The following is a 72,089-nucleotide window of genomic DNA, read 5'->3' as shown; positions in this document are numbered from 1 at the left end:
TTTATAACTATAATTTGTTCTCTTTTTAGAACATATGACTCCCTTGTGCATTATAGGAATTTTCAGAAGATTTAAGTTTTAATCGTTAATACGATTCACAGCAAACGATTGTCTTCTATCGTACACGAAGTTATGTACGAAATGAAATAGCAACAATAACAATATAGCAATGTATATAAACGCATATGAGGATGTGTTTTTATATGTGTACACATACATACATACAACTTTTCAAAATTTATACACATACATACATTTATATTCATGATTTTTGTTTTGTATCTCTAATGCTTACGTCACAATTGTGCGTAGGCGTCATACTTGTGGCGCACCCACTGACCAGGGTAACGTTATAATTCAAACCTTCGAAAAAGAGTTTCATCTAAGTTAAAGTTCCCTATTCTCCTATTAGCTCTCATTTAAGAGCATCCTTTTATGTTTCCCCTTTTTTCTTTGAACTCTCTGAATGCGCAATCGCTGTATCAAGAGAAAAGTTTTCATTGTTATTTTGTACTGAAAATACCGTTACATAAAGTATTTTATCAAACAAGTTTTTGACTTGTGGTAGGACCTGTCATTTCTGTAAAGAATCTAGTTTGAGAGTACGGGTTTGTTTTGTTTAGTGATGAACGATGAAAGTCTCTTAATTTTCATTACAGCTGTTCTACAGAACCGAATATTACCGGCATTTTGTAATACGCAAACGTTAATTTAACAAGAGAAAAAAGTGAGCAGAATTGTTGTACACCCGACTGAAAAATGTTAGTTAATTTTAAAATTTTATAGTCTAGAGTGTGGACTATAGTCGGGACTATGGTTTAGTCCGTAATCTTGTTTATAGTTTAGTCTATAGTCTGGTCTATGGTCTAGCCTATGGTCTGGACTTTAGTCTGATCTATAGTATGAACTATAGTATAGTCCATACTATGGACTATAGTTTAGCCCTTAGTGTGGACTATAGTCTAGACTTTGTTCTGGATTAGAATCTAGTCTATAATAGACTCGACTATAGTCTATAGTCTGGACTATAGTCTAGTCTATAATCTGAACTATAGTCTAGTCTATAATCTGAACTATATTCAAGTATATAGTCTGGATTATAGTCTGTCTAGTCTATAGTCTGGACTATAGTGTCTAGTCTATATTCTGTACTATAGTCTAGTCTATAGCCTAGACTGTAGTCTAGTCTATAGTCTGGACTGTAGTCTAGTCTATAGTCCGGGCTGTAGTCTAGTCTATAGTCCGGGCTGTAGTCTAGTCTATAGTCAGGACTATGGTGTTGTTGATATTTTGGACTACAGTCTAGTCCATAGTCTGGATTAAGTAGTCTATAGTCCGTTTTAATTTTCTGATAAGTTTAAGTTCCGCGAATAAAACCTCTTTTTTCTCAAAACTCTCATTCATTTTAAAATTCCTCTCTTTTGATTTGTTATTCCTTCTTGCTCACATTTTAAGTTAAACTTTTTTTTTTTTTTTATTTTATTTTGAAAAATATTTACCCCTTATATTTTGCAGATGTCAAACACCTACGCAATGAAAAGTGTTCCGTTCAGTTGAATTCTGTACTGTGTTCTGGTTTTCCATTTCATTTTGTTGTTTTTATTTGGAGCTCAACCAAGAAATACGACAACAAAAGAGAATGGGCACAAAAATCAGATAGAGGAAAAAAAATCTTGAATCACATGAAAATGTGGACAAAGTCCTATAACAGCAAAACATTCACTCACATACATAGATACATGGATGGGTAACACATACTTACACTTTACACAATTCTAAATAGTATGTAGTCAATGAGATCCAAAGTTATAGTACCACCACACTATGACTGAACAATAAAGGTATACGGGAGAAATTGTTGTTGCTCTGCTGTTGTTTTTGTTATTTGCCTTTTCGTTGAGCTACATATAGTATAGATATAACGCTGCTAAAATCTGCACTGCAATGATATTATTACGAATTTTCTTATTTTGTTGGGGTTTCAGGCGCTGCTGCTGCGTCAGCTGCTTATTCCTGCTGTTGCCAATATTGTTGTTGCTGATGTTGTTTGTGAAGAGGAGTATAAATAAACACAGTGGCAGCATCCTCCTCACAATTGAAAAAGTGTTACTATGTCGTCACAAAGTCTCAGTTTTTATAATGAAACACATCATGTTATTTTTTGTTCCTTTTTTTGCACAAAAATCTCCAAAAAGGAAGTTAAGTGAGAGGTGAAGTGTTCACGAGGAAGCCCCTGATAAAGGAAAGAGACGAGGTTATAGCTTTACAATAACAACAACACGCCAATAATGATGATGAACATGAAAAAATAAAACAAAAAGAAAAACAACTTTTGGTGGCACCTTTATAGCTATTTTTCATTGACGCTGAAATTTTTGTGTAGCCCCTGTATATTTAGTTGTTGTTCTTTAAGGGAGCAGTCGGAAATGTAACTGGGAATTAAAAGAAAGCTGAAGAAACTACACCAGACCACTAGTCTATAGACTAGACTATTGACTAGACTATAGCTAGACTATAGACTAGACTATAGACTAGACTATAGACTAGACTATAGACTAGACTATAGACTAGACTATAGACTAGACTATAGACTAGGACTATAGACTAGACTATAGACTAGACTATAGACTAGACTATAGACTAGACTATAGACTAGACTATTGACTAGACTATAGACTAGACTATAGACTAGACTATAGACTAGACTATAGACTAGACTATAGACTAGACTATGGACTAGACCATAGACTAGACTATAGACTAGACTATAGACTAGACTATAGACTAGACTATAGACTAGACTATAGACTAGACTATAGACTAGACTATAGACTAGACTATAGACTAGACTATAGACTAGACTATAGACTAGACTATAGACTAGACTATAGACTAGACTATAGACTAGACTATAGACTAGACTATAGACTAGACCATAGACTAGACTATAGACTAGACCATAGACTAGACTATAGACTAGACTATAGACTAGACTATAGACTAGACTATAGACTAGACTATAGACTAGACTATAGACTAGACTACAGACTAGACTATAGACTAGACTACAGACTAGACTATAGACTAGACTATAGACTAGACTATAGAATAGACTATAGACTAGACTATAGACTAGACTATAGACTAGACTATAGACTAGACTATAGACTAGACTATAGACTAGACTATAGACTAGACTATAGACTAGACTATAGACTAGACTATAGACTAGACTATAGACTAGACTATAGACTAGACTATAGACTAGACTATAGACTAGACTATAGACTAGACATAGACTAGACTATAGACTAGACTATAGACTAGACTATAGACTAGACTATAGACTAGACTATAGACTAGACTATAGACTAGACTATAGACTAGACTATAGACTAGACTATAGACTAGACTATAGACTAGACTATAGACTAGACTATAGACTAGACTATAGACTAGACTATAGACTAGACTATAGACTAGACTATAGACTAGACTATAGACTAGACTATAGACTAGACTATAGACTAGACTATAGACTAGACTATAGACTAGACTATAGACTAGACTATAGACTAGACTATAGACTAGACTATAGACTAGACTATAGACTAGACTATAGACTAGACTATAGACTAGACTATAGACTAGACTATAGACTAGACTATAGACTAGACTATAGACTAGACTATAGACTAGACTATAGACTAGACTATAGACTAGACTATAGACTAGACTATAGACTAGACTATAGACTAGACTATAGACTAGACTATAGACTAGACTATAGACTAGACTATAGACTAGACTATAGACTAGACTATAGACTAGACTATAGACTAGACTATAGACTAGACTATAGACTAGACTATAGACTAGACTATAGACTAGACTATAGACTAGACTATAGACTAGACTATAGACTAGACTATAGACTAGACTATAGACTAGACTATAGACTAGACTATAGACTAGACTATAGACTAGACTATAGACTAGACTATAGACTAGACTATAGACTAGACTATAGACTAGACTATAGACTAGACTATAGACTAGACTATAGACTAGACTATAGACTAGACTATAGACTAGACTATAGACTAGACTATAGACTAGACTATAGACTATACTATAGACTAGACCAGCGGTTCCCACAGATTTTTACTTCGCGGACCCCTTGAAGAACTTATTTAATTTCGCGGACCCCCATACATATTTTGATATCTTATTGTTCTAAATAATTGTCCATCCGAAAATTGACCTAGTTCATTAATCCCTAGGTCTAATAAATGTAGAGATGTCATATCTATAAAATATTCCCGTACATTGAGAATATATAATATTTCAGATAGGTTTTCAATTACATGTTTTGAAAGATAGAATGACTTCTTACTTTATAAAAGTTATACAATAAATTTGTAGGGCCTAGCTTCTTCCTGATAAACAACCGAAAAAATAAAATTCAAAAAGTCACCAAAAAATTTGGGGATATTGCACAAAAATTGGAGATATTTGTACATATATGTATATAAAGCAGAATATTGTTTATTCATGGTTTTTTTCGTTCGTCTTCGCGGGACCCCCTAGGATTTACTACGGGACCACTAGGGGTCCACGGACCCCCATTTGGGAACCGTTGGACCTAGACTATAGACTAGACTATAGACTAGACTATAGGACTAGACTATGGGAACTAGGACTATAGACTAGACTATAGACTAGACTATAGACTAGACTATAGACTAGACTATAGACTAGGACTATAGACTAGACTATGGACTAGACTATAGACTAGACTATAGACTAGACTATAGACTAGACTATAGGACTAGACTATAGGACTAGGACTATAGACTAGACTATAGTACTAATACTAGGACTAGGACTATAGACTAGACTATAGACTAGACTATAGACTAGACTATAGACTAGACTATAGACTAGACTATAGACTAGACTATAGACTAGACTATAGACTAGACTATAGACTAGACTATAGACTAGACTATAGACTAGACTATAGACTAGACTATAGACTAGACTATAGACTAGACTATAGACTAGACTATAGACTAGACTATAGACTAGACTATAGACTAGACTATAGACTAGACTATAGACTAGCTATAGACTAGACTATAGACTAGACTATAGACTAGACTATAGACTAGACTATAGACTAGACTATAGACTAGACTATAGACTAGACTATAGACTAGACTATAGACTAGACTATAGACTAGACTATAGACTAGACTATAGACTAGACTATGACTAGACTATAGACTAGACTATAGACTAGACTATAGACTAGACTATAGACTAGACTATAGACTAGACAGAGACTAGACTATGACTTAGACTATACTAGACTATAGACTAGACTATAGACTAGACTATAGACTAGACTATAGACTAGACTATAGAGACTAGACTAGACTAGACTAGACTATAGACTAGACTATAGACTAGACTATAGACTAGACTATAGACAAGACTATAGACTAGACATAAAATAGACTATTGACTAGTCTTTAGACTATGCTAGATTCTTGCTAATTATGGGATTGACCTCTTTTCTCAATGTATTATGGTTTATGTGTAAATAAGTAGATATATAGATATGTAAGTGTAGCTCAACAATGAAAGGTGAGTAAGTTACACAAACACACATACAATTATACCCCTACATACATATAAACATACATACGAACACAATTACTCACTCACTGACTCACATTGTAAAGAGACAATAATATTTTGTTTTGTATTTTAAGAATAGAAAAAAGTTGTGTATATGTGAGAAAATATGCACATGTATTTGTATATTTGTCTGTATGTATATAATTCCTAGTATTATACAAATATATGAATGAAAATATATGTATATTTATTTATATATATACATTCATATGTATGTATTATCTTTTTTTCTAAATTTTGATTGTTGCTTTTTTATAATTTCTGGCGTATTTTTCCTTTATAACACAATACAAGTGCAAATTTGTACACACACCTTTAACTTTTTCTATATTTTATTGTTTTTGTTATAATTTTTCCATAATTTGTTTTCTGATTTTATTTTTGTTTTTGTCATACAAATGTATATCCTGTTCCCCGGAAAAATTTGTATTTAATCTACAAAAAAATTCTCATAACTCTATAAAAATGTTTGTAAATACGATTTTGATTTGTTTACGATTCTTGAAATTTTGTTATATAACATCAAAAGTTAGCAAAAGTGTTGTGTTTATGTTCATTTTTATATATAGAAATAAAATAGATTTATGTTTTTAACTACAACTGTTTTGTAGAAATGTATGTGTGTTTCATAGGATGTGTTCAATTGCATGTCGATATACATTAGTGCAAATATGTTTATGAATTTATTTTATTGTAATTCATATGAAATAATTGTTAAATTGATAACAGAACTATCGTGGGGAAATAACAGCTACTAATGATAATTGTAATTGAAACAGACGTAGTGACACATATTACACATACAATTTAATAAAATTAAGGTACAGCCATACATACATATGTAAATAGTGTATATTCGGGACTATAGACATTAATGTAACCGGTAACATATTAAGACTACATTAAAATCTAAGCTATTACATATGGTGCGGACTGTATTCTGAGCTATAGGCGACACAATAAATATTCTGAACTGGACTATTAATTAATTCAAGCTATAAGAGCATAATATGAACTTTATCCTTGATTATACATAGACTAGATAATGAGCTGCACTTTAGATTAGACTACGTGATAGTTTATAAACTAGAGTATAGACTAAACGCTAGACTATAGACTAGACTATAGACTAGACTATAGACTAGACTATAGACTAGACTATAGACTAGACTATAGACTAGACTATAGACTAGACTATAGATTTAGACTATAGAGCTAGACTATGGCTAGACTAGACTATAGACTAGACTATAGACTAGACTATAGACTAGACTTAGACTAGACTATAGACTAGGATATAGACTAGACTATAGACTAGACTATAGACTAGGACTAAGACTAGACTATAGACTAGACTATAGACTAGACTATAGACTAGACTATAGACTAGACTATAGACTAGACTATAGACTAGACTATAGACTAGACTATAGACTAGACCTATAGACTAGACTATAGACTAGACTAGACTAGACTAGACTATAGACTAGACTATAGACTAGACTATAGGACTAGACTATAGACTAGACTATAGACTAGGACTATAGACTAGACTATAGACTAGACTATAGACTAGACTATAGACTAGACTATAGACTAGACTATAGACTAGACCTATAGACTAGACTATAGACTAGACTATAGACTAGACTATAGACTAGACTATAGACTAGACTATAGACTAGACTAGACAGACTAGACTATAGACTAGAGACTACTAGACTAGACTATAGACTAGACTATAGACTAGACTATAGACTAGACTATAGACTAGACTATAGACTAGACTAGAGACTAGACTATAGACTAGACTATAGACTAGACTATAGACTAGACTATAGACTAGACTATAGACTAGACTATAGACTAGACTATAGACTAGGACTATAGACTAGACCATAGGACTAGACTATAGACTAGACTATAGACTAGACTATAGACTAGACTATAGACTAGACTATAGACTAGACTATAGACTAGACTATAGACTAGACTATAGACTAGACTCTAGAGACTAGACTATAGACTAGACTATAGACTAGACTGATAGACTAGACTATAGACTAGACTATAGACTAGACTATAGACTAGACTATAGACTAGACCTATAGACTAGACTATAGACTAGACTATAGACTAGACTATAGACTAGACTATAGACTAGACTATATACTAGACTGTAGACTAGGACTATAGACTAGGGCTATAGACTAGACTATAGACTAGACTATAGACTAGACTATAGACTAGACTATAGACTAGACTATAGACTAGACTATAGACTAGACTATAGACTAGACTATAGACTAGACTATAGACTAGACTATAGACTAGACTATAGACTAGACTATAGACTAGACTATAGACTAGACTATAGACTAGACTATAGACTAGACTATAGACTAGACTATAGACTAGACTATAGACTAGACTATAGACTAGACTATAGACTAGACTATAGACTAGACTATAGACTAGACTATAGACTAGACTATAGACTAGACTATAGACTAGACTATAGACTAGACTATAGACTAGACTATAGACTAGACTATAGACTACACTATAGACTAGACTATAGACTAGACTATAGACTAGACTATAGACTAGACTATAGACTACACTATAGACTAGACTATAGACTAGACTATATACTAGACTATAGACTAGAATATAAACTAGACTATAGACTAGACTATAGACTAGACTATAAAGTAGACTATAGACTAGACTATAGACTCGACTATAGACTAGACTATATACTAGACTATATACTAGACTGTAGACTAGACTATAGACTAGGCTATAGACTAGACTATAGACTAGACTATAGACTAGACTATAGACTAGACTATAGACTAGACTATAGACTAGACTATAGACTAGAACTATAGACTAGACTATAAAGTAGACTATAGACTAGACTATAGACTAGACTATAGACTAGACTATAGACTAACTATAGACTAGACTATAGACTAGACTATAGACTAGACTATAGACTAGACTATAGACTAGACTATAGACTAGACTATAGACTAGACTCTAGACTAGACTATAGACTAGACTATAGACCTAGACTATATAGACTAGAATATAGACTAGACTATAGACTAGACTATAGACTAGACTATAGACTAGACTATAGACTAGACTATAGATAGACTATAAGACTATAGACTAGACTATAGACCTTCAGACTATCGGACTATGACTATAGGACTCGACTATAGGACTAGACTATAGACTAGACTATAGACTAGACTTATAGACTCGGACTACTAGGACTAGACTATAGACTGAGGATCTAGACTAGACTAGACTCGACTAGACTAGACTAATGACTAGACTATAGACTAGCTATAGACTAGACTAGACTAGGACTATAGACTAGACTATAGACTAGGACTATAGACTAGACTATAGATAGACTATAGACTAGACTATAGACTAGACTATAGGACTAGACTATAGACTAACTATAGACTACACTATAGACTAGACTTTAGACTAGACATAGACATGACCTATAGACTAGAATATACTACTAGCACTATAGACTGGATTATTGACTCGACTATAGATAAGACTATAGACTACACACTACAGACACGACTATAGGCCAAGACTATGGACAAGAGTATAGACAATATACTAGAAATAGACTAAGACAATAGACCAGATTATAGACTATACCATAGACAAGACTATACACGATATACTAGACAATAGAATAGACTATAGACTAGACCAGATTACAGACTAGATTATAGGATAGACTAAAGAAAGGACTATAGACCACACTATAGACTAGACTAGGCTATATATATTGAATTATTATGCCTATTGTCGGGGCTAAAGACTAAATGATGGTCTGGACTATAGACTAGTCTGAATATAGTCTATAGTACAGACAAGCTAGACCAATATGGAATATGTCGTCCATAGGACAGACTGTGGATGAGTCTTATCTATAGTCTATTCGATACTGTTTCCTAACGATACTCCGTGTTATAGATTAGTCAATAGTCTAAACTATACTGTCGTACAAAACTTCGTATTTATATTTATTATGTAAGTACAAGTGCTAGTGGAGAGAGTACATAAACTAATCAAAAGTCTATTAGAAAAAGACCTTATATAAACAACACAAAACTAACTTTATTGTAATTTACTCATAATGGCCTTCATAAGGTGAAATATGTATAATTTTTAGTATTATTAGTATTTTGACAGAATTATGATTTTTTTGTTTAGTTACCCAATTTTTTTCTATGAAATTTGTTTTCATTATTATGCATGTTCTTTTCTAGCTGTTTCTTTTTTATGTTGTTTTTTATATTTTTATTATTATAAATTATCTTTAGACATTTTTGTAAACAACATGTAACTATTAGAATTCTTACAGTTCTAATGTTTGTTTTGCGTTCTGTGCAGAGCCTGAGAGAGAGAGAAAAAGAAGACAACCCACACACACCTTAAATATCACAACTAAAATGACATAAATGAAACAGCGAGAAAGAGAGAGAGAGAGAGAGAGAGAAATTAAAAATTAAGAAGAGAGTTAATGGCACAAGGAGAAAAAAACTAATAATAACAATAATTACAGAGTATGTGAACTAAATATAAGGACTCGTGTAACTAAAAATAAACATTACTTTGCATAAAGGACAATAAGAAAAAAAAACTACGAAAGCAACAACAAATACTTATACTGACACAAGTTGTGGAAGGGTGCTGCGAAGTCCTGCTGCTAGTAGTCTTCTGATTTAAATTGTGAAATAGTTGTTGTAAGATTGTATATATAATGCATGTATTGGTAACAACTACCGGCTGTACTATTTGCTAAACTAGAAAAATAATACATAACAGTTACAGTTACATTTACATATTATGATTGGGAAAACATATGGGCTTGTTGAATACCCATAAGGCAGGGATGGGATATGACACACGAAGCGGTGTAAAATCGACTAATAATTCAGACTGTAAACTAGACTACAGATTAGACTACATAGCAGACAATTGATTAGAATGCAGAGCGGACTTCAGATCCTTGACTTGAGTTGAGACGGTAAATTAGATTATAGACTAGTAAATTAGGTTATAGTCTAGTCTATATGCTAGTCTATAGTCTAGTCTATAGTCTATAGACTAGACTAGACTATAGACTAGACTATAGACTAGACTATAGACTAGACCATAGACTAGACTACAGACCAGACTATAGACTAGACTATAGACTAGACTATAGACTAGATTATAGACTAGACTATAGACTAGACTATAGAATAGACTATAGACTAGACTATAGACTAGACTATAGACTAGACTATAGACTAGATTATAGAGTAGACTATAGACTAGACTATAAACTAGACTATAGACTAGACTATAGACTAGACTATAGACTAGACTATAGACTAGACTATAGACTAGACTATAGACTAGACTGTAAACTAGACTATAGACTAGACTATAGACTAGACTATAGACTAGACTATAGACTAGACTATAGACTAGACTATAGACTAGACTATAGACTAGACTATAGATTAGAATATAGACTAGACTATAGACTAGACTATAGACTAGACTATAGACTAGACTATAGACTAGACTATAGACTAGACTATAGACTAGACTATAGACTAGACTATAGACTAGACTATAGACTAGACTATAGACTAGACTATAGACTAGACTATAGACTAGACTATAGATTAGACTATAGACTAGACTATAGACCTAGACTATAGACCAGACTATAGACTAGACTATAGACTAGACTATAGACCTATAGACTAGGCTATAGACTAGACTATAGACTAGACTATAGACTAGACTATAGACTAGACTATAGACTAGACTATAGACTAGACTATAGACTAGACTATAGACTAGACTATAGACTAGACTATAGACTAGACTATAGACTAGACTATAGACTAGACTATAGACTAGACTATAGACTAGACTATAGACTAGACTATAGACTAGACTATAGACTAGACTATAGACTAGACTATAGACTAGACTATAGACTAGACTATAGACTAGACTATAGACTAGACTATAGAGTAGACTATAGAGTAGACTATAGACTAAACTATAGACTAGACTATAGACTAGACTATAGACTAGACTATAGACTAAACTACAGACTAGACTATAGACTAGACTATAGACAAGACTATAGACTAGACTATAGACTAGACTATAGGCTAGACTATAGACTAGACTATAGACTAGACTATAGACTAGACTATAGACTAGACTATAGACTAGACTATAGACTAGACTATAGACTAGACTATAGACTAGACTATAGACTAGACTATAGACTAGACTGTAGACTAGACTATAGACTAGACTATAGACTAGACTAGACTATAGACTAGACTATAGACTAGACTATAGACTAGACTAGACTATAGACTAGACTAGACTATAGACTAGACTAGACTAGACTATAGACTAGACTAGACTATAGACTAGACTAGACTATAGACTAGACTATAGACTAGACTATAGACTAGACTATAGACTAGACTATAGACTAGACTATAGACTAGACTATAGACTAGACTATAGACTAGACTATAGACTAGACTATAGACTAGACTATAGACTAGACTATAGACTAGACTATAGACTAGACTATAGACTAGACTATAGACTAGACTATAGACTAGACTATAGACTAGACTATAGACTAGACTATAGACTAGACTATAGACTAGACTATAGACTAGACTATAGACTAGACTATAGACTAGACTATAGACTAGACTATAGACTAGACTATAGACTAGACTATAGACTAGACTATAGACTAGACTATAGACTAGACTATAGACTAGACTATAGACTAGACTATAGACTAGACTATAGACTAGACTATAGACTAGACTATAGACTAGACTATAGACTACTAGACTAGACTATAGACTAGACTAGACTAGACTATAGACTAGACTAGACTATAGACTAGACTAGACTAGACTAGACTAGACTAGACTAGACTAGACTAGACTATAGACTAGACTAGACTATAGACTAGACTAGACTATAGACTAGACTAGACTATAGACTAGACTAGACTATAGACTAGACTAGACTATAGACTAGACTAGACTATAGACTAGACTATAGACTAGACTAGACTAGACTAGACTATAGACTAGACTAGACTATAGACTAGACTATAGACTAGACTATAGACTAGACTATAGACTAGACTATAGACTAGACTATAGACTAGACTATAGACTAGACTATAGACTAGACTATAGACTAGACTATAGACTAGACTATAGACTAGACTATAGACTAGACTATAGACTAGACTAGACTAGACTATAGACTAGACTAGACTATAGACTATAGACTAGACTAGACTAGACTAGACTATAGACTAGACTAGACTATAGACTAGACTAGACTATAGACTAGACTAGACTATAGACTAGACTAGACTATAGACTAGACTAGACTATAGACTAGACTAGACTATAGACTAGACTAGACTATAGACTAGACTATAGACTAGACTATAGACTAGACTATAGACTAGACTATAGACTAGACTATAGACTAGACTATAGACTAGACTATAGACTAGACTATAGACTAGACTATAGACTAGACTATAGACTAGACTATAGACTAGACTATAGACTAGACTATAGACTAGACTATAGACTAGACTATAGACTAGACTATAGACTAGACTATAGACTAGACTATAGACTAGACTATAGACTAGACTATAGACTAGACTATAGACTAGACTATAGACTAGACTATAGACTAGACTATAGACTAGACTATAGACTAGACTATAGACTAGACTATAGACTAGACTATAGACTAGACTATAGACTAGACTATAGACTAGACTATAGACTAGACTATAGACTAGACTATAGACTAGACTATAGACTAGACTATAGACTAGACTATAGACTAGATTATAGACTAGACTATAGACTAGACTATAGACTAGACTAGAGACTAGACTATGGACTAGACTAGAGACTAGACTATAGACTAGACTATAGACTAGACTATAGACTAGACTATAGACTAGACTATAGACTAGACTATAGACTAGACTATAGACTAGACTATAGACTAGACTAGACTATAGACTCGACTATAGCTAGACTATAGACTAGACTATAGACTAGACTATTGACTAGACTATTGACTAGACTATTGACTAGACTATAGACTAGACTATAGACTAGACTAGAGACTAGACTAGAGACTAGACTATAGACTAGACTATAGACTAGACTATAGACTAGACTAGAGACTAGACTAGACTATAGACTAGACTATAGACTAGACTAGAGACTAGACTATAGACTAGACTATAGACTAGACTTTAGACTAGACTTTAGACTAGACTTTAGACTAGACTTTAGACTAGACTTTAGACTAGACTTTAGACTAGACTTTAGACTAGACTTTAGACTAGACTTTAGACTAGACTATAGATTTGACTCTTTTGCAGCTGTTAGATCACTGTTATACACTTAACGAGTTACAGAACATTTTGTTATGCATATGTGCTTTCCATTCCTGCCCTAACCTCTGAACAGCGGTGACGATAAAAGGGGACTTGTGATAAGAGAAACAAGTAGCGGTTGCTAAAATGAGAAGCATTTCTTGTCTGTAGCAAAGCACAAAACAGAGAAGCCTTCTTATTTAAGAGAATTTATGTGATATAATTTCCAGCTAGTATAGACGTTTATGAAAACAAGTGGTTGAGCAGTGACAAAATGTAAATTTTTTTCTTTGCTGCTACTGCTGCTGCTTAAAAATAATAACATCATAACATTTTTCTCAGTGGCACAGTATAGACGAGAACGAATGACGAACTTCTTTATCGAAAAATATAAAACGAATGAACGAAACATATTATAAACGCTCTTAAGAGCACACATATGTTTGTAGCTTTGTACATACCTCCTTAGCTACTCTATAGTATACAGGAAAAGCAGCAGCAGCATTGTCTGCAGCAGTAGCAACAACAACTTATTGTGAGTAAAGTATGGATGACTGAAGAATGAATAACAAAAAAAAAAAAAAAAAAAACACTTCATACTTTGAATGAACATAGAATAGAATATTGTAAGCAACAAAAACAATAAGAACAGCAACAACTAAAACACTACAATAACAAATATCAGAGCGAACAGGCGAAAGGACTGTAAATATAACGACATTAGAAAGGCAACCAACACAACGCAAGTAGCAGCAGCACTTAACGAATGCGAGAATTTTTACAGTAGACAAACAGGCGAAACCTGCTGAGACGACGAGTCCTTGCTCGTCGGTTCATATGATAGGAAGGACAAATTTTCTTTAATTCAAATTAATAAAAATAAAAGCTATAAAAATATATTTTTGAAAATAATAAATAAATTTTGTTTAACAAAATATTTAAATTTAAAAAAAAAGCAAACAGAAAGAAAATTAACTAAACAAAAAGTGAAGGAATTTTTCGCAGAAAGAAAAGAAATAAAACTTATAATTAAAAGTGAGAAAAAGTGTTTTGTTAAAGTGAAGAAAAGTGAAGAAAAGTGCTAAAGAATTTTTAAAAATTTTTTAAAAAATAATAAATCTTTCTAAAAAGTTTCTTTAAATTTTGAAATAAAATAACATTTAAAAAAGTTCCTTTTATTTAAAGAAAAAAAAAACAACTTAAATTTTAAAGTTTCTTGCTTTTTTAACGAAAAAATGTTTCTTAGTTTGTGGACTAAAAAGAAAAACAAACAATAAATTCTGCTAACAACAACAGCAGCAAAAAAACTAATTAGTTATTCCCTAAGGATTTACTAGTTATCTAACTTTTGCTAAAAAGTCTAAGAAAAAAGTTACTCAAAAAAAAAAGACGTCGAAAGAAACTTAAGAGTAAGAAGAAAAAATAGAAATAAAACGCCTAAAAATATACACCAAAAAAAAAAAAAAAGAAACACGGCACTAAAAATAACTTGTCTTTAGAGAAAAACAAAAGCTAAAAGCAAAAGACAAACTACTGGCAAATACACAACAATAAAGCCAGAAAAAATACACACATACACTTGGAAGAAACACACATAAACACACACAAATTGGTGTGCGTAAGCTAAAGGACTTAAATAAAATTTATATCCTTTATAAATACGAAAGCAACTGGTTGATTTGCTGCTTTTTAAAACTAAAGTTAAAAAAAAAATCCAAAAAATATATAATTTCTATATAAAACAATTTGAAAATTTTATTAAAATTAAAGTTCCTGTTAAAAACAAAATAATTAAAACACACATACAACCAAACAAAAACCAATAAGTGCTTTTAAAGATAAAATAATTCAAAATAAAAGAAATTTCAAACCAAAAATCAAATACTTAAAGTTAAAAAGTTAAAAAGTTTTTCTTAAGAAAATGCCAAGTGTCGAAAAGAAATTCAAATCAAAATAATTGTAAAAAAGCCGTCGCCAAAAGTGTAAAAGAAACAAGTAAATTATTAACAAATCATTTAACAAAAATTTCTTTTGTAAAAAAGTGTTTTTAAGAAATTTTGCCAAAATTCCAAAAAAAGGATTTAAATGTTTAATAAATTGGAGTTTTCCAGATTTTGTAAGTGTTAGCAGCTGAATAAAAAGGAAATTTTTAAAAAATATTTTAGTAGATTTTTAAGATAAACAGGTTTGTTTTTAAAGAAATTGCTTCCAGAGCAAAAAAGTTTAAAATTATCAATAAAATGTTTTCACAAACTTTCACAAATTGAAATTTTGAAAAAAATTTCTAAAAACTTGGACCGAATTTTTCTACATAGAACAGCAAGAAAGCTAATTTCAACCTAAATGTATTTAAAAGTTCTTAAAAAAATTATAAACACAAGCTTGAAGCTGAGGAGCTTAAATATTCTATGGTTTTGGAAAAGTTTAGTTAGAAAAAGCTACAAACTAAAAAGCTGTTAAACTCTTTGAACTGTAAAGAAAGCAAAATCCTTTTCAAAAGATCTGGAAAGATCTATAAACAAACATACTCAAGTTCTAGTAGCAGAAAACCAGTATTCAAAACTTTAAAACAAATAGCTAAGAACTTGCTTAAGCTTTAAAACTTTAAACGTATTCAGAAGTTTCAAAGTAAAGCTGCCTCCTACACAAAACTATTCAAAAGATCTAGAACAATCTTTAAACAAACATATTTAAGCTTGAAAAGCAGAGTATAAAGTATTCTATAGTTTTAGAAAAGTTTACGCTTAAAAGCTACTCTCTGTAAAGCTTTAGACCTCTTCGAACTGTAAAGAAAGCAAACTTCTACTCAGAACTATTCCAAAGATCTAGAACGGTCTATAAACAAACATACTCAAGTAGCAGGAAGCAAGTAAGATTAAAAGCTACAAACTTGCTTAACCATTAAAGCTTTAAACGAATTCTAAAGTTTCGTATTAAAGCTTTCTCCCCCACAAAAGTATTCAAAAGCTGTAGAAGATTCTTTAAACAAACCTATTTAAGCCTATAACAGCAGAGATAAAGTATTCAAAAGTTTAAGAAAAGTTTAACACAAAAAAATCTACAATATACTTAAACTTTAAAGCTACTGACGAATTCTGAAGTTCCAAAGTATACTCCTGCAAATTCAAAAGCTCTAGAAAAAAATCAATAAATAAACATTAGTTTGAAAAGCAGAGAGAAAGTGTTCTTATGTTTTAGAAAAGTTTGAGTCAAAAAACTACAAACGCTTTAAAGCTTTGTACCTCTTTTCAGAAGTTCCAAAATAATATAAATAAAGCTGCAAATATCATATAGTAAATAGAGAAAAACTAACTCCTACATAAAAGTATTCAAAAGATCTAGAAAAGTTTCAAAACTTAATCAAGCTTGAAGAGCAAAGAAAGTATTCCATAGGTGTAGAAAAGCTTAAGAATTTTATAGTTCCAAAATAATCATAATACAGCTTTAAATAACTCAGAACAGCCTAGAAAGTTAACCTCTATACAAAAGTATTCAAAAGATCTAGAATGATCTAGAAACAAATATATTCAAGCTTAAAAAGCTAAGTTTTAGATAAGTTTAAACTAAAAAGCTACCGGCTTGCTCAAGCTTTACGATTTCTGAAGTTCCAAAACAATATACACAAAGCTGTTAGATAAGATCTAAAAATAACTATAAACAATTATACTCGAGATTCAAGTGCAGAGAGTTTTAGAAAAGTTTAAGACAAAAAGCTTCCTACTCGATTAAGCATTAAAGCTATATTTGTGCCGAAGTTACAAAACTATATAAAATAAAGCTATAAATATATTTGAACAGCAAGAAAGCTAACTTCTACACAAAAGTATGCAAACGATCTAAAAGTATCTAAAGCATTCTTAAGTTTCAACAAAGTTTGAGATAAAAAGCTATAACTTACAATCTAAATAAAGCTATAACATATTAGAAACCAGACAAAGAAAGAACTAACAAAATACGACGGCAAACTGTATAAAGAGTTAAAAGCTATGGGTATGTGTTAAAGCTTTATTTTATAGATCTTTCTAAAGCTTCTCTCAGTTCGCCATTTAAACTATCACAAAAAGAAATATTGTCAGCAAAGTTAAAGCTTAGGCAAAGATCTTGAGAAATCTTAAAGCTCAGTAAGGAATACTACAAACTTGATAAAGATCAAAAGCACTGGACAATAAAAGCTAACAAACTATAACTATAAACTTGCTCAAGTTTATTGAAAAGCTTACAAAGTATTCTATACTTTACTTAGATCTGACTAGTGAATTTCAAAACAGCACTGAAACTTAAAACTTATTCTAAGTAAGCTTAAGCTTAATATAAGTTATAGTAGTAAAAGCTCTTTTAAATTACAAGAACTTAATCGCAAAACTGAGAAGAAATTAACAAAAAGTGTTTGAATTAAACATCGAGTAATACTTTACAAAAACTTCAATCCAAAAACTGGAAATTTCTTTAAATTGGAATACTTTCAATTAAACAGAAAGTACCAGAAATAAGTACCTAAAGATACACATTCAAGTTTTTGAGGGCCTTTAGCTAAAACTTCCTAATTGTGATATTTAGTACTTTTGTTTAATAATTTTACAGTTTTTCCAGTGCTTTTGCTAAATGTCTAAAAAGTTTTAATTAGATTTGTACAAAAGTACGTTTTGGGGTACTTTTTTTTTGCTTTTTCACAAAATTTGCTATACAGCTAAAAAGTACCATATTTCACAACTCTTTAAAAAGTAGTAGGAAGCTTGTAAAAAGTTCTTTATATAAGTAAATAACAGGGAAAAGCTTCTAAGTACCTTTGTGCATTCAAAAATTCCCTATTAAAGTACTTATAAAAGGGAAAATTGGTTGTTTAATATAAAAAAGTACTTTTTTGTCACTTTTAGCAAAATATCGAAGAAAAAGTGATGACATTTAGTTGAAAGGAGAAAGCTGTTAAATAGTCATTATAGGAGAGAAGAAAGAGAACCAAAAAAGTACTTTTTTTGGCAAAAAAAGAACTCAAATAAAAACTGCTGGAAAGTAGTAGATAGCTTGCAAAAAACTTTAGAGAACAGTAAGAGTACCCTTCTGCAATTAAAATCCCTTAATTTACATACTTTTAAAGAAAAAAAGCTTTCTAAATAGAAAAAAGTACCAGAAAAGTACTTTTTAGTAAAAGTATTGATATTTCAGTATAAAACTGTTATGGTAGGAGAGGGAGAAAGTAGCAAAAAAAGTGTTTTATAGGAAAACTCCAATAAAAGTATGAACATTTCCCTAATAATCAATTGTAACAAAGTAAAAAAGTACCAAAAAAGTACTTTTTGTTAAAAAGTTTGTAAGAAAAAGTGAAGAAATTTGTTTGATGAAACAAAAATTTAATAAATTTACTTTATATTCATAATAGATCTAACAAAAGTGAACTAAAAAAAGTACTAAAAAAAGTACTTTATAACAAAAAACTTAAAAAAAATTATAGATTTGGGAAAAAATTATTAAAAAACGATTGCTATAAAAGAATATTTAACAAAACATTCCATTACAAATAAAACCACAACTTTCAAAGTTAAAGAGCAGCTTTAACTAAAACTAAACAAACTTCCAGTTTCAAAGGAACATAACCAGAAAACTAGCTAAGGAAATAAATATTTCAAGCAACGAAAAAAAGGAAATTCAAACTTTCCAAACTCCAGCAAAACAACAGGAGTTTAAAAACAACTAGTAAAAAAAAATCCAAAAAAAAACAACGTTCAGCCAACAAACAACGAAAGCACACTTGCAAATTCCTGGGTTAAAGCAAAAACAACATTGATTATTGATTTTGAAACAATAGAATAGACAGCTAAATAAAGCAGTCAGCCATACCGGCAGACAGACAAACAGACAATTGTAAAAGAAAGATAGACATTTGCTTAAATAGTTAAAGATAGAGACACAACAAACTCGCATAAGCACAATATATATATATAAACATATAAAGCTTGCAACAGTACAGCAACAACAACAACAAGTTGAAAGCATTATTTATATATAAATAATATAACAAAAAAAACAACAAGAATAAAAGACTGCTCAACATAAAGTTAAAATACAATAGAGTTTTAACAAATAGACAAACCATTGTACAGCTAAATGTTAAACCCCTACAGCTTAACATAAAACAACACACACACACACTCAACAGCAAAAGAAAATCTTGCTTAAAAAGGCAAGACATACAGAGGGAGAGCTAGAGAGAGGCAGAGAGAGTAGGAACTAAAAAGTAATAGAATAAAAGAAACAGCTAAACGGAAGCAACAAGCCAACAACCAACACCCTAACTTCTAGTTGCTTTAACTTACCCTGTTGTTTTGGCTACTAGAGCAAAAAAAAACCAAAAACTTGCCTTTGGCAAAATATCAAATTATCCTGGTGAAACCTACAACACAACACCTAAGCAGCAGCCACAAATAATAATTTTTGAAAATTTCTAACCTAAACATATAATGAAGCAACGGCTGCTTAAAATTATTAACTAAATTTAGCAGCCTTTAACTAAAAACAAACTCCCCTCGACAAAAAAAAAGCTGTTTCAACACCTCAACATTCCCTGGCAAAATCCACAAAAATTTCAAAAATACCAGTCTTTAATAAATACCTGCAAAAACTCAATAAAAAGAAAATGTTCTTCTCCCTGCTACAGACCCTAGTCTGTGTGCTGCTGGTGAACAGCGGCCTATATGCTTTGCATTTAACCAGCTCCAATACGGCCGGGTCTAATAACCCTTCGAGCAATAATGGCGCTACACACAATGCAGCTCAATTAAATAAACCTTCCAACTCGAATCCCTTTCAAACCACCAGCAATCGTTTAAATGAGGAACTGGCCGATTTGGCCCAATTGGAAAGGGAGCGTTTAATGGTCATGGGTTTGGTTAAGCAAACAGCCGAGGAATCGGGCTATCATGGCCGGCCCATTATAACGGGACGCATTAAAATGCATCCAGCCGAGGATATGGACTCGGAATATTCGGCCTGGCTGCAGCAGCAGGCACGTAATGTTATGTTTGGCAATGTGGTCAAACAACCGCTCAATGATGAGGAAGATTATGATTCCGGCGGTGGTGGTTTTGAACCTTTAAGAACTTCCAACGGTAAATATGATTATGGTCGCATTGTACAGCCGGTGGAAAGGGAATTTGAAAATCCTCATAATTTAGATTTGGATGATTTTATGGAATTGGAGCCAGTGCAGGAAGAAGAGGATATGTTTCCCGATATGGATGGCTATGCCTATATAGAGGAGTTAATGGCTGAGGAAAATAAAGAAAGACTGCAACATCATTATCAGCCTCAGCCGCAACATCAGCAAATGCCACAATTTCCGGGCTTTAGGCAACAGCAGCAGCAAACACATCATATGCCTTTAACTCACAACTATCAAAATCATGAGGCTGCTATGGATAAAAATCAACAAGTTCTACAGGATTTCTTTGAAAAAGAACAAAAACTACAAAATCTCAATCATCAACAGCAGCAGCAACAACAATTTAACAACAAATACCGCAATAACATACGCATGCAGCAGAAATGGTTGCGTAAACGTAATCAATTGCAGCAGCAGCAACAGCAGCAGCAATTACCGCGCAATATATTTGGACAAAAGAATAACAACAAACAGCAACAACCACCTTTACATCATTTCAAAACTTTAAGCAGTAATAAACTATCACTGGCCAATTCTGAAGCCACCGCTACCACTAGAATCAATAGCCACAACAACAAACCAAACGATGCAGCACAATTATTGAAAAACCCCGAACAAAAGCAAAACACACATGATAACACACAACTCAATAAAGAAGATAAAACAAAAATCTTATCCTCCTCCTCCTCCATTTCCTCTTCGACGGCTAGCAAATCGGAAAAATCACTTAATGCAGCTAATATAGAACAAACTCCGGAACTGTTACAGCATCCCAATCATAAAAGATCGGGTTTAAATCCGGCCAGTTTGGCCTCATCGGCGGGTGTATCCTCGCCTCATAGTTTAGCCTCGCAGCTAATGTTGCGCACAGCGCGTGGACAAAGGCAATATGATGTGCCACAAATTGGTAAGTCCCCAACTAAATTTATATAACTTTTTTCTTAAAGCACTTAATACTTTTAACAAAAAAACAAAACATTTTATTAACCTCAACTTGTTGTTGTTAAACAAATACCCTTAAATAGTTAAAATATCCCTTTATTAAGCAAATAAACAGATTCTTGCAAACATACAAAGTTAAGTTAATAAAAAAGTTTGTTCAATATCCTTTTTTTCATTCGTTCTTTGTCCTCTTTTAGTAGTTATTTAAAAACAAACTAAAACGAAAAACATATTTTTGTATAACAAACAAAAGAAAAACAACAAAAAGTTAGCTTATAACAACATATCCTTTTCTTATATCCTTTTAATAAGAAGGACATGTTTTTTAAGTAACTTAGTTTTCTAATCAGTACATGTTAAGCTGCTGGTAATAGTGTTTAAATTATTAAGAATTTCTTTTAAATTCAAAATAAAAAAAATGGGAAAAGTTAGTTTTTTTTAATTTTAACAGATTGTTTTTGACCCAAATGGTTTAAAACTACGATTACAATTTGAGGATTACTTCTCCAAACAGAACTGCATTAAAATTTTTTACAATTTGTTAATATTTCAGGATCAGGTCATATATCCTTTTTTTAAGAAAAACTAAAATCACTAAAATTACACAAAAAGTTTGAAGTTATATGATTTAAACTAACAAATTTACTTAAATTAAAATTTTTGAAATTTTTTTTTGGGAATAAAATTTTTCAGATTTAATTTTTGAAGAATATTTTTGAGCAATCTGAATCAAAATGCTATTACAATTTGTCAATTGCTACCCAAAACAAAAATGCTTTAAAATTTTCAACAATTTGTTAGTATTTCAGGAGCTGTTCCTATATCCTTTTTTGTAAAGAAATCCAAAATTTACTATTATTTGTTATAAAGCTTATTTTTAGGGTTTTTTTTTACTATAACATATATTTTTTAACAAATTTCATTAAGAAATCTTATTTTCAAAATATTTTTAAAATAAAAAATCTTAAAAAAATTTGAAAATTTAAAAAAATAGTATTTATAATCTAATTTGCTTCAAAATGTTTATAAAACTTGCCAATGACTTACCAGGGCAAAACGGCATTGAAATTTTGTACGATTTGTTAGTTTTTCAGGGGCTGGTCATATATCCTTTTTTAAAGATAATCAAAATTCATTACAATTTGCAACTAATCATCAATATTACTCTTTAGGACCAAACTGCTTTCGAATTTTCTGTGATTTGCTAGTCTTTTAGGACTTCGACATATATCCTTTAACCTAAAATATTAAAAAAACAATATAAATTATACAATTTAATACTTGGCTCTTTAAATTGAATATTAATTTATTAAGAATTTCTTTAAAAGTTATATTTTTTACCAAGAAAACTTGTTTTCCATATAAAAATTTTCTACTTTTTTAGTTTTTTTTTAAAAAACATTAATTAAAAAGTAATTAAATGTAAGTTTTTTTTCCACCTTTTACTTAAATAAAGTTCCTGTGAAAAATAAATGGTTTAATTTTGCTTGTTTTTAGAAGGATTGTTTACTTTATTTCAAAACTGTCCACCAGAACTTTATAAAAATAACGTTACAATTTGTAGTTTTAAAGTCCCATAACTTTTTCATAGTTTTTTTACTTAAATTTATTATCCTTTCATTTGCTCTTCATATATCCTTTTTACGCAAATTCAAAAAATTTACTAAAAAACTAAGTTTTTGTGGGCAAAATTTAAATATTTAAAATGTTTTATTTCCTAACATTTTTGGATAAATTTTTAATTTTATTTATAAAAATTTCATGAAAATTTCATAAAAATGTTGCTACAATTTGTAGTTTAAAAAGCCTCAAACACTCCAGTAGGTTTTTTCGTTAATTTTCACATCCTTGCAGTTGCTCTTCATATATCCTTTTTACGAAAATGCAAAAAATTTACTCAAAAGTTAAGTTTTCATAGATAAAATATAACATTTGCGAACATTTTACTTAAATGAGGATCCTGTAAAACTCAAATTGTTTTATTTTCTACTTTTTTAAGGAAATTTTTAATTTTTTTATAACAAAATTCTCTAGAAATAGCTTTACAATTAGTAGTTTTAGAAGACTCAAACATTCCCATAGTTTTTTGCTTTAATTTCTTATCTTTCTAGTTGTTCTGCATATATCCTTTTTTGAAAATTAACAAAATTTACTTAAAGGTTTTGTTTTTTTGTACTTAATATGATTTTTATGAATATATTACTTGAATAAGTTTCTAAAATAGTTTTTTAGGGATCATTTCACTTTTTTTCTGGCAAAATTTAAGTTTTAGTTTAAAATTTTGCTTTTGATTGCAATACCACTAACAGTACAATTTGTAGTTTTAAGTTCCATAAACATTTCCATAGTTTTTATCTTTAATTTCCTATCGTTTTAATTGCTCTGCATATATCCTTTTTTCGAAAATTTTTCAAATTTTTTAAAACCTAAAGTTTTTAGGCACAAAATGATATATCTAACGATACTTTACATAATTAAGGCTTTCGAAAAATTATATTTATTTTATTTCAGCGAATTTATGTCAAATTTACAACAAAATTATATAAAAATAATGCAACAATTTGTAGTTTGTGGGTGCTTAAACATTTCCCTAGTTGTTTTGCTTTATCTGCTTATCCTTTTAGTAGCTGTGCATATATCCTTTTTTTTTTGAAAATTCTTTAAATTTGTTTTAAAACTCGTTTTCTAAGGATATTTTACTTACTTAAAGGAGATTACTAATTAAAAACATGTTTGTTCTTAGTTTTTCTTATATTTTGCCAATTTTAATTTAAAAATTTTTGATTTATTTATAAAAAATATTTCTACAATTTGTATTTCTAAGAGCTTAATAAATCTGCATACTTTTTTTGTTGATATTGTTAGTATTCTGATAGCCCAACATATATCCTTTTTTGGAAAATTTTTAAAATTTTGTTCGAATTTATTAGTTTTAGGTAATTTTACTAGGGGGAGTCTCAGTTAAAAGGTTTATGTTGTTTTCTTAAGTTTTTATTTGGTTTTTATGCTTTTATTTTCAAAAGTTTAACGTTTTTATTGAAAAAATTATCTTTAAAGGTTGTAGTTTCCAAGGATTTTTTGAAGTGCTCGACTTTTTGAGTTATTATTTAACATCTGTTACAATCTTGCTATATATCCTTTTATTTGAAATATCATTTTATGAAACATCTTACAAAGATATTAGTTTTATTGACATTTATTGTTTCTTTTTGTTGTTGTTATTGCTGTAGCAATCCATCAGAAATGTCGAAATTCAAATTCAATTTATTTTCATTTATCCTGTTTACAACTTAAATCCTGACCTAAGTGACAGATTAATGTGTTTATTCATTAGAAATTAGCATAAGTCATTGAAATTAACACACAAATTGCATACACACACACACTTGATTGTTTCATTTACACAAGGACCCCCTCCGCTATTAAATAGCATGTGAAGAGTGCGTGTGTTTAAAAAAGAGAGCGTTTTAAAATTGAGAGTGTGAAAACCAGTACAATTATTCTATTTTTAGCTTATTATCCTGGAATTTTTTTATTCTCTTTCGTTTTTTTTTTGGCAGGGCAGACACTGTCCATTTGACATATTTTTATTTTCATACTTAAAACAAGGACAATTTTAAGCGACCCAGCAGGACATGTGTTTTTTTTTTTTTGGGAAATATATGGGAAAATTACTTAAACTGCTGTGTTAACATGACAAACGCACTTTTCTTGTTGTTGAGAGACTGGCAGGCAAATGGGAATATATAGCATCGTGACGATGATGATGATGATGATGTTGCCCTTGAGCTACTGTATAATGAGTTTAATTGAAGAAATACGGCTGGTTTGTTGCTTAATGTTTAAGGATTAAAGGTTTAGGATGCTTTTTTTGTAAAGATAATTTAAATTTAAAAAAATTTTAAAACCTAAATGTTTTTTTATATACATATGTATATGTATGAATGTGTGTATGATAGCTGTGCTTGAAAGTACACAAACCGTTTCAAACAGAGAATAAATAATGAAGCACATTCATAATCTATAGATGTAGCAGCAAATAGAAATAAGTAAGAGTGTTTTTTTTTTTTTTGAAATTTTCATTTCAAAATCATTTCTCAATTTGTTGGGTAAAGTATTTCTTTTTTTGCGTTTGCTTGTTGTTCAAGGTTCATAAGTCGTCATCATGTCTACGTGCGTAAAGTTGGCATTTCACTTACATTCATTCCCCTATAAAGAATCGAGCAAAAAAAAATCCATGTGCATGCGTAAGAAGGATAATAAACATAAGCTGCTAACTGTCTAGGAAAAAATTACACAAAAAAAAAAACAGAAAACATGTCAAAAGAAACAGCAGCCATACTGTTACACTACAGCCACCCCACTGGCCCCTAAACCCCCTCTACAAAACAAAAAAATAAATTTAAACAAATTTAAAGTAAAAAGCCAAGGAAAATAAGAAGCAAAAAAAAAAGAACATTGTCATTGATTATATATTGATGATGTAGATAATGGCAGCAGCCTCAAACATACATTGACTTAACCATAGCCCCCTTCTCTAGAAAGCAGATCCCCTTTTTTTAAATTTCACACTAACTTTGCTTTAATGTCAAAGCAATTTTGGGCAAATTTTTGTTTCCCCCTAAAAATGAACACTCAATTTTATCAATTTGTGGCAAATTTTAATTTTTGATTTTTATTTTATACTTTCTAATTTAAAAAAATATAATTGAATTTTCATGTTCACTAATATCATTTTACTACAGCCAAAACATAATGTGGTTTCTCCCTTCTTCCCAAGCCCCATCACAAAACATACAGGATAAAAATGGCAATAAATGAAAGCAAAATTTATAGCCTTCAAATTATAAATTCAAGGAAATATTAAATATTACTGGCTATAGCTAAAATAACACACAATTTTCTAATAATAATTTTATACTAATTGCTAATTTTCATATATTTTTAAACAAAAATTTTCTACAAAAAAATTTAAAATTGATTTTTTTTTACTTTTTTCTTAAAGAAACTAATTTAAATTTGAAAATTTTTTGAAAAAGGATATAGGCAGCGGATGAAAAGCTTACAATACTATTAAACAATTTTTATTGTATAAAAAGCAGCTAATAAAACTATTTATCGCAAGCTAGAAAAAATTTAAAAAATTAGATGTGGCAAGGAACAAAATATAAGGACTTAACACCAACTATGACAGACAGATGGACGGACATCGTTAAGCCTTCAGGATATCCTCCAGAATACATACAAAAGAATTATCCTTTTTTCAAAGAAAATCAGTAGTTCTGTTCTAGTTCTGTTCTAGTTCTGTTCTAGTTCTGTTCTAGTTCTGTTCTAGTTCGGTCCAGTTCTGTTCTAGTCTGTTCTGTTCTAGTCTGTTCTAGTTCTGTTCTAGTTCTGTCTAGTTCTGTTCTAGTTCTGTTTCTAGTTCTGTTCTAGTTCTGTTCTGTCTAGTTCTGTTCTAGTTCTGGTTTCTGTTCTAGTTCTGTTCTGTTCTGTTCTAGTTCTGGTTCTAGTTCTGTTCTAGTTTAGTTCTGTTCTAGTTCTGTTCTAGTTCTGTTCTAGTTCTGTTCTAGTTCTGTTCTAGTTCTGTTCTAGTTCTGTTCTAGTTCTGTTCTAGTTCTGTTCTAGTTCTGTTCTAGTTCTGTTCTAGTTCTGTTCTAGTTCTGTTCTAGTTCTGTTCTAGTTCTGTTCTAGTTCTGTTCTAGTTCTGTTCTAGTTCTGTTCTAGTTCTGTTCTAGTTCTGTTCTAGTTCTGTTCTAGTTCTGTTCTAGTTCTGTTCTAGTTCTGTTTCTAGTTCTGTTCTAGTTCTGTTCTAGTTCTGTTCTAGTTCTGTTCTAGTTCTGTTCTAGTTCTGTTCTAGTTCTGTTCTAGTTCTGTTCTAGTTCTGTTCTAGTTCTGTTCTAGTTCTGTTCTAGTTCTGTTCTAGTTCTGTTCTAGTTCTGTTCTAGTTCTGTTCTAGTTCTGTTCTAGTTCTGTTCTAGTTCTGTTCTAGTTCTGTTCTAGTTCTGTTCTAGTTCTGTTCTAGTTCTGTTCTAGTTCTGTTCTAGTTCTGTTCTAGTTCTGTTCTAGTTCTGTTCTAGTTCTGTTCTAGTTCTGTTCTAGTTCTGTTCTAGTTCTGTTCTAGTTCTGTTCTAGTTCTGTTCTAGTTCTGTTCTAGTTCTGTTCTAGTTCTGTTCTAGTTCTGTTCTAGTTCTGTTCTAGTTCTGTTCTAGTTATGTTCTAGTTCTGTTCTAGTTCTGTTCTAGTTCTGTTCTAGTTCTGTTCTAGTTCCGTTCTAGTTCTGTTCTAGTTCTGTTCTAGTTCTGCTCTAGTTCTGTTCTAGTTCTGTTCTAGTTCTGTTCTAGTTCTGTTCTAGTTCTGTTCTAGTTCTGTTCTAGTTCTGTTCTAGTTCTGTTCTAGTTCTGTTCTAGTTCTGTTCTAGTTCTGTTCTAGTTCTGTTCTAGTTCTGTTCTAGTTCTGTTCTAGTTCTGTTCTAGAAAAAAGGACGTTTTCCTAAAACTTTCTACATAGCAATTAGAGGTTGCATTTGAGCTTTACATGGGCGTTAATAAAATTTGTAGAACTCTGAGTTTCTAAAAGAGCGCCTTATATACTTTTAGTAATATTTTTGAAAAATGTGTTTATACTGAAATTGAATTAATTTTAGGCTCAGAAACCGTATAGTTCAAAAGAAATTTTAATGATTATTTGCTTTTCTCTTCAAAAATCTTGTGAAAAAGGACATTTTCCAAAAACTTTCTTTACAGCGATTGGAGGTGTTTACTGAGCATTTTATATGCGTTAACAAATTTTGTAAAACTCCATGTTTCCGCCAGAGCGCCATATATCCTTTTTTGGGTATTTTTGAAAGATGTATAAATTTTGATTTAAAATGATTTGTTAGGTATTTTAATGTTTTAGGGCATAAAATTAAAAGGAAAATTTTGTCATTATTATCTATTCTCTTACAAAAATATTGTAAAAAAGGACTTTTTTCTAAAACTATATTTACAATGATTAGAAGTTTTATTTGAACTTTACTAGGGTTTTAAAAGCACACGTGTAACTCTCAAATTTTACATGTGCTCCTTATATCCTTTTTTGAGAATTTTAAAAAAATTTTTGAATTTATAATTTAAAAAGTGTTTTAATGAATCTTTTGTTATTTTCTTTAAGTAATTGCTTTTAATTTCTTTTGTTTATTTATTTATGTTTCTTTCTATTATAATTGATAGTAGCAATTTATTTTTATGATCTTATGATGTTTTATTTAAATCAAAAAAAAAAAATCATTTAACCTCTTTTCAAGTGTATGTGAGAGTGTATGTGTGTGTGTTTGTATGTAAGTAAGTATATGTGTTGATGTTCATGTCTGCCATTTCTCTTTCAATCTATTTAACTCTGCACTTTATTTACAAGTGCAGATGAATTGAAAGAAATGCCAAAGTAAACAACAAATAATTTAAACAAAAACAATATCTAAATATTGCATTTATAGAGAAGAGTACAGAGGGAAAGCAGAATATAAATAAATGAAATGAAAAACTATGTCACATATTCTATTCTTAACTTATGCACACACATACATACACTCTCTCTTAGTAATATTGAACGGCCAAGTAAAAATACTATTCATTCATATAAAATATATATTTTTATTTTATAATCAGTGTATATGTGTGTGTGTTAAAAGTGATGATGCACTAGAAAACGAGACAAGAAGACGCCTGTTGAAAAAAAAATTGGATTTTTTTTTCAAAATATAATTTAGTATGAGGTTCCTGGTAAAAGTAAATACTTGAAAGAAAATAACAAATTATTTACTTGAAATATAAATACTAAGTATTCAAGTGTTTTTTCTCAAAAGGACCTCTTTTTTCTATTGATGTTGTTGCAGTTGTTGTTTCAAAAAAAAGGGCCACCTATGAAATTAAAGCAATTATAAAATAACAAAACCATTAAAGGTTTCAGATAACTAAATTTCTAGCTAATTTGCGCAATACTAAACCGACCCACGTTTGTCAACACCTCTTAAACCTTGGGAGAGTATACACCTACACTTAATCAGAAACGAACATTTTCCTATTCCTTCACACTTAAACTTATTAAAAAGAAATAAAGTGTTTAATGTATATGATGATGAGAATGATAATGATAATTATCTGTTTTACACCCATAATTTCACACTTGAAATATTTTTAATTTAAATGTTGACTGACCACGATGCTCTTCATGAACAGGGAAAAATTACTCAAATTACCCAACACCAACAAAAACATACTTAATCAAACAATTTAAAAGTGAAAACTACTGTCAAGCAATAAATGTGAAATTTTTGCTTAGCAACAACACCACAGGAACAAGAACAAAAACGAAAAAACATCAAACACCAGCAGCGCCTTGAATTGCCAACATGGCAACCATTATGCCAGCAAACCATTATACGGACATTAGTCAGGGATAAGGTTTTAAAACTAACAGAAAAAAAAATCCATTTCCTTTTATACAATTGTCCGCTTGTCGCGTCTATGTTTAATTAGTGAATTATTTAACATAAACTTTAGAATCTTCAGTATCCTTTGCAACATTATTAACTCGTAAGCAAAAGTCTTATCTTCATGATAATCTTTGGCAAAGGAGTTTTGTCATGGTGATAATGATGTATATATGTAGATAATAATAATGCTGTATTTGCTGCTGTTTCTGTTGTTGCTGTTTATAATACTTTACATTATTATTGTTTAAAGTATGAGTAGAGGAGTTTGTAGGTAGTTTGTGTGTTTAGTTGGTGAACTAAATAAATTACAATGCACCCTAGGGTGCGCTCCAAATGTAAATTATAATACAACTCTAACGACAACAACCACATGTCTATAGTGTTCGCACATTTATTCACACAAATTTAAATAAACCAAAAAAAAAAAAAAAAAAAGATAAAATTTATACACTTAAAAAAAAATAAGGAAATATTTGCAGTTTTTCAGTTCTTGTTTAGTTCTAGTTCAGTTTAAGTTCTGTTCTAGTTCAGTTCTAGTTCTGTTCTAGTTTCTAGTTCGTTCTAGTTCTGTTAGTTCTGTTCTAGTTCTGTTCTAGTTCTGTTCTAGTTCTGTTCTAGTTCTGTTCTAGTTCTGTTCTAGTTCTGTTAGTTCTGTTCTAGTTCTGTTCTAGTTCTGTTCTAGTTCTGTTCTAGTTCTGTTTCTAGTTCTGGTTCTAGTTCTGTCTAGTTCTGTTCTAGTTCTGTTCTAGTTCTGTTCTAGTTCTGTTCTAGTTCTACGTTCTAGTTCTGTTCTAGTTCTGTTCTAGTGCTGTTCAGTTTCGTTCTAGTCTGTTCTAGTTCTGTTCTAGTTCTTCTGTTCTAGTTCTGTTCTAGATTTCTGTTCTAGTTCTGTTCTAGTTCTGTTCTAAGTTCTTCTAGTTCCCGTGTTCTAGTTCTGTTCTAGTGTCTGTTGCTAGTTCTGTTCTAGTTCTGTTCTAGTTCTGTTCTAGGTTCTGTTCTAGTTCTGTTCTACGATTTCTGTTCTAGTTCTGTATCTAGTTCTGCTGTTCTAGTTCTGTTCTAGTGTCTGTTCTAGGTCTGTTCTAGTTCTGTTCTAGTTCTGTTCTAGTTCTGTTCTAGTTCTGTTCTAGTTCTGTTCTAGTTCTGTTCTAGTTCTGTTCTAGTTCTAGTTTCTAGTTCTGTTCTAGTTCTGTTCTAGTTCTGTTCTAAGTTCCTGTTTCTAGTTCTGTTCTAGTTCTGTTCTAGTTCTTCTAGTTCTGTTCTAGTCTGTGCGAGTTCCTAGTCTAGTTCTGTTCTAGTTCTGTTCTTCTAGTCTGGTTCTAGTTCTGTTCCTAGTTCTGTTCTCAGTTCTGTTTAGTTCTGTTCTAGTTCTGTTCTAGTTCTGTTCTAGTTCTGTTCTAGTTCTGTTCTAGTTCTGTTCTAGTTCTGTTCTAGTTCTGTTCTAGTTCTGTTCTAGTTCTGTTCTAGTTCTGTTCTAGTTCTGTTCTAGTTCTGTTCTAGTTCTGTTCTAGTTCTGTTCTAGTTCTGTTCTAGTTCTGTTCTAGTTCTGTTCTAGTTCTGTTCTAGAAAAAAGGACGTGTTTTCCTAAAACTTTCAACATAGCACTTAGAGGTTGCATTTGAGCTTTACATGGGCGTTAATAAAATTTGTAGAACTCTGAATTTCTAAAAGAGCGCCTTATATACTTTTAGTAATATTTTTGAAAAATGTGTTTATACTGAAATTAAATTAATTTTAGGCTCAGAAACCGTATAGTTCAAAAGAAATTTTAATGATTATTTGCTTTTCTCTTCAAAAATCTTGTGAAAAAGGACATTTTCTAAAAACTTTCTTTACAGCGATTGGAGGTTTTTACTGAGCATTATATATGCGTTAACAAATTTTGTAAAACTCCATGTTTCCGCCAGAGCGCCATATATCCTTTTTTGAGTATTTTTGAAAAATGTATAAATTTTGATTTAAAATGATTTGTTAGGTATTTTAATGTTTTAGGGCATAAAATTAAAAGGAAAATTTTGTCATTATTATTTATTCTCTTACAAAAATATTGTAAAAAAGGACTTTTTTCTGAAACTATATTTACAACGATTAGAAGTTTTATTTGAACTTTACTAGGGTTTTAAAAGCACACGTGTAACTCTCAAATTTTACATGTGCTCCTCATATACTTTTTTGAGAATTTTAAAAAAATTTTTGAATTTATAATTTAAAAAGTGTTTTAATGAATCTTTTGTTATTTTCTTTAAGTAATTGCTTTTAATTTCTTTTGTTTATTTATTTATGTTTCTTTCTATTATAATTGATAGTAGCAATTTATTTTATGATCTTATGATGTTTTATTTAAATCAAAAAAAAAAAAAATTAACCTCTTTTCAAGTGTATGTGAGAGTGTATGTGTGTGTGTGTTTGTATGTATGTATATGTGTTGATGTTCATGTCTGCCATTTCTCTTTCAATCTATTTAACTCTGCACTTTATTTACAAGTGCAGATGAATTGAAAGAAATGCCAAAGTAAACAACAAATAATTTAAACAAAAACAATATCTAAATATTGCATTGATAGAGAAGAGTACAGAGGGAAAGCAGAATATAAATAAATGAAATGAAAAACTATGTCACATATTCTATTCTTAACTTATGCACACACATACATACACTCTCTCTTAGTAATATTGAACGGCCAAGTAAAAATACTATTCATTCATATAAAATATATATTTTTTATTTTATAATCAGTGTATATGTGTGTGTGTTAAAAGTGATGATGCACTAGAAAACGAGACAAGAAGACGCCTGTTGAAAAAAAATTGGATTTTTTTTTCAAAATATAATTTAGTATGAGGTTCCTGGTAAAAGTAAATACTTGAAAGAAAATAACAAATTATTTACTTGAAATATAAATACTAAGTATTCAAGTGTTTTTTCTCAAAAGGACCTCTTTTTTCTATTGATGTTGTTGCAGTTGTTGTTTCAAAAAAAGGGCCACCTATGAAATTAAAGCAATTATAAGATAACATAACCATTAAAGGTTTCAGATAACTAAATTTCTAGCTAATTTGCGCAATACTAAACCGACCCACGTTTGTCAACACCTCTTAAACCTTGGGAGAGTATACACCTACACTTAATCAGAAACGAACATTTTCCTATTCCTTCACACTTAAACTTATTAAAAAGAAATAAAGTGTTTAATGTATATGATGATGAGAATGATAATGATAATTATCTATTTTACACCCATAATTTCACACTTGAAATATTTTTAATTTAAATGTTGACTGACCACGATGCTCTTCATGAACAGGGAAAAATTACTCAAATTACCCAACACCAACAAAAACATACTTAATCAAACAATTTAAAAGTGAAAACTACTGTCAAGCAATAAATGTGAAATTTTTGCTTAGCAACAACACCACAGGAACAAGAACAAAAACGAAAAAACATCAAACACCAGCAGCGCCTTGAATTGCCAACATGGCAACCATTATGCCAGCAAACCATTATACGGACATTAGTCAGGGATAAGGTTTTAAAACTAACAGAAAAAAATCCATTTCCTTTTATACAATTGTCCGCTTGTCGCGTCTATGTTTAATTAGTGAATTATTTAACATAAACTTTAGAATCTTCAGTATCCTTTGCAACATTATTAACTCGTAAGCAAAAGTCTTATCTTCATGATAATCTTTGGCAAAGGAGTTTTGTCATGGTGATAATGATGTATATATGTAGATAATAATAATGCTGAATTTGCTGCTGTTTATAATACTTTACATTATTATTGTTTAATGTATACGTAGAGGAGTTTGTAGGTAGTTTGTGTGTTTAGTTGGTGAACTAAATAAATTACAATGCACCCTAGGGTGCGCTCCAAATGTAAATTATAATACAACTCTAACGACAACAACCACATGTCTATAGTGTTCGCACATTTATTCACACAAATTTAAATAAACCAAAAAAAAAGATAAAATTTATACACTTAAAAAAATAGGGAAATATTTGCAGTTTTGGTTCAGTTTTAAATCAGTTTTAGTTCAGTTCTAGTTCAATTCTAGTTCAGTTCTAGTTCAGTTCTAGTTCAATTCTAGTTCAGTTCTAGTTCAGTTCTAGTTCAGTTCTAGTTCAGTTCTAGTTCAGTTCTAGTTCAGTTCTAGTTCAGTTCTAGTTCAGTTCTAGTTCAGTTCTAGTTCAGTTCTAGTTCAGTTCTAGTTCAGTTCTAGTTCAGTTCTAGTTCAGTTCTAGTTCAGTTCTAGTTCAGTTCTAGTTCAGTTCTAGTTCAGTTCTAGTTCAGTTCTAGTTCAGTTCTAGTTCAGTTCTAGTTCAGTCTAGTTCAGTTCTAGTTCAGTTCTAGTTCAGTTCTAGTTCAGTTCTAGTTCAGTTCTAGTTCAGTTCTAGTTCAGTTCTAGTTCAGTTCTAGTTCAGTTCTAGTTCAGTTCTAGTTCAGTTCTAGTTCAGTTCTAGTTCAGTTCTAGTTCAGTTCTAGTTCAGTTCTAGTTCAGTTCTAGTTCAGTTCTAGTTCAGTTCTAGTTCAGTTCTAGTTCAGTTCTAGTTCAGTTCTAGTTCAGTTCTAGTTCTGTTCTAGTTCTGTTCTAGTTCTGTTCTAGTTCTGTTCTAGTTCTGTTCTAGTTCTGTTCTAGTTCTGTTCTAGTTCTGTTCTAGTTCTGTTCTAGTTCTGTTCTAGTTCTGTTCTAGTTCTGTTCTAGTTCTGTTCTAGTTCTGTTCTAGTTCTGTTCTAGTTCTGTTCTAGTTCTGTTCTAGTTCTGTTCTAGTTCTGTTCTAGTTCTGTTCTAGTTCTGTTCTAGTTCTGTTCTAGTTCTGTTCTAGTTCTGTTCTAGTTCTGTTCTAGTTCTGTTCTAGTTCTGTTCTAGTTCTGTTCTAGTTCTGTTCTAGTTCTGTTCTAGTTCTGTTCTAGTTCTGTTCTAGTTCTGTTCTAGTTCTGTTCTAGTTCTGTTCTAGTTCTGTTCTAGTTCTGTTCTAGTTCTGTTCTAGATCTGTTCTAGTTCAGTTCTAGTTTTGTTCTAGTTTTGTTCTAGTTCTGTTCTAGTTCTGTTCTAGTTCTGTTCTAGTTCTGTTCTAGTTCTGTTCTAGTTCTGTTTTCTAGTTCTGTTCTAGTTCTGTTCTAGTTCTGTTCTAGTTCTGTTCTAGTTCTGTTCTAGTTCTGTTCTGTTCTAGTTCTGTTCTAGTTCTGTTCTAGTTCTGTTCTAGTTCTGTTCTAGTTCTGTTCTAGTTCTGTTCTAGTTCTGTTCTAGTTCTGTCTAGTTCTGTTCTAGTTCTAGTTCTGTTCTAGTTCTGTTCTAGTTCTGTTCTAGTTCTGTTCTAGTTCTGTTCTAGTTCTGTTCTAGTTCTGTTCTAGTTCTGTTCTAGTTCTGTTCTAGTTCTGTTCTAGTTCTGTTCTAGTTCTGTTCTAGTTCTGTTCTAGTTCTGTTCTAGTTCTGTTTTAGTTCTGTTCTAGTTCTGTTCTAGTTCTGTTCTAGTTCTGTTCTAGTTCTGTTCTAGTTCTGTTCTAGTTCTGTTCTAGTTCTGTTCTAGTTCTGTTCTAGTTCTGTTCTAGTTCTGTTCTAGTTCTGTTCTAGTTCTGTTCTAGTTCTGTTCTAGTTCTGTTCTAGTTCTGTTCTAGTTCTGTTCTAGTTCTGTTCTAGTTCTGTTCTAGTTCTGTTCTAGTTCTGTTCTAGTTCTGTTCTAGGTCTATTCTAGTTCTGTTCGAGTTCTATTCTAGTTCTGTTCTTGTTCTTTTCTAGTTCTGTTCTAGTGCAGTTCCATTTCAGTTCTAGTTCTTTTCTAGTTCTGTGTTAGTTTTGTTCTAGATCTGTCCTATTACTGTTGTTGGTCGGTTCTAGTTTTTTAATTTTTTATAACATTTCTTTGAGTGTACTTGCTATGATTACTTTACATAATGTTATAATTTTAGCACGCAAACAGTTGTTGAAATTAAATAAATTTAAATTCCTAGAATTATGTTTCACACCAACACCCACCCACGATACAACCACTAAGCAAACATACACACATTATATATATTAACATGTAAATGTAACTAATTTGTTTAAGGATCTGCTGTCGTTGTTAATGTTGGTGTTTTGTTGTGTTGTGATGTTGGCAACAACTTTGCAACTAATTGACAAGGGTTAACAAAATAACAAACAACAACAACAGTAGCTGCTGCCATAACTAGTAGAAATAATGTGCTTAATAGAAAATCCCTTGTGTAAGGTTATAAAGTAGTAAGGATTTGTTTATTTTTTTTTTTTAATAATACAACTAAAATTTATTTTTTGTTCATTATTTTGTTACTTAAATAAATTTGTATTATCCTTTTATTTTTGTTTTGAAATAAAAGAAAACAACTGGCCCTGCTATAAACAATAATAAGAAAGAAAGTAATAGCAAAAACCCTTTAACCTTTTTTTCCTTATTGTCTTGAGTTGTTGTTTTTATTGCTGTAGTTGGGTGGTTTTTCTTTTATGGAAAAGCTATAATTTATAGATGGTTATGCTTTAAGGACATGTTGTTTTGTATTGTATATATATTTGTCTAACTGTACGCATTTCACTCTAATAAAGATATTTATGTTAAACCATAAATGTCCTGTTGTGAGTTTATTTTTTCATGGTGCTTACTTTGTAATGCTTTTTACTACTACACTGTGTCACATTTGTTATTTTTTAGGATATTTTTTATAGCGACATTTTCTTTATATCTAAATAGAATTTTTTTTATGGTTTTCCCTATGAACATTGTCTACACTTAAAGACGGTTATAAATTATATTACAACACCCAAGATTGATAATGCAATTTATAGTGGTTTTTAGCTCATACACCAAATGCCTTTTCAAATATGTCCCCAACTTTGATGTGATAGTTCTAAATGTACAATCAAAATGTTAAAGGACATTTTAAGGAAAATGTAAGAAAAATTTATATGAATTGTTAGTTAAATTAGAGCATATATATAAAAGTTCATATGACATATATAAACTGTCTACATATGAAGGTCAAACAATGATTTATGAGTTTCATAAATATAGTACAACAAAAAAGGATAACACAAAAACTTATTATTTTTTATCTAAAGAGAAATTCAATTTAAGTTTGTTAATGGTCTTAAATTAAAATTTAATAACCTAAACTTAACTACAACAAAGCTGTCTTAACAAAGTCCTTAAAAATGTATATTATTTTATACAAAATATGTTCCTTTTTATAACAAAGCAAAGATATAAATTAGGCCAGACATCTTACTAAGACACACATTATAAAGATAAAAGAGAAGAACATTTTCAGTTTAAATAGATAAGGACATAATATTCAAAATAAAATAAAAAATCAAAATGTTCTATAGACAATATTTAAAAAAATATAAAAAGTAATTTCTAATAAAACAAAAGCAAATGTATTGAAATATTTTCTATCGCAAAATTTGAGCAATATGTTATAGAATCATAAATCGCAGACAGATCTTTTATCGTACAAACCGTTTTCATGCTCACAATATATCCTTTTTCGTAAAGTTTACAAATTTTTGTTTAAAACCACCAGAAACGAAAACAATATAAAGCAAAAACATCTTATCAGTTCTAGTTCAGTTCAAGTTCAGTTCTAGTTCAGTTCTAGTTCAGTTTCTAGTTCAGTTCTAGTTCAGTTCTAGTTCAGTTCTAGTTCAGTTTCTAGTTCATTCTAGTTCAGTTCTAGTTCAGTTCTAGTTCAGTTCTAGTTCAGTTCTAGTTCAGTTCTAGTTCAGTTCTAGTTCAGTTCTAGTTCAGTTCTAGTTCAGTTCTAGTTCAGTTCTAGTTCAGTTCTAGTTCAGTTCTAGTTCAGTTCTAGTTCAGTTCTAGTTCAGTTCTAGTTCAGTTCTAGTTCAGTTCTAGTTCAGTTCTAGTTCAGTTCTAGTTCAGTTCTAGTTCAGTTCTAGTTCAGTTCTAGTTCAGTTCTAGTTCAATTTCTAGTTCAGTTCTAGTTCAGTTCTGGTTCAGTTCTAGTTCAGTTTAGTTCAGTTCTAGTTCAGTTCTAGTTCAGTTCTAGTTCAGTTTAGTTCAGTTCTAGTTCAGTTCTAGTTCAGTTCTAGTTTCAGTTCTAGTTCAGTTCTAGTTCAGTTCTAGTTCAGTTCTAGTTCAGTTCTAGTTCAGTTCAGTTCAGTTCTAGTTCTAGTTCAGTTCAGTTCAGTTCTAGTTCAGTTCTAGTTTAGTTCTAGTTCAGTTCTAGTTCAGTTCTAGTTCAGTTCTAGTTCAGTTCTAGTTCAGTTCTAGTTCAGTTTTAGTTCAGTTCTAGTTCAGTTCTAGTTCAGTTCTAGTTCAGTTCTAGTTCAGTTCTAGTTCAGTTCTAGTTCAGTTCTAGTTCAGTTCTAGTTCAGTTCTAGTTCAGTTCTAGTTCAGTTCTAGTTCAGTTCTAGTTCAGTTTTAGTTCAGTTCTAGTTCAGTTCTAGTTCAGTTCTAGTTCTAGTCCAGTTCTAGTTCAGTTCAGTTCTAGTTCAGTTCTAGTTTAGTTCTAGTTCAGTTCTAGTTCAGTTCTAGTTCAGTTCTAGTTCAGTTCTAGTTCAGTTATAGTTCAGTTCTAGTTCAGTTCTAGTTCAGTTCTAGTTCAGTTCTAGTTCAGTTCTAGTTCAGTTCTAGTTCAGTTCTAGTTCAGTTCTAGTTCAGTTCTAGTTCAGTTCTAGTTCAGTTCTCGTTCAGTTCTAGTTCAGTTCTAGTTCAGTTCTAGTTCAGTTCAGTTCAGTTCTAGTTCAGTTCTAGTTCAGTTCTAGTTCAGTTCTAGTTCAGTTCTAGTTCAGTTCTAGTTCAGTTCTAGTTCAGTTCTAGTTCAGTTCTAGTTCAGTTCTAGTTCAGTTCTAGTTCAGTTATAGTTCAGTTCTAGTTCAGTTCTAGTTCAGTTCTTGTTCAGTTCTACTTCAGTTCTAGTTCAGTTCTAGTTCAAGTTCTAGTTCAGTTTTATTTCTGAAAATCGACAAAAACTATATGCTTTTGGCAATTAAAAATATATATCTAAAACTATTTATAAACGCTTAATTAAACGTTTTCACTTCTATCTTAAAAAAAAACATAATTAAGCTTTTTCCTTCACTTTTATTACAAAAATTTCTTAATCAATTAATGTTTGCCGAACAATAATTTAATAGCAAAATTTTATATTGTCAAACTTTAGCCATTCCATAAATTAATTAAGAAAAAACAAATTATTAGGCCTTAACAGGATTTACATGTATAAAATTGTTCAAATATAAGAATGAAAAAAATTGTGATAGATAAAACTAGCAGAAAATGAAGAAAAAACGAAAAACATGTACACAATTTTATTATTTAAGATGCAGGTTGTATTTGTTTTGTATATGTTTTTTGAGACAAAATTAATTTGACATTAAATATTTTTATGACACACACGTGCCTACAAGTTACTCATGCTGCTGCATGTTCATAGCATGTGGGCTTTTTAAATGAAAAACATGTTTGTCATAAGTAATATTGTATTAAAGTATTTATAGGTAATATATTTATTGAAATTTTGTTGGCCTGTTTTGTAGTTTGTTGCCTAACTTAAGGCTTAACGTTAAGCAATAAATTGGGGTACAGAAATAGGTGTGTTGTTGTGACTAAATTAATTTCAAGAACTGAATTAGAACTGAACTAGAACTAAACTAGAACTGAGCTAGAACTGAACTAGAACTGAACTAGAACTGAACTAGAACTGAACTAGAACTGAACTAGAACTGAACTAGAACTGAACTAGAACTGAGAACTGAACTAGAACTGAACTAGAACTGAACTAGAACTGAACTAGAACTGAACTAGAACTGAACTAGAACTGAACTAGAACTGAACTAGAACTGAACTAGAACTGAACTAGAACTGAACTAGAACTGAACTAGAACTGAACTAGAACTGAACTAGAACTGAACTAGAACTGAACTAGAACTGAACTAGAACTGAACTAGAACTGAACTAGAACTGAACTAGAACTGAACTAGAACTGAACTAGAACTGAACTAGAACTGAACTAGAACTGAACTAGAACTGAACTAGAACTGAACTAGAACTGAACTAGAACTGAACTAGAACTGAACTAGAACTGAACTAGAACTGAACTAGAACTGAACTAGAACTGAACTAGAACTGAACTAGAACTGAACTAGAACTGAACTAGAACTGAACTAGAACTGAACTAGAACTGAACTAGAACTGAACTAGAACTGAACTAGAACTGAACTAGAACTGAACTAGAACTGAACTAGAACTGAACTAGAACTGAACTAGAACTGAACTAGAACTGAACTAGAACTGAACTAGAACTGAACTAGAACTGAACTAGAACTGAACTAGAGACTGAACTAGAACTGAACTAGAACTGAACTAGAACTGAACTAGAACTGAACATGAACTGACTGAACTGAACTAGAACTGAACTAGAACTGAACTAGAACTGAACTAGAACTGAATTAGAACTGAACTAGTACTGAGTTAGAACTTTAGGGACCTTTTCTATACGGAATTTATTTTAAAAAAAACTTTTCTGTAGAAAATTTCTTTGCTTACTTTTACCTTAAAAATCAGTTCCAAAATCGTTAAGCTTTAAGCCAATCAGTTTTAATTGAAAATTCCAAGAACTTTGTGTGCAATAAAGGAATCTTAACTTGAATCTAATTAAAAACATTCAATATTTGCTTTGGCATAAATAAGTGAAATTCTTTGAAATTTGTCTTTTCTATTCCTAGGAAAGGATCTCAATTTTATATTTAAATATATGTATATGTAGCAGCAAACCATAACATTATGTGTTTGATTGTAAGCTATTCGTAGAATTCTTTTATTTTTATATATTCTTTTAACCATTGACTCACAGCAGAAGGTTAAAGTTGAGGATGTCTTTTAAAATATTTTATGTTCTACTGATATAAGTTATACAAATAAAGTTCGTTAACAATAATTTATATATGTGTACACAAGCTTACTATCGTTGTATTTTAAATTATGCCATATCATACTAAAAGCATTTTTATTGACATTTAACATATAATTCATTCAATTATTGTTAAGCAGCCGTTTGGAGAGAATATTATTATAGGATAATGATTATATTGAAATAAATTCAATTTATTTTCATTTATTTATATGATTTTTTTTTTTTTTTTTGGGCAAAACATAGAATGAATTTATTAGCAGTAAAAATTGAATTATTGTAGTAGTTTAGCTAATAGAATATATAATAAAATGTGTATTAATGGAAAATGTGAAACATTGTTTTCAAATTGAAGAATATTTTTCCTTAAAATTTCTATTGCAATTTAGTTATGTGATATGTTTCTGTGTGGGCTTTATTTAAAAGTTAAAAAGTTTTCAGAATTTTTCCAAAAATATCTACATCTCTCTAAAACTTTATAATTAAGCTTTAAAACTCATTTGCAGTTAGTAATTTTTAAATGTAATTACTTTTTTTCTTAAATTTTCTTTAAATTCAACATTTCACAAAATATTTTCTGACTACAGGACGTAGTTTTTACAACACTTTCAAATGGCATTTAAAAATTTGTTACAAAATTTGTAATTGGGCTTGGCTTCATATATCCTTTTTTGAAATATTTGAAAAAAAGTAATAGATTTATTAAAAGTTAAGTTTTTTCTGGTTTTAAGTTAAATTACCTTAAAGTTTAGAACAAAAATCTTTCAATTCCTTGAACATTCTTAAAAAATTCAAGGAATTTATATAAAATTTTAAAAAAATTTTCTACAATATGAAAAAAACACTAACTTTTTGATGGCAATATGAGTAATGTTTAGTTTAGACACAGCTGACGATTGTTTTTTGAAAATTTTTAAGACTTTTTTATTCTAATTGTTTAAGAACTCAAGTAAATTCGTATATTATTTGCTTACAGAATGTAGTTTCTATAGCACTTTTATTTGCCATCCAAAAATCTGCAATAACTTTCATAGCTTAGTTAAGCTGCATATATCCTTTTATCAGAATTTTGTAATTTTTTTTAAAAAATGCCTTAAACTTTATATTTAAGGTTTTTAAATACATTAGCAATTTATGGCTTTAAAATTTCATACATTTTTTTCCATAAATTGCTTCTAAAACTAAAATTTTATAAATATTTTGTGATTACAGGACGTAGTTTCTATACAACTTTAATTTGCCATCAAACATTTTTTAAAAACTTTAATAGTTTGGTGCAGCTGCATATATCCTTTTTTTAGAATTTTCTTAAAAATGCCTTAATTTGTCTAAAACTTTGTAACAAAAGTTTTTCAACTCATTGGCAGTTTATTAGTTTTAGATAACATTACTTTTTTAATAAAATTTTCTTTAAAATTCAAGATTTCACAAAATATTTTCTGGCTACAGGATGTAGTTTTTACGCCGCTTTAAAATGGCATTTATCATTTTGAAGCAAATTTTATAATTTCCCTTGGCTTCAAATATCCTTTTTTGAAATTTTCGAAAATATGTTTTAAAATTTCTGAAAATGCTGTTTTATTATGGTTTTAGCTTGTTGTGTATACTGTTTACAATAAACATCTTGAAATTTAAAGTAAAAATCCAGGGAATTTTTCTAAAAATTAAAAAAAAAAAATTGATGAAAAATTTTCCTTTCATTTTCTTCTTTTTGTTGCTATATAGTTTTCTTAAAATACATTTTGTAGCAGGAAATTAATTCTATTATTAGCTCATTAAATTTATTATATATACTAGGTATAGCCTACCTTAAGGCTGTTAAATTTATAGCGTACATTAAAGAAGTTGGTAGAGGCGTTTATCTAATTTATCAATTCCGTTAGCCATAAAACATGACCTATAAATTAACATCCTTTAATAACTCATACCCGCAAACAACTAACACAATCCTGATGTTTCATGCCTTCACTTAAACACAAACACACACACACACACCAACAAACATTCGTGTTGAGAAATAAAAACAAGAAACAGTTTTATGAATGAAATGACAAAACTATAAAAAAAAGTAGAAACAAAACAACAAAAATAATCAATAAATAGCACAGCTACGTAAATAAATTGTAACCATGTGAGGGTACATAGTATTTAACTGATGTACAAAAACAAAACATTTTTAGTATAAACTTTTCATTTAATGAATGACTTTTACTCATATGCATAAGAACAGACACACAAACACACACACACACACACAAATACATATAAATGAAACTTTTTTATATATATATGAATTTAATGAGCCTAAATGTCTGTGGAAGATATTTAAACAACAATAGCTATATTGCATCATCACTTAGCTAGCAGCCAACCATCAGCTACTTCCACCATCACCACCACAGCAGCAGCACAAGCAACAAAAATATTACAATATTATAACAAAAGCCTTTAATTGTTGTGTGTTTGTGTATGTGATGGCAGTTTATATAAATGTGTATATTTAAGTATCAACGTATGAAAAGTCCTTGACGCTTCATTGACTAAAAAAGCAAAGAAAACTAAACAAAAATAAAAACTGTTGGCTTCTCCATGCAGACAATCAACAGCGTCATCATCTTTAGCTTTCACAATATATATTTTTGGTTGATGATATTATTTGCTGTGACTGTATTTTCTTTTCTTTTCTTTTGTTGTTTTTATAAAAGAAAGAGAAAGATTTTATTCTTTTCTACAGCATACTTTTAGGGGCAAATTGAAGCAAAGATTTTTCTATACTCTATTCTAATAAAATGACAGCAAAAAAAGAAGAGCAAAGCAAAAAAATTGATTTCATAATCAATGAATGAAATTTGCACTGTCGCTAACCTAAACAAAACTCAAAAATATTTTCTTTAAAAATAGTGATTCATACTTTAGATTTTTTTGTCTACTATATAGTTTTTCCAAATCTTTTTCTTTTCTGCTTGTTTGTATGCATGAACAGCATATGCTTTTGCTTAAGTTTTTAAGTCAATGGGTTGAAATGTTGGTATAAAAACCACCAGACAAAATTGAACTTAAAATTAAATGGTTTGATACTATAGGGTTTGTTATTCTTAAGCAGACATTTGTTAGTATTTTTAAATAGTGTCGTCAGTGTGGCTGTATAGGTCATAATACACAATTTATATTCTCATAGTTATAGTTAGAAAATCTCATCATCATCAGAAATACTATATAGTTACTTAGAGCAAACAAAAATAATCACTGGGAAATTTTCAATATACTTAACATAGACAGGACTACACAATAATTTAAAGACTTGATTAAAAACTAGAATAAGGATTAAAAAAATAGCCTAAACTATATGTTAAACAATAAACTAGCTAAAGACCAGTATATATACTAGCTAAAGACCAGACTATAGACTAGACTATAGACTAGACTATAGACAAGACTATAGACAAGACTATAGACAAGACTATAGACAAGACTATAGACAAGACTATAGACGAGACTATAGACGAGACTATAGACTAGACTATAGACTAGACTATAGACAAGACTATAGACAAGACTATAGACAAGACTATAGACAAGACTATAGACTAGACTATAGACGACTATATAGACTAGACCATAGACTAGACTATAGACTAGACTATAGACTAGACTACAGACTAGACTATAGACTAGACTATAGACTATACTATAGACTAGACTATAGACTAGACTATAGACTAGACTATAGACTAGACTATAGACTAGACTATAGACTAGACTATAGACTAGACTATAGACTAGACTATAGACTAGACTATATACTAGACTATAGACTAGACTATAGACTAGACTATAAACTAGACTATATACTAGACTATAGACTAGACTATAGACTAGACTATAGACTAGACTATAGACTAGACTATAGACTAGACTATAGACTAGACTATAGACTAGACTATAGACTACTATAGACTAGACTATAGACTAGACTATAGACTAGACTATAGACTAGACTATAGACTAGACTATAGACTAGACTATAGACTAGACTATAGACTAGACTATAGACTAGACTATAGACTAGACTATAGACTAGACTATAGACTAACTATGACTAGACTATAGACTAGACTATACTAGACTATAGACTAGACTATAGACTAGACTATAGACTAGACTATAGACTAGACTATAGACTAGACTATAGACTAGACTATAGACTAGACTATAGACTAGACTATAGACTAGACTATAGACTAGACTATAGACTAGACTATAGACTAGACTATAGACTAGACTATAGACTAGACTATAGACTAGACTATAGACTAGACTATAGACTAGACTATAGACTAGACTATAGACTAGACTATAGACTAGACTATAGACTAGACTATAGACTAGACTATAGACTAGACTATAGACTAGACTATAGACTAGACTATAGACTAGACTATAGACTAGACTATAGACTAGACTATAGACTAGACTATAGACTAGACTATAGACTAGACTATAGACTAGACTATAGACTAGACTATAGACTAGACTATAGACTAGACTATAGACTAGACTATAGACTAGACTATAGACTAGACTATAGACTAGACTATAGACTAGACTATAGACTAGACTATAGACTAGACTATAGACTAGACTATAGACTAGACTATAGACTAGACTATAGACTAGACTATAGACTAGACTATAGACTAGACTATAGACTAGACTATAGACTAGACTATAGACTAGACTATAGACTAGACTATAGACTAGACTATAGACTAGACTATAGACTAGACTATAGACTAGACTATAGACTAGACTATAGACTAGACTATAGACTAGACTAGACTAGACTATAGACTAGACTATAGACTAGACTATAGACTAGACTATAGACTAGACTATAGACTAGACTATAGACTAGACTATAGACTAGACTATAGACTAGACTATAGACTAGACTATAGACTAGACTATAGACTAGACTATAGACTAGACTATAGACTAGACTATAGACTAGACTATAGACGAATAGACTAGACTATACTAGACTATAGACTAGACTATAGACTAGACTATAGACTAGACTATAGACTAGACTATAGACTAGACTATAGACTAGAGACTATAGACTAGACTATAGACTAGACTATAGACTAGACTATAGACTAGACTATAGACTAGACTATAGACTAGACTATAGACTAGACTATAGACTAGACTATAGACTAGACTATAGACTAGACTATAGACTAGACTATAGACTAGACTATAGACTAGACTATAGACTAGACTATAGACTGGACTATAGACTAGACTATAGACTAGACTATAGACTAGACTATAGACTAGACTATAGACTAGACTAGACTATAGACTAGACTATAGACTAGACTATAGACTAGACTATAGACTAGACTATAGACTAGACTATAGACTAGACTATAGACTAGACTATAGACTGGACTATAGACTAGACTATAGACTAGACTATAGACTAGACTATAGACTAGACTATAGACTAGACTATAGACTAGACTATAGACTAGACTAGAGACTAGACATAGACTAGACTATAGACTAGACTATAGACTAGACTATAGACTAGACTATAGACTAGACTATAGACTAGACTATAGATTAGACTATAGATTAGACTATAGATTAGACTATAGACTAGACTATAGATTAGACTATAGACTAGACTATAGACTAGACTATAGACTAGACTATAGACTAGACTATAAACTAGACTATAGACTAGACTATAAACTAGACTATATACTAGACTATAGACTAGACTATAGACTAGACTATAGACTAGACTATAGACTAGACTATAAACTAGACTATAGACTAGACTATAAACTAGACTATATACTAGACTATAGACTAGACTGTAGACTAGACTATAGACTAGACTAAAGACTAGACTATAGACTAGACTATAGACTAGACTATAGACTATACTATAGACTAGACTATAGACTAGACTATAGACTAGACTATAGACTAGACTATAGACTAGACTACAGACTAAACTATAGACTAGACTATAGACTAAACTATAGACTAGACTATAGACTAGACTATAGACTAGACTATAGACTAGACTACAGACTAAACTATAGACTAGACTATAGACTAAACTATAGACTAGACTATAGACTAAACTATAGACTAGACTATAGACTAGACTATAGACTAGACTATAGACTAGACTATAGACTAGACTATAGACTAGACTATAGACTAGACTATAGACTAGACTATAGACTAGACTATAGACTAGACTATAGACTAGACTATAGACTAGACTATAGACTAGACTATAGACTAGACTATAGACTAGACTATAGACTAGACTATACTAGACTATAGACTAGACTATAGACTAGACTAGACTATAGACTAGACTATATAGACTAGACTATAGACTAGACTATAGACTAGACTATAGACTAGACTATAGACTAGACGATAGACTACACCATAGACTAGATATAGACTACAGTGTAGTTTACACTATAGACTTAAGCCCTTAATCATAACAATTTTGTAATCGGTTTATAGAACACATTTTGTTTTGTAAGCCTTTATATATATAAAATGTTGTTTATGAATAAGGGGTTTAGTAATCTCTACAAAGCTCTTCAAAACTTTAATAAATAACATTTAGCTTAACACTCCTGCAATTAGATAAACACACAAATTAGACAACATAAATACAAATAAACCAAAAACCAACACTTTGACATATAAACAAATTAAAACCACACTTAAAGATAAACCAAATTCCTAGACAGCCAGATTGTCAGATAGAAATAGGGGATAACAGGAAAACATATTAGTGAGACAAACACTTTAAATATAACGCTCATACTACAGTGACAAGGAGTACAGGAGTCGTAGATGCTGGTTGTGTTGGAAACGAAAAAGAAAATAGTAAAGAAAATATTATTTTTTGCCTAGAAACAACGTTTAAAAAACAGGATAAGCGTGGTAAAAAAAATCTGTTTGCAACATTATTAACACTATAAGCTGAAATCTTTTCCTTTTCTTTCTCCTGCTCTCAGTCTGTTTTTTTATATATTTTAAAAGTTTGTTTAGAAGGCTGTGTAACTAATTCCCAGGCCAACACTATTACATATGCCTTTATTTTGAAGAGAGATTTATGTATGTGTATGTCTTGTTGTTAGTGTATGTATAGACTTGCCATAGACTGTGTGAATTATGATGTCGTGTGGTTTGTTGAAGCTTTTTTTCCCAGTATTTTTCTTAATATTTTTTTCCCATGTTTTTGTTTGTGTATGTTTTTGGTTAGGTTTATTGTTTTGTAGCTGCTGTTGTTTATTTTTCATATTTTTGTTCATTGTATACGGAAACCGGATGTGGTGCTGGCTGCTAGCTGTTGTTGGCATAATCATCATCATCATTGCCATCGTCATCGTCAGCATACTCATCTTTGGGTTTTTTTGTTAAATGCAAATAGTGTTTGTATGTGTAAATAATTTTTGCATTTTAACACATTTTTACTGAGATAATAAGTGTGTATGTGTATGTGTGTGTGTGTTAGTAACTAAAAATCCCATTTATGAATGTAAATGTCATTTCGACACAGTCTGCCTGTATGTGAGTGTGTGTTAGGCAAACTAAATGCAAATATGACAACAAAACACTTTACACATTGTACTATAATTATGAATCACATAGTTTAGCAACAACAAAAACAGGAACAAATATGTTAAAGAATTTACCTCCTTTCCAGCAAATCGCACACACACACACTTACTTGTATCACTGTGAGAATAAAGAGTTAAACTAAACTTAAACTAAGCAGTATTTTGACGATTTGCTGGGGCATCTTAACAATGGCTTCTACTTAAGTCATATATAGGCATTTTATTGATCCTAAGTAATCTAGGGAGTAGTTAGTTACGACCTTTTGTAAATATGCTGGGGTTTTCGGAGCGAAAACAAGATATTGTGACTTGTTTTATAGAGTAAATAAGTTCAAGGGAGAACTTTCTTTGAATTTTTTTAAAATTTTCAATATGTTTGTTTAAAGTTAAAAAAGGATATATGGCGAACTTTCTTCAAACACATAAGATATAAAATATTTTTATGCTAAAATGTCAAACACCTTAAACTACTTCCTGTAGGCCGAAAAAGTTTAAATTTTCGACAAAAAAAAAAAAAAAAATGAAATTTTTTAGAAAATATTTAAAATTTTTTACAAAAAATTTTAAATTTGGTCGGGAAAATCGATAAACTGAGACTTGTTTTATAGAGAAAATACGTTCAAGTGAGAATTTTCATTAAAATTGTATAAAATTTTTAATATTTTTGTTAGTTGCTAAAAAAGGATATATGAAAAACTTTGTTGAAAAAAATGAGATATAAAATATTTTTATGCTAAAATGTAAAGCATTTTTAACTGCCTGCCGTAAGCCAAAAAAGTTAAAATTTTTAAACAAAAATTATTTTGTTAAAAAAATTTAGTAATTCCTTAAGAAATAATAACAGTTTTCTACACCTTAATTCAAATTTTAAATTACTCTTAATACCAAACTGTGGCTCTTTGAAATGCTCTTCCCGCAATCTTAAAATTTTTATGAAAAATTTCATTTTTTATAAAAATTTTGATTTTTTTTTTGGAAAATTTATATAAAGAATTTTATTATATATTTAATGTTTTGCAATTTAAACACTTAATTCCTGAAAAAATAAAATGGTCCCAAGCTTTTAACTTTAACTTCTAGATTGTGTTGTCTTTTAACTATTTTCATTCATAATTTTCTTTAGTCCCTTAAACACTCAAAGACACAAATGATAGTTCTCTATGCAAGAGATGATGTCATTATTTATTGATTTATTATGAAAAAAAAAACCTACACACATGCTTAAAACAAACAATTGCCATAACTATACAAAGGTGCCATAGGTTTTCATACACTCCCTCTCTCTCTCTCTTTCTACCCATAATTACTAAAAAAAAATCATCAGCATCCGTGTCCTTTTTTAGTATTAGAGTTTTTTTTTTCGCTTACAAACACGTGTCTAAGTATATTGTTTGTCCTGTGTTTCATACATATACATATCTACCTATTATTTATAAATAATTTTTTTGCAATTTTTATTTTATTTTTATATTTTGCGTCATGTTTGCATACAACCTGTATAATCAGCTATATATATACATATATTTAATATATAAAAAGGTCATTAACTTTATTATAGAATCGTGTTGCTATTAGTTTTTTATTGTGGAATATTTTTCTTTCGTATGAAAAATTTATAATTAACTTAAAGCTATTAATAAAACTAAAATAACAATTTGTGATCTAAATTTAAATTTTTGGCAAATTATTATTTTAATTTATGGCCTGAAATCAATTTGTTTGTATGAATAATAAATTATAAATAAACTAAATTAAACAGATAACCACATTATAGTGGTAAAAAGTATAAAGCAAAGAGGGGTCACTTTAAAATCCCCTAATAAGAAGCCATTATATTAATTATAATTATTAACATTTAAAACTAATAAGCCTAAATGTAGGCAATACTATGAATAAATGTTTAAAATTTAAATATGGAGTGTAAGGTCAGTCTATAATCTAGTCTAATCATAGTCTATCTATAATCTAGTCTAGTCTATATAGTCTAGTCTATAGTTAGTCTATAGTCTAGTCTATAGTCTAGTCTCTAGTTAGTCGATAGCTAGTCTATAGTCTAGTCTATAGTCTAGTCTAGTCCTAGTCTATAGTCTAGTCTATAGTCTAGTCTATAGTCTAGTCTAGCTAGTCTATAGTCTAGTCTATAGTCTAGTCTATAGTCTAGTCTATAGTCTAGTCTATAGTCTAGTCTATAGATCTAGTCTATAGTCTAGTCTATAGTCTAGTCTAGTCTAGTCTATAGTCTAGTCTATAGTCTAGTCTATAGTCTAGTCTATAGTCTAGTCTATAGTCTAGTCTATAGTCTAGTCTATAGTCTAGTCTATAGTCTAGTCTATAGTCTAGTCTATAGTCTAGTCTATAGTCTAGTATAGTCTAGTCTATAGTCTAGTCTATAGTCTAGTCTATAGTCTAGTCTATAGTCTAGTCTATAGTCTAGTCTATAGTCCAGTCTATAGTCTAGTCTATAGTCTAGTCTATAGTCTAGTCTATAGTCTAGTCTATAGTCCAATCTATAGTCTAGTCTATAGTCTAGTCTATAGTCTAGTCTATAGTCTAGTCTATAGTCTAGTCTATAGTCTAGTCTATAGTCTAGTCTATAGTCCAATCTATAGTCTAGTCTATAGTCTAGTCTATAGTCTAGTCTATAGTCTAGTCTATAGTCTAGTCTATAGTCTAGTCTATAGTCTAGTCTATAGTCTAGTCTATAGTCTAGTATATAGTCTAGTCTATAGTCTAGTCTATAGTCTAGTCTATAGTCTAGTCTATAGTCTAGTCTATAGTCTAGTCTATAGTCTAGTCTATAGTCTAGTCCATAGTCTAGTCTATAGTCTAGTCTATAGTCTAGTCTATAGTCTAGTCTATAGTCTAGTCTATAGTCTAGTCTATAGTCTAGTCTATAGTCTAGTCTATAGTCTAGTCTATAGTCTAGTCTATAGTCCAATCTATAGTCTAGTCTATAGTCTAGTCTATAGTCTAGTCTATAGTCTAGTCTATAGTCTAGTCTATAGTCTAGTCTATAGTCTAGTCTATAGTCTAGTATATAGTCTAGTATATAGTCTAGTCTATAGTCTAGTCTATAGTCTAGTCTATAGTCTAGTCTATAGTCTAGTCTATAGTCTAGTCTATAGTCTAGTCTATAGTCTAGTCTATAGTCTAGTCTATAGTCTAGTCTATAGTCTAGTCTATAGTCTAGTCTATAGTCTAGTCATAGTCTAGTCTATAGTCTAGTCTATAGTCTAGTCTAGTCTATAGTCTAGTCTATAGTCTAGTCTATAGTCTAGTCTATAGTCTAGTCTATAGTCTAGTCTATAGTAGTCTATAGTCTAGTCTATAGTCTAGTCTATAGTCTAGTCTATAGTCTGTCTATAGTCTAGTCTATAGTCTAGTCTATAGTCTAGTCTATAGTCTAGTCTATAGTCTAGTCTATAGTCTAGTCTATAGTCTAGTCTATAGTCTAGTCTATAGTCTAGTCTATAGTCTAGTCTATAGTCTAGTCTATAGTCTAGTCTATAGTCTAGTCTATAGTCTAGTCTATAGTCTAGTCTATAGTCTAGTCTAGTCTAGTCTATAGTCAGTCTATAGTCTAGTCTATAGTCTAGTCTATAGTCTAGTCTATAGTCTAGTCTATAGTCTAGTCTATAGTCTAGTCTATAGTCTAGTCTATAGTCTAGTCTATAGTAGTCTATAGTCTAGTCTATAGTCTAGTCTATAGTCTAGTCTATAGTCTAGTCTATAGTCTAGTCTATAGTCTAGTCTATAGTCTAGTCTATAGTCTAGTCTATAGTCTAGTCTATAGTCTAGTCTATAGTCTAGTCTATAGTCTAGTCTATAGTCTAGTCTATAGTCTAGTCTATAGTCTAGTCTATAGTCTAGTCTATAGTCTAGTCTATAGTCTAGTCTATAGTGTAGTCTATAGTCTAGTCTATAGTCTAGTCTATAGTCTAGTCTATAGTCTAGTCTATAGTCTAGTCTATAGTCTAGTCTATAGTCTAGTCTATAGTCTAGTCTATAGTGTAGTCTATAGTCTAGTCTATAGTCTAGTCTATAGTTTAGTCTATAGTGTAGTCTATAGTGTAGTCTATAGTGTAGTCTATAGTGTAGTCTATAGTCTAGTCAATAGTCCATTCTATGATCTAGCCAATAGTCTAGTCTATAGTTAAGTCTATAGACTAGTATATAGTCTAGTCTATAGTTTAGTCTATAACATAGTCTAGAGGCTAGTCTATAGCCTGCCTATAGTCTAATCTATAGTCTGATTTATAGACTATAGATAAATCTGTATACAATACTATAATTTGGGATTTAGACTGGGGTATAGTCCATACTATAGTGCAGATAGAAAACTGTTATCGATGTATGATCGATGTTAATAAATAGTGTTGCGTGTAACATATCTATAATTTTGCTTTTCTACTTTATTTAAAATTTTGTCTCCGTTACCAGGCTAACCTTTTTAGTTTGTTAATATCCTATCAAGCTTTTACATCAATAACTCATATTAGGTATCATCCATCAAGACAAAAAAAAAAAAAAACAAGGAATGGAAAAAATACAAATGGAAAATTTAACAAACCTTAAGTGACCAATCAATAGGCGTTAGTAGTAGAACCATAACAGGGAAATGACTGACAGCAAAACAAATTTCTTCTCGTTTAAAAACTTCAACAACTTTTTTCAAAAGAAAAACAATTTTTATTGTAAGAGAAAATGCACAAAGAGAGGGAGGAAAAGAGAAAATTATGATTGATGTTGAACTGTCAACTGACAAAGTATTTCTAAGTATTTTGCAAACAGAATAACAACAAGAGAAAGGAAAGGACAAAGATTACTTTACATTTTTATTTTGAAAAATTTTTTAATATTAGAAAATATACAACAAAATATTACTATTACAAAATATTACAAGTCAAAAGTTAAAAGAGCAAAACGTTCCTTTAAGTTTTGTGTTTGTCTGTGGGATTTAAAGTAGATTTCCTCTTAACAAAAATGGAATTATGCAGCAGACACATGTATAAATGGATAAACTTGTAAATACGTACGTACGTGTGTGTTTATTTGTTAGTCTAAACAATAAATGAACAATAACATGGCATGCAACAAACTGCTACAAAACTGATGAAGATTAATGATAACTTGGCTTGTGTTAAACAGCAACTGAAAAGACATGCACTATGCTGGTAAGGGATCTAGGGGAGTTAGGAAAACTGAAACAGACAAGAAATATGTATGTATATGAAAATTTAATTTTAATACCAACCAAAAGCTTTTAGTGTTAAAGAAGACAACAAGCAACTAAGCTAGCTGTTATTAGCGAAAAACTGAAGCATATTTTAAGGTAAAATTTCACTTTAAAATAAATTTTGACATTATGTTTTAACTTTACCTTAGAAGAAACCAAATAAATATATATGTATATTTTAAAATTTTTAAAATAATTTTTTAGCTTTTTGAAGAGTTCGAAGAAGCTACAAAAATAAAACCTGACAACTGGGGAAATGATTAATCATAAGTAAAATTTTGACTATAGACTTTAAAATATCCAGAATGTTTAAATGTGAGAATTTACAAGGTCAATTTTTGTTCCTTTGAAATAAAGAATAACATAATCATGCTTAAAAGTTAAAGTATATTAAAATGATATTTACTGCAAGCAGTTTTCCTTAGGGAACATTTTAACATAAATAGGTTTTTGAGTAAGTGTCCTTAAAAATGTTGGTCATATATCCTTTATTTGGAGTTCAAAAGAGTGTTAAAAAATGAACAAACATTTAAAGTAAATATCAAGATTGGCTTTAGTTTTAGTGAAAGTTTGGCTACAACCGTGGGGGTTTTCAAGTTGTAGTCAAATTCCAGCTTCAATTGTGGGACTAAATAGCAACGGTTATAATCAAAGTTTAGTTTCAATTGTGGGCCTTTATAAAGCCTATAGACTAGACTATAGACTAGTTTACAGACTAGAGTATAGACTAGAGTATAGACTAGACTATATACTAGACTATAGACTAGACTATAGACTAGACTATAGACTAGAGTATAGACTAGACTATAGAGTAGACTATAGACTAGACTATAAACTAGACTATATACTAGACTATAGACTAGACTATAGACTAGACTATAGAACAGACTATAGACTAGACTATAGACTAGACTGTAGACTAGACTACAGACTAGAGTATAGACTAGACTATAGACTAGACTATAGACTAGACTATAAACTATACTATAGACTAGACTATAGACTAGACTATAGACTAGACTATAGACTAGACTATAGACTAGACTATAGACTAGACTATAGACTAGACTATAGACTAGACTATAGACTAGACTATAGACTAGACTATAGACTAGACTATAGACTAGACTATAGACTAGACTATAGACTAGACTATAGACCTAGACTATAGACTGGACTATAGACTAGACTATAGACTAGACTATAGACTAGACTATAGACTAGACCATAGACTAGACTGTAGACTAGACTATAGACTAGACTATAGACTAGACTATAGACTAGACTATAGACTAGACTATAGACTAGACTATAAACTAGACTATAGACTAGACTATAGACTAGACTATGGACTAGACTATAACTAGACTATAGACTAGATTATAAACTAGACTATAGAACAGACTATAGACTAGACTATAGAACAGACGATAGACTAGACTATAAACTAGACCTATAGAACAGACTATAGACTAGACTATAGACTAGACTATAGACTAGACTATAGACTAGACTATAGACTAGACTATAGACTAGACTATAGACTAGACTATAGACTAGACTATAGACTAGACTATAGACTAGACTATAGACTAGACTATAGACTAGACTATAGACTTGACTATAGACTAGACTATAGACTAGACTATAGACTAGACTATAGACTAGTCTATAGACTAGACTATAGACTAGACTATAGACTAGACTATAGACTAGACTATAGACTAGACTATAGACTAGTCTATAGACTAGACTATAGACTAGACTATAGACTAGACTATAGACTAGACTATAGACTAGACTATAGACTAGACTATAGACTAGACTATAGACTAGACTATAGACTAGACTATAGACTAGACTATAGACTAGACTATAGACTAGACTATAGACTAGACTATAGACTAGACTATAGACTAGACTATAGACTAGACTATAGACTAGACTATAGACTAGACTATAGACTAGACTATAGACTAGACTATAGACTAGACTATAGACTAGACTATAGACTAGACTATAGACTAGACTATAGACTAGACTATAGACTAGACTATAGACTAGACTATAGACTAGACTATAGACTAGACTATAGACTAGACTATAGACTAGACTATAGACTAGACTATAGACTAGACTATAGACTAGACTATAGACTAGACTATAGACTAGACTATAGACTAGACTATAGACTAGACTATAGACTAGACTATAGACTAGACTATAGACTAGACTATAGACTAGACTATAGACTAGACTATAGACTAGACTATAGACTAGACTATAGACTAGACTATAGACTAGACTATAGACTAGACTATAGACTAGACTATAGACTAGACTATAGACTAGACTAGACTATAGACTAGACTATAGACTAGACTATAGACTAGACTATAGACTAGACTATAGACTAGACTAGACTATAGACTAGACTATAGACTAGACTATAGACTAGACTATAGACTAGACTATAGACTAGACTATAGACTAGACTATAGACTAGACTATAGACTAGACTATAGACTAGACTATAGACTAGACTATAAACTAGACTATAGACTAGACTATAGACTAGACTATAGACTAGACTATAGACTAGACTATAGACTAGACTATAGACTAGACTATAGACTAGACTATAGACTAGACTATAGACTAGACTATAGACTAGACTATAGACTAGACTATAGACTAGACTATAGACTAGACTATAGACTAGACTATAGACTAGACTATAGACTAGACTATAGACTAGACTACAGACTAGACTATAGACTAGACTATAGACTAGACTATAGACTAGACTATAGACTAGACTATAGACTAGACTATAGACTAGACTAGACTGTAGACTAGACTATAGACTAGACTATAGACTAGACTATAGACTAGACTATAGACTAGACTAGACTGTAGACTAGACTATAGACTAGACTATAGACTAGACTATAGACTAGACTATAGACTAGACTATAGACTAGACTATAGACTAGACTATAGACTAGACTATAGACTAGACTATAGACTAGACTATAGACTAGACTATAGACTAGACTATAGACTAGACTATAGACTAGACTATAGACTAGACTATAGACTAGACTATAGACTAGACTATAGACTAGACTATAGACTAGACTATAGACTAGACTATAGACTAGACTATAGAATAGACTATAGACTAGACTATAGACTAAACTATAGACTAGACTATAGACTAGACTATAGAGACTATAGACTAGACTATAGACTAGACTATAGACTGACTATAGACTAGACTATAGACTAGACTATAGACTATAGACTAGACTATAGACTAGACTATAGACTAGACTATAGACTAGGACTATAGACTAGACTATAGACTAGACTATAGACTAGACTATAGACTAGACTATAGACTAGACTATAGACTAGACTATAGACGAGACTATAGACTAGACTATAGACTAGACTATAGACTAGACTATAGACTAGGACTATAGACTAGACTATAGACTAGACTATAGACTAGACTATAGACTAGACTATAGACTAGACTATAGACTAGACTATAGACTAGACTATAGACTAGACTATAGACTAGACTATAGACTAGACTATAGACTAGACTATAGACTAGACTATAGACTAGACTATAGACTAGACTATAGACTAGACTATAGACTAGACTATAGACTAGACTATAGACTAGACTATAGACTAGACTATAGACTAGACTATAGACTAGACTATAGACTAGACTATAGACTAGACTATAGACTAGACTATAGACTAGACTATAGACTAGACTATAGACTAGACTATAGACTAGACTATAGACTAGACTATAGACTAGACTATAGACTAGACTATAGACTAGACTATAGACTAGACTATAGACTAGACTATAGACTAGACTATAGACTAGACTATAGACTAGACTATAGACTAGACTATAGACTAGACTATAGACTAGACTATAGACTAGACTATAGACTAGACTATAGACTAGACTATAGACTAGACTATAGACTAGACTATAGATAGGCTATAGACTAGACTAGACTATAGATAGACTATAGACTAGACTATAGACTAGACTATAGACTAGACTATAGACTAGACTATAGACTAGACTATAGACTAGACTATAGACTAGACTATAGACTAGACTATAGACTAGACTATAGACTAGACTATAGACTAGACTATAGACTAGACTATAGACTAGACTATAGACTAGACTATAGACTAGACTATAGACTAGACTATAGACTAGACTATAGACTAGACTATAGACTAGACTATAGACTAGACTATAGACTAGACTATAGACTAGAATATAGACTAGACTATAGACTAGACTATAGACTAGACTATAGACTAGACTATAGACTAGACTATAGACTAGACTATAGACTAGACTATAGACTAGACTATAGACTAGACTATAGACTAGACTATAGACTAGACTATAGACTAGACTATAGACTAGACTATAGACTAGACTATAGACTAGACTATAGACTAGACTATAGACTAGACTATAGACTAGACTATAGACTAGACTATAGACTAGACTATAGACTAGACTATAGACTAGACTATAGACTAGACTATAGACTAGACTATAGACTAGACTATAGACTAGACTATAGACTAGACTATAAACTAGACTATAGACTAGACTATAGACTAGACTATAGACTAGACTATAGACTAGACTATAGACTAGACTATAGACTAGACTATAGACTAGACTATAGACTAGACTATAGACTAGACTATAGACTATAGACTAGACTATAGACTATAGACTAGACTATAGACTATAGACTAGACTATAGACTAGACTATAGACTAGACTATAGACTAGACTATAGACTAGACTAGACTGTAGACTAGACTATAGACTAGACTATAGACTAGACTATAGACTAGACTATAGACTAGACTATAGACTAGACTATAGACTAGACTATAGACTATAGACTATAGACTAGACTTATGACTAGACTATAACTAGACTATAGACTAGACTATAGGACTAGGACTAGACTATAGACTAGACTATAGACTATAGACTAACTATGACTAGACTATAGACTAGACTATAGACTAGACTATACTAGACTATAGACTAGACTATAGACTAGACTGTAGATTAGACTATAGACTAGACTATAGACTAGACTATAGACTAGAGTATAGACTAGACTATACACTAGACTATGGGCTAGATTTGACACCAAATTATACACTATACTAGCTACGATATTATAGACTTAATTGTTGGATTTGATATGATTGTTAGAGAGTTTTCCTAAAATTTTATTATTATTAAAATTTTAGACATAAAGTTTAAATTTATTAAAGCCTACTTTTAGCTGTTTGCTGTAAATATACATACATTACGTTTATAGCTATTTTATTGACAAGCCGTTTTATGTTAAATATTTTCTTTTTAGTTTTTTTTTTTATAAGACATATGTTTTTGGTTATATGTTTTCTTTTGTTATTTTTTTATTATATAAAATAATAACAACAGCCTTAAAATATGTCTAAGAAAAATTTTACTACTACAGCTAAAAAATACACTTTAAGCAGAAAATCATAATAAAAAAGAATTTACATAGAAAAACAAACGACATACATTTATACATGTGTTGCTTAATGTAATTGCAAAAACAATTCAGTTTTGTTAAATATTCCAAGAATTATTACAAATTCCAACAAATGTTATATGATTGTCTGAATTTCGAAAAAAAGGGGGAAAAACAATTCATACACCATAAAAATATTGTAACATTTTGTATTCACTTTTAAAGCCTTAAGTTAGTGTTATGTATGTGTGGTTTTACCTTTAAAATCTTATGATAGGCTAAGGATTTGGTGAGAAAATTTAATTTCCTTTTCATTGGCAACAGGGGCGTGGTTATGTATTCTTTATTTACGTTTATAATTAAATATTATACTCTTTTGTTTTGCTGTTGCTGATTATAAAATGGAAAAAGAAACACTGTTTGATTTCCACAGGATAATGAGGTTAATATTATTAAAAGCAACAGCAAAAAAAAAAAAAACCGACAAAGATTGTAAGTAATTGTTATTTGGGGAATTGTAAGGACAAATACATACATACACAAAATGATATATAAAATTTTATACGCTTGTATAAAACCATATATATGTATATGTGTGTATACATGTTTTACTGATTTCATATTAAAACCAATTTCTGTATAATTTTATTTTATCTGTTTGTTTTGTGTGTGTGTATGTGTGTTATTCGTTATTGTCATTATTATTTACTTTTGGTGTGTGTGTTTTGTTTTATCTGTTGGCCCCTAAAATATTTATATGTATGTATGTATGTATATTAAAAACAAAAAATGAAGCAAAAAAAGTGGGCAAATAAAAACGAGACATTGTATAAAACAAATAAACATTTTGTAGTAATAATGTATAAAAATACAACAATTGTTTCGAAATTAAGACAACAAAGGTTTTTTTTTTCGTTAAACTGAAAACAAAACAAAATTTTTATAACAATATAAGAATGTCACAGTTCAAGGACATACTGTTGATTTGTTAATGTTTAAAAGGTGGTAGGTTTGATCATACTTTCATGATTTTTGTTAAAAACTTAATATTTTCCTTTAAAAGTCAAAATTTTACCAAAAAACATGTTTCAATGTTAAAGAAAGTATGCTTACAGGTTGCAGTTTATGCTGTAGTTTTATTTTCCATAGAAAATTTTCAAAAATTGTTGCAACTAAAAAAGGATTTTATATATCCTTTATTTAAAAATTAATAAAATTTTAATAAAACTTACAGAAAACTATTCAAAATATCAAGTTTAGTTAGTGTACTAAAACTTATAACCATTTAAAAGTTTAATGTGACTAGTTTTTGTATTAATTTAAAAGAAAACTTCAGCTAACTGAGAAAAAATATGCCTACAGGATGTAGTTTAGTTCACTGTTACTATGGTAGGAAAATAGTTTTCAAAATATTTCTCCTTGCAAAAGTTTCCCATATATCCTTTATTTACATAGTTTCACAATTTCTTTAAAATTCAAAGATATGTATGAGAAACTACTCTACTTCCTTGATACTTAAAGAATTTTTGTTAAAAATTTAATATTTTCATTAAAAAGTCAACAATTTTCCAAAAAACCAGCTTCCATGTTAAAGAAATTATTCTTACAGTTTGTAATTCATGCTCTAGTTTCATTTTCCATAGAAAATTTTCAAAAATTGTTGCAATTAAAAAAGTTTTTCATATATCCTTTATTTGAAAATTAACAAAATTTTAATAAAACTTACAGAAAACTATTCATAATATCAAGTTTATTTAGTGTACTAAAACTTATAACCATTTAAATGTTTAATGTGACTAGTTTTTGTATTAATTTAAAAGAAAACTTCAGCTAACTGAGAAAAAATATGCCTACAGGATGTACTTTAGTTCACTGTTACTATGGTAGGAAAAAAATTTTCAAAATATTTATCCTTGCAAAAGTTCCCCATATATCCTTTATTTACATAGTTTCACAATTTCTTTAAAATTCAAAGATATGTATGAGAAACTACTCTACTTCCATGATACTTAATGAATTTTTGTTAAAAATTTAACATGTTCATTAAAAAATCGACAAATTTCCAAAAAACCTGCTTCCATGTTAAAGAAATTATTCTTACAGTTTGTAATTCATGCTCTAGTTTCATTTTCCATAGTAAATTTTAAAAAATTGTTGCAACTAAAAAAGTATTTCATATATCCTTTATTTGAAAATTAACAAAATTTTAATAAAACTTACAGAAAACTATACAAAATATCAAGTTTATTTAGTGTACTAAAACTTATAACCATTTAAATGTTTAATGTGACTAGTTTTTGTATTAATTTAAATGAAAACTTTAGTTAACTGAGAAAAAATATGCCTACAGGATGTAGTTTAGTTTACTGTTACTATTGTAGGTAAAAAATTTTCAAAATATTTCTCCTTGCAAAAGTTCCCCATATATCATTTATTTACATAGTTTCACAATTTCTTTAAAATTCAAAGATATGTATGAAAAACTACTCTACTACCATGATACTTAAAGAATTTTTGTTAAAAATTTAACATGTTCATTAAAAAGTCAACAATTTTCCAAAAAAACTGCTTCCATGTAAAGAAATTATGCTTACAGGTTTCAGTTTAAGCTCTAGTTTTAATTTCTATAGAAAATTTTTAAAAATAATTAAGTCTAAAAAACTTGCTCATATATCCTTTTTGGAAAATTTTAAAAATTTGTATAAAATTCATCAATTTTAGGTCTAACATTTTTCTTGTAATAAAACCATAACCTTCTTGTTCTAAATTTGTTAATAACTTAACCGACATTGACATTTTTCTTTTAGTTTGAACCTTACAAAATTAACTAACAAATGTTAAACTACTCCAGCAAACTTATTGTGTTTTAATTGACTTTGATTCATGACTATAATCATTTAAATATTTTGTTTTTTTATTAATAAATTTTTCCATTTCTGGAAACACTTTACTAATTACTTTTATTCAAGGGTAAACATAATTACCCCAGACTAAATTACTATAACCTAAACTTTATTTTTTTTTTTTTTGTTTTCTTAAATGTATTTATTGTTGTTTCTCTTAAAGCAAAAAATATTTCTATATTTTTTTCTGGTGTACTATCAAATATTTTTGTTGTCACGTCTAATTTCTATAACAACCTTCATACAAATTTACGTTCCGAGAAAAACCTGCCAGCAAACTATGTAAAATAACTACACATACATTTTTAGACGCCTAAAAATATGCACAAAAAGAACTATAAATGACAAAAACCAAAATACAAAACAAAAACGGCAGGAAAAGGAAGAAAGATAACAAAAATAAAATAAAAAAAACAACAAACCAATCAATCAAATTAAAAATAAAACTAAACTACCTTACAGAGAGAGAGAGAGAGAGAAAAATGTCAACAAAATAATTGTTGCTGGTTAACACTTCTCTCTTTACTGACACTTATCAAAATGTAAATGATTGAAATATTTAAATTTAGAATTAAGATTCTGTTGTTGGGTTTTTATAATTCTACTGTTATAAATGTTTAACATTGTACTGACATTGATTTCGGTTTTCCAAGGACTAAATTAGCAGTTTTGTCCATGCTTATTACAAAACACAATTAAATTTTAAAAAGGAACAAATGTTTATTTTTAGAAATTTGAAGGAATTTTTAACTATAGACTAGACTATAGACTAGACTATACACTAGAGTATAGACTAGACTATATACTAGACTATATACTAGACTATATACTAGACTATATACTAGACTATATACTAGACTATACACTAGAGTATAGACTAGACTACAGACTAGACTATAGACTAGACTATAGATAGACTATAAGACTATAGACTATAGACTAGACTATAGACTAGACTATAGACTAGACTATAGACTAGACTATAGACTAGACTATAGACTAGACTATAGACTAGACTATAGACTAGACTATAGACTAGACTATAGACTAGACTATAGACTAGACTATAGACTAGACTATAGACTAGACTATAGACTAGACTATAGACTAGACTATAGACTAGACTATAGACTAGACTATAGACTAGACTATAGACTAGACTATAGACTAGACTATAGACTAGACTATAGACTAGACTATAGACTAGACTATAGACTAGACTAGACTAGACTAGACTAGACTAGACTAGACTAGACTAGACTAGACTAGACTAGACTAGACTAGACTAGACTAGACTAGACTAGACTAGACTAGACTAGACTAGACTAGACTAGACTAGACTAGACTAGACTAGACTAGACTAGACTAGACTAGACTAGACTAGACTAGACTAGACTAGACTAGACTAGACTAGACTAGACTAGACTAGACTAGACTAGACTAGACTAGACTAGACTATAGACTAGACTAGACTATAGACTAGACTAGACTATAGACTAGACTAGACTATAGACTAGACTATAGACTAGACTATAGACTAGACTATAGACTAGACTATAGACTAGACTATAGACTAGACTATAGACTAGACTATAGACTAGACTATAGACTAGACTATAGACTAGACTATAGACTAGACTATAGACTAGACTATAGACTAGACTATAGACTAGACTATAGACTAGACTATAGACTAGACTATAGACTAGACTATAGACTAGACTATAGACTAGACTATAGACTAGACTATAGACTAGACTATAGACTAGACTATAGACTAGACTATAGACTAGACTATAGACTAGACTATAGACTAGACTATAGACTAGACTATAGACTAGACTATAGACTATAGACTAGACTATAGACTAGACTATAGACTAGACTATAGACTAGACTATAGACTAGACTATAGACTAGACTATAGACTAGACTATAGACTAGACTATAGACTAGACTATAGACTAGACTATAGACTAGACTATAGACTAGACTATAGACTAGACTATAGACTAGACTATAGACTAGACTATAGACTAGACTATAGACTAGACTAGACTAGACTATAGACTAGACTATAGACTAGACTATAGACTAGACTATAGACTATAGACTAGACTATAGACTACACTAGACTATAGACTACACTAGACTATAGACTACACTAGACTATAGACTAGACTATAGACTAGACTATAGACTAGACTATAGACGAAACAATAGACTACTCTATATACGAAACTATAGACTAGTTTATAGACTAAACTATACACTATACCATAGACTAGGAAATGGAATAAACTGTAGACTAGATTATAACCTAGACTAAAGACTACACTATAAGCCAGACTTTAGACTACACTATAGACCACACTATTGTCTTTTCTATAATCTAGACGGTTTAATTCTGTTATTTAACCAATAAACATATAGTTGTAACAAATTATTTTCAATTTCATGCTTATCCAACCAACAAAGATCAATGGAGAATGTAATACAGATACATACATACATATGTATGTAATTATATGTATGTATATATTTATATATTGCTACACCTTAACCACAATGACACATAAATATCATGCATTACCAAACTTAAGTTTCTCTTGACCCCTAACAGAGTTATTTCACACATGCAGACAAGTGTGAGAATTATTTTGTTTGTGTCGGAGTGTTTGTGAAACCACAACTTCATTATAATTACAGTGACTACTTATGTTAACGAACATTGTGGTCATTATGAGCAAAAGACAAACAACAAATAAATTAACTAGTCGATAGTAAACTGAGTCCTTTTTCGTCTTTACCCTTTTCCGAACCTACATCCGTTTGTGTAGGTGTGGACTTATAATGTGGTTTTAAAGTGAATGTAATGGTACATACATATGTTTTTATGTAGATTTTTAGATTTTGGTATATGTTTTAGAAATATAACTAAAATTTTATTAACCGAATTAAAGTGACCTTTATGTAAAGCTATAATTATGTTTATATGTTTATGATTGTCAGTTATCTTATTTCAAGATTTTAAAATAGTATTTTAATCTTTTTTACATTTTGTGTAATTCATTTGTTAATTATCTTTATGTGTTACTTTTTTTTTCTTTTTAGGTAAGTGCTGTTATGATCTTATGTTATTTTGCACTAAAAATAAAATACTTTTTGAAAAATATGTAAGTTTTTGTATTAAAATATCATTCAATTATCATTAAATTTTTAATGAATATAATTGTAAGTTACATAACTTTTGCATAATTAAAATGTAGCAAAAACCCTGAGTACAATATTACCTGAAAGAAATACAAACATGTGTGTATGTATGTTGATACAGATACAAAATTTACACAAACATTACATGCATACACTAAGCTTACATACCTACTTATTTAAATACTTTTTTACTATAATTATTATTTGTATAAAGTTATACATATGTACATATATAGTTTAATTCTCATTTGATACAAACTTTTTGTATGAGTTTTACAATTCGTGTGAGTATTTGATTATATTTTGTATTATTGTTGTTATTTTTTGTTTCAAAATATTAACATTTATTACAAAGTTGATAGAAATAAAATGTTAATTAGCAAAATTATTTAAATAAAAAAATAGTAAATGTTTCTGTAAAGGTCGAATTTTCGTTTAATATCTTTCGTATAGAAACCTAGACTATAGAATTCAATATAGACTTAACGATAAATTAGACTCTAAAGTAAGCTGCAGACTAGACCAGACTAGACCAGACTATAGACAAGACTATAGACTAGATTGCAGACTAGACTGTAGACTAGACTGTAGACTAGACTAGACTAGATTAGACTAGACTATAGACTAGACTATAGACTAGACTATAGACTAGACTATAGACTAGACTATAGACTAGACTATAGACTAGACTATATAGACTAGACTATAGACTAGACTACTAGACTAGACTATAGACTAGACTATAGACTAGACTATAGACTAGACTATAGACTAAACTATAGACTAGGCTATAGACTAGACTATAGACTAGACTATAGACTAAACTATAGACTAGACTATAGACTAGACTATAGACTAGACTATAGACTAGACTATAGACTAAACTATAGACTAGGCTATAGTCTATAGTCTATAGACTAGACTATAGACTAGACTATAGACTAGACTATAGGCTAGACTATAGACTAGACTATAGGCTAGACTATAGACAAGACTATAGGCTAGACTATAGACTAGACTAGACTATAGACTAGACTATAGACTAGACTATAGGCTAGACTATAGGCTAGACTATAGACTAGACTAGACTATAGACTAGACTATAGACTAGACTATAGACTAGACTATATACTAGACTATAGACTAGACTATAGACTAGACTATAGACTAGACTATAGAATAGACTATAGACTAGACTATAGACTAGACTATAGACTAGACTATAGACTAGACTATAGACTAAACTATAGACTAGACTATGGACTAGACTATAGACTAGACTATAGACTAAACTATAGACTAGGCTATAGACTAGACTATAGACTAGACTATAGACTAGACTATAAACTAGACTATAGACTAGACTATAGACTAGACTATAGACTAGACTATAGACTAGACTATAGACTAGACTATAGACTAGACTATAGACTAGACTATAGACTAGACTATAAACTAGACTATAGACTAGACTATAGACTAGACTATAGACTAGACTATAGACTAGACTATAGACTAGACTATAGACTAGACTATAGACTAGACTATAGACTAGACTATAGACTAGACTATAGACTAGACTATAGACTAGACTATAGACTAGACTATAGACTAGACTATAGACTAGACTATAGACTAGACTATAGACTAGACTATAGACTAGACTATAGACTAGACTATAGACTAGACTATAGACTAGACTATAGACTAGACTATAGACTAGACTAAGACTATAGACTAGACTATAGACTAGACTATAGACTAGACTATAGACTAGACTATAGACTAGACTATAGACTAGACTATAGACTAGACTATAGACTAGACTATAGACTAGACTATAGACTAGACTATAGACTAGACTATAGACTAGACTATAGACTAGACTATAGACTAGACTATAGACTAGACTATAGACTAGACTATAGACTAGACTATAGACTAAACTATAGACTAGACTATAGACTAGACTATAGACTAGACTATAGACTAGACTATAGACTAGACTATAGACCTAGACTATAGACTGACTATAGACTAACTATAGACTAGACTATAGACTAGACTATAGACTAGACTATAGACTAGACTATTAGACTAGACTATAGACTAGACTATAGACTAGACTATAGACTAGACTATAGACTAGACTATAGACTAGACTATAGACTAGACTATAGACTAGACTATAGACTAGACTATAGACTAGACTAGACTATAGACTAGACTATGGACTAGACTATAGACTAGACTAGTCTAGGCTAGTCTTTAGATTAGTCTCTAGGCTAGACTTTACACGAATCTTTAAATTAGACATTGGACTAGTGTTTAGACTAGAATTTAACTAAAACTTTTTACTGTTTTTTAAATATTTTTTAAAAAATGTGTTCCCTTTAAAATTCTTATAAATTAACGCCTTTTGATACTCTACTCATACGTGTTTATCACTCTATTTTATATGCTTAGCAGCAATAGTACCTCTTACCGTTCATAGACAATTGAATGTAAATAAAATATATGCGAAATAAAGATAAAATTACATTACGCACTCTTGTGTTATATATGTTAAATATCCTTTACATTTTATGTTTTTTTCTGCATACAAATGATTTTACTATTCAACTTACGAGATATATTTTCTTTACAAATTCATTCATTCATTTATATTTCATACATTCTATAATAAAAAAGGGTAATTTCCTGCTACTGTAACAGTAGCAGCAAAAGGAAAATGTTACTGTCGCTGTTCTTGTTTTTGTTATTCTTAGTAATTCTTTTTGTTGTTGATTTTTTTATTAAGAATCCTGCCAGACCAACAAAAAAATCTCTATTTCACCTTGCATCTCTTGAATATAATAATTTTTCTAGATGAATAAAATCATATTGTACTTCTGACTAAATAAAGGCATGAATGAATGCGTTACTGAGTAAGTGAATGAATGAGTGACTAAATGTTTGACTGTCTGTCTTAGTGACTGACTGCCTGCCTATTTGTATCATTTGTCGTTTTCTTTTTCATGTTGTTCATATTTTATGGACGAACGTACAACCTGCATTCAAGGGTAACAAAGTTCATTTCATTTCGTACTTTTTATACACATAAGTAAAGTGTGTATGTAAATATCTGTACGTATGTGTGTATGTTCAAGTAAGTGACTTTTAGGTTCCCCTCATTCTTGATGGTGTGATTTGAAGTATTTTAAAGGTGAAGTTGTTGTTATTTCTTTTGTTATTGTTGTTGTTGTTGCTGATTCTCAAGTGTCTTATAGTCTAGGTTGCTTACAATATACTGAGTTACTGAGTTTACACTTTTTCCCCATTTTTTTTTCGAATAAAGAAAAAATAAAACGTTTTTTTATTTTTACACAAAAAGGTTAATCATGTAAATTTTTTTTACTTGCAAATAATACTGTGTTTCTTTTTTTCTTGCTAAATTGTCTGGCTTCAAGACAAATACAAAAAAAAAAAGAAATCATGTTTTAAAAACAGTATCTCCGGTGTGCGTTCATTTGACAGTTAACAAGTACATACACATAAATGCTAAGTATCTAGATGTCTCTCACTGGTTATACTTACTCAATGATGGGGTTGAGTACCCTACACTTTACTTGTTGGGTGGTAAAATTTGGAGGGAAACTGAAATTTTGTGTTAAAGCCCAGCTTTAGTACTGTACATAAAATAGACTAAAGCCTCGACTAAAGCGTAGACTACAGACTAGACAATTGGCCTGACTATAGGCTACACAATATACTAGACTATAGACTAGACAATATACTAGACAATAGACCAGAAAAAAGAGTAGACAACAGACTAGACTATAGACTAGAGTATAGAATTACCTACAGACTAGAACATAGACTAGACTATAGACTAGAGTATAGAATTACCTACGGACTAGAACATAGACTAGACTATAGACCAGACAATACACTAGACTATAGACTAGAATATAGATTAGACTATAGAATTGACTATAGACAAAACTATAGACTAGAATATAGATTAGACTATAGGCTTGACTATAGACTTGACTATAGACTTGACTATAATCTAGACTATAGACTAGAATATAGCCTACACTAGACTATAGACTAGACTATAGACTAGACTATAGACTAGACTATAGACTAGACTATAGACTAGACTATAGACTAGACTATAGACTAGACTATAGACTAGACTATAGACTAGACTATAGACTAGACTATAGACTAGACTATAGACTAGACTATAGACTAGACTATAGACTAGACTATAGACTAGACTATAGACTAGACTATAGACTAGAATATAGACTAGACTATAGACTAGACTATAGACTAGACTATAGACTAGACTATAGACTACACTATAGACTAGACTATAGACTAGACTATAGACTAGACTATAGACTAGACTATAGACTAGACTATAGAGACTATAGACTAGACTATAGACTAGACTATAGACTAGACTATAGACTAGACTATAGACTAGACTATAGACTAGACTATAGATAGACTATAGACTAGACTATAGACTAGACTATAGACTAGACTATAGACTAGACTATAGACTAGACTAGACTATAGACTATAGACTAGACTATAGACTAGACTAGACTATACTAGACTAGACTAGACTATAGACTAGACTAGACTATAGACTAGACTAGACTATAGACTAGACTAGACTAGACTATAGACTAGACTAGACTAGACTATAGACTAGACTATACTATAGACTAGACTATAGACTAGACTAGACTATAGACTAGACTAGACTAGACTATAGACTAGACTAGACTATAGACTAGACTAGACTATAGACTAGACTAGACTATAGACTAGACTATAGACTAGACTATAGACTAGACTATAGACTAGATACTATACTAGACTAGACTATAGACTAGACTATAGATTAGACTAGACTATAGAGACTAGACTATAGACTAGACTAGACTAGACTATAGACTAGACTATAGACTAGACTATAGACTAGACTATAGACTAGACTAGACTAGACTATACTAGACTATAGACTAGACTAGACTATGACTAGACTATAGACTAGACTATAGACTAGACTATAGACTAGACTATAGACTAGACTATAGACTAGACTATAGACTAGACTATAGACTAGACTATAGACTAGACTATAGACTAGACTATAGACTAGACTATAGACTAGACTATAGACTAGACTATAGACTAGACTATAGACTAGACTATAGACTAGACTATAGACTAGACTATAGACTAGACTATAGACTAGACTATAGACTAGACTATAGACTAGACTATAGACTAGACTATAGACTAGACTATAGACTAGACTATAGACTAGACTATAGACTAGACTATAGACTAGACTATAGACTAGACTATAGACTAGACTATAGACTAGACTATAGACTAGACTATAGACTAGACTATAGACTAGACTATAGACTAGACTATAGACTAGACTATAGACTAGACTATAGACTAGACTATAGACTAGACTATAGACTAGACTATAGACTAGACTATAGACTAGACTATAGACTAGACTATAGACTAGACTATAGACTAGACTATAGACTAGACTATAGACTAGACTATAGACTAGACTATAGACTAGACTATAGACTAGACTATAGACTAGACTATAGACTAGACTATAGACTAGACTATAGACTAGATACTGACTAGACTATAGACTAGACTAGACTAGACTATAGACTAGACTATAGACTAGACTATAGACTAGACTATAGACTAGACTATAGACTAGACTATAGACTAGACTATAGACTAGACTA

General features: G+C 30.4%; 1 protein-coding gene across 1 annotated transcript; it reads left to right on the top strand.

Moving 5' to 3' along the window:
- Positions 1–19,622: 19,622 nt before the first annotated feature.
- LOC119608967 (putative mediator of RNA polymerase II transcription subunit 26) lies at positions 19,623–66,458 on the top strand. Its single transcript, XM_037963610.1, has 2 exons — positions 19,623–22,284; positions 66,202–66,458. Exons 1-2 carry the CDS (start codon positions 20,853–20,855, stop codon positions 66,300–66,302), a joined length of 1,533 nt encoding a protein of 510 aa, XP_037819538.1. The 5' UTR covers positions 19,623–20,852; the 3' UTR covers positions 66,303–66,458.
- Positions 66,459–72,089: the final 5,631 nt, after the last annotated feature.

This window comes from Lucilia sericata, unplaced genomic scaffold, assembly GCF_015586225.1.
Source record: "Lucilia sericata isolate MDLA Ls3-8-SP2 unplaced genomic scaffold, ASM1558622v1 Contig000905F_arrow, whole genome shotgun sequence".
Taxonomy (NCBI): domain Eukaryota; kingdom Metazoa; phylum Arthropoda; class Insecta; order Diptera; family Calliphoridae; genus Lucilia; species Lucilia sericata.
This window is presented reverse-complemented; position numbering and strand designations above follow the sequence as displayed.

Coding starts and splice junctions, on each gene's coding strand:
- LOC119608967 (XM_037963610.1), top strand. CDS start 20,853: ATGTTCTTCTCCCTGCTACAGACCCTAGTCTGTGTGCTGCTGGTGAAC. Junction 22,285..66,201: donor ATATGATGTGCCACAAATTG/GTAAGTCCCCAA, acceptor TTTTCTTTTTAG/GTAAGTGCTGTTATGATCTT.